The 52,604-nt window shown below is 44.0% G+C and overlaps 2 protein-coding genes and 1 pseudogene across 2 annotated transcripts; all 3 read left to right on the forward strand.

Annotated features, from left to right (window-relative positions):
- The first annotated feature begins 19,076 nt into the window (after positions 1-19,076).
- LOC136504420 (membrane magnesium transporter-like) lies at positions 19,077-23,526 on the forward strand. Its single transcript, XM_066499337.1, has 4 exons — positions 19,077-19,380; positions 19,804-19,856; positions 20,275-20,375; positions 23,168-23,526. Exons 1-4 carry the CDS (start codon positions 19,308-19,310, stop codon positions 23,259-23,261), a joined length of 321 nt encoding a protein of 106 aa, XP_066355434.1. The 5' UTR covers positions 19,077-19,307; the 3' UTR covers positions 23,262-23,526.
- A 534-nt stretch (positions 23,527-24,060) lies between these two features.
- LOC136503550 (putative glutamine amidotransferase GAT1_2.1) lies at positions 24,061-24,665 on the forward strand. Its single transcript, XM_066498591.1, has 2 exons — positions 24,061-24,349; positions 24,454-24,665. Exons 1-2 carry the CDS (start codon positions 24,061-24,063, stop codon positions 24,663-24,665), a joined length of 501 nt encoding a protein of 166 aa, XP_066354688.1.
- Positions 24,666-25,817: 1,152 nt separating this feature from the next.
- Positions 25,818-34,157, forward strand: LOC136505802 (uncharacterized; annotated as a pseudogene).
- Positions 34,158-52,604: the final 18,447 nt, after the last annotated feature.

Genomic DNA, 52,604 nt, shown 5'->3' on the forward strand with positions numbered 1-52,604 from the left:
GTGCCCTTGGTTCTGGATCGCGCCGTCGACAACTACAACCGGTGGCGCGCCATGTTCCTCACCGTCTTGGGCAAGTATGCCCTCACCGACCACGTCCTCTCTGACGTCGACAACGCCGATCGACCGGCGTGGGTGCAGATGGACTGCGCCGTGCTGACATGGATCTACTACACGATCCACGCCTACCTCTAGCAGTATGTGAGACCCCACTAATGGGCCTTGGGCCGGTTTGATGACGGGCTGGGCCAGCAAACTACTGTAGCTCTGGGTGCCGTTACTGTAGACGCGAAAGGGTTATCAGTTACTGTAGCCACGAAACTACTGTAGCGACCGCCCTTAGTACCACCTCGGAACCAGAGGGTGGGTCGAGCCAACTTAAAAACCCGAGCCCTGGGAAGCTAATGTACTCCGGTTCGAACCTTTTGCGCGAAGCGAGGACGAAAGCGCAAGAGAGTTAATTAGCAGGCGTGGTCCATTCCTCGGTAGAGTGGATCTTAGCCGTTTTCCCGGGCTGGGGCGTTACACAGTCGACGATGAACCGCAAGCCCAACGCTCGCGACGCCTGGACCTACCCCGGGAACGAGTTTCTCGGCTAGCGCGAATCATGCGCCCTGCTGCTTTCGGCGGAGTTTCGCACAGCGAAACAGGGCTCGACCTCGATCACTGACTTCTGCCGCCGTCTTGAGACGATGGCGGCGACTCTCGGCGACTACGGCGATCCGATCGGGGATCGCACCCTGGTTCTCACCCTCCTCCGCGGCCTCAACGGCAAGTTCCGGCCCATGGTCTCCAACCTCAAGATGCGGCAGCCCTTCCCCACCTTCGAGGAGGCTCGCATGCTTCTTCTGCTCGAGGAGATCGACATCGACGACATCGCCGCCGACGAGGCGGCCGGGGCATCCGATCCGCCGGCCTCCTCTACGTCGACCGCCCTCGTCGCCGCTCCACGCCCCCCTGCCGGACGCCCCCACGGTGGCCACGGCCAGGGCACCCAGGGCGGTCACGGCCAGGGCAGGCCCACCAACCAGGGCGGCGGCCACTACGGCCAGCCCGGCCAGAGTGGCCACGGTGGCCAGGGCGGCTCGCAGCGGACTGGCCGCCGCTGCGGTGGACGCGGCCGCAACCAACAGCAGTCAGCCAGCAACACCAACGCCGGCTCTCACCCCCGGCGCCGTTCTACAACCCATGGGCAGGCCACGTTCAGTTTTTGCCATGCCCACCGAACGCCTCCGGGACGCCGTTCCGTCCTCCACCGGCTGCCTTCACCGCCCAGCAGCAGTACGTACAGTAGCCGTACACCCTTGGGCCTCCTCCAGGTTTCGGCTACGGTGCACCGCCACCACCACAGCAGCAGCAGCCCTAGACGCCCATGCAGGGCATGTCCTAGGACCCGTCTAGCCTCGTCAGCAACTTCAACACCATGACGCTGACGCCTCCTCCTTCAGGTAAGCCTGGGCGTTCGAGTTACCTGATTTTTTCGGGTCGGGTAATTCGGGTAATTCAAAATTCGGGTAATGAAAATTGCTACCCGATATTACCCCCGAAAAAACACTACCCGCAAATTCGGGTACCCAATAATTCGGGTTCGGGTTCGGGTATTACCCGATATACCCAAATTTACAGAAAACAATCAACTACACTAAATTTCAGTAGCGATCTATACATAATTTCAGCAGCAATTTGTATAGAATTTCAATAGCAATTTATAGAGAATAATATATTACAGTCACTCATTCAAATAGAGAGAATTATATTCTAATAAAGTGATAAGTTAAATGGTTCAGCTAACAACACATGATAAATACAAAGACAAAAACAAATCTTTGGGTAGTTCGGGTAGTTTGGGTACCGGGGGATATTACCCGAATTACCCAAACTAATTTTGGGTAATCAAAATCGCTATCCGAATTTGGGATCGGGTACCTCGGGTTTGGGTAATTCGGGTCCGGGTTCGGGTAATTCGGGTACGGGTAATGGGTATCGGGTATTTTGCCCAGGCTTACCTTCAGGCGAATGGTATGCTGACTCCGGTGCCGGTGCTCATATGGTCAACAATGCTGGTATACTCTCTAGCCTTCACCCTCCATCGTCATCCGGTCCTTCATCTATCATTGTGGGTAACGGAGCTTCGCTTCCCGTTACATCTATTGGGTCACATTCTTTCTCTGCAGCATGGCGTCCTCTTGTTCTTTCTAATGTTTTAGTCTCACCAAACATTATTAAGAATTTAATCTTTGTACGTTGTTTCACTACTGATAATAACTGTTCCATTGAATTTGACCCATTTGGCCTTTCTGTGAAGGACCTTCAGACACGGAGCGTGATCGCCAGGTGCAATAGCATGGGTGACCTCTACCCATTCTTTCCCGCATCATCCAGCACCACCACTGCCCTCGCTACCACCGCGTCGTCCTCTTCACTTTGGCATCGTCGCCTTGGTCATCTCGGACATGCGGCTTTATCCAAACTTATTAGTTCCAAAGCAATTTCATGTAATAAGCACCAAGTTGATCATATTTGTCATGCTTGTCAGCTAGGTCGCCATGTGCGCCTACCATTTAGTGTGTCAAACTCACGTGCTGCTCATCCTTTTGATTTAATACATTGTGATCTTTGGACCTCTCCAGTTGTTAGTGTCTCGGGCTACAAATATTATTTAGTCATTCTTGATGATTGCACTCACTACACCTGGACTTTTCCTTTACGCCTCAAGTCTGACACTTTCAGCGTCATCTCTAACTTTTTTTCTCATGTGCGCACGTAGTTTGGCTCCTCCATCAAGGTAGTTCAGTGTGACAACGGCCGCGAGTTTGATCACTCCTCGGCCCACACGTTCTTCCTCACTCATGGAGTCATTCTCCGGATGTCGTGCCCATACCCTCTCAACAGAATGGATGTGCCGAGCGCATTCTTCGCACAATAAACAACATTGTGCGGTCCCTTCTGTTTCAAGCCAATCTCCCTCCGGTTTATTGGGCTGACTCTCTTCACACCGCCACCTATCGATAGGAGTTTGCATATCTCTATCTTGCTCTTTAGCTTTCGTATTTACATTGATTGCATTACTCCTTTTGCGGTAGAGATAGCACCACATTAGCAAAACTGTAGTTGCACATTTAGATAGTTTGTCTTTTGCATAGGTTTTGCTAAGGTTAGAAAAAGAGGCCATAGTTTAGAGTTAGAATTTTAAGTTGCCTAATTCACCCCCCCCTCTTAGGCGTCACGGTCCACTTCAATTGGTATCAGAGCCAGTTGGATCAAATTGGACCTTTGGCTTAACCGCTGTTGAGCCGACGCTATTTAGAGTGGTTGGGATGGATACCTCTAGGCCTCCACACTTTGATGGCACTAACTTCCCCTATTATAAAGCTGGAATGGCTTGCTATCTTGAGGCGGTTGATTTGGGAGTTTGGAGAGTCACTTGTGATGGGATGAAACCCATTAAGAATCCCGAAAAACCCACAAAGAGTGATGAAAAAGAAATACATTTCAATACTAGAGCTAAGAATTGCTTGTTTGAATCATTTAGCATGGATATGTTTAACCAAGTATTCACTTTAAATATGGCACATGAAATTTGGTTAAAACTTCAAGAGCTCTATGATGGCACATCTAATGTCCGTGAGCAAAAACATTGTCTAGCTAAACAAAATTATGATTTCTTTACAATAAATGATAATGAGCTTGTTCATGATATATATTCTTGTTTGAATCTAATTATCAATAAGCTCCATTCTATAGGATTAACAAAGCTAGATGATGCAGACATCGTGAGGAAGATCATCTCCGTGCTACCACAAAACAAATGTGTAAGCATCATCACCATCCTTCACAACATGGAGGACTTGAGCACCATGACTTCGGCCATAGTCATTGGCAAGATAGTGGCATTTGAAATGTCACGCAAGATGGGTCAAGAAGAAGCCTCTTCATCAAGCAAAGGCAAAGCTCTTGCATGTGGCAAGAAAAAGAAGATGAAGGGAAAGCAAGTTGAGACAAGTTCAAGCTCAAGCTCCTCAAGTGAAGAAGAAGAAGATGAGGATGATGATGATGAAGAAGATGAAGATTCAAGTGATGATGATCAATCTTCCTCCTCCACCTTCGACCTTGATGAAGAATCAATCAAACTTATCAACAAGGTGGAGAAGATGATCCAAAGGCTCATGTCAAGGGTGTGCCCATCCAAATTCAAGATATCATCTTCCCCAATCAAAGAAATGAGAATCGAAAAAGAAGATGCTATGGATGCGGTGAGTTGGGGCACTTTGTGGAAGTTTGTCCAAACAAGCCCACACCTAAGACAAAGAAGAAGGCGTGCAAGAACCAAGCCCTCACATCAATAAGATCACGGGATGATTCTTCAAGTGAAGAAGAACACCATCACAAGAGGCGAGGGCCCAGGCACTCATCATCAAGCTCTTCACGTGTGTGCCTTATGGCACGAGGTAACGAAAGCTCATCCTCTAGTGAGAATGATAGTGATGATGAAATGCCTTCTTATGAAGAAATTGTGCAACAAAATCTTAATTATGCTAAAGTTTGCACTAGTCAACAAAAGAAGCTCAGGAAAATAAAAGAAAAGCTAGATAGTTCACAAGAAGCATATAAAATTTTACTTGAACAATATGAGAACTTTGCTAATCTTAATGTTGAACTATCTACTAAAATTAAGCAACTTGAGGCTAGTGCAACAACAAATGCATGCACAATCAATGATGAGCAACTTATAAAGAAAAATAAAAAATTAAAAGAAAAGTTAGCTAGCTCACAAGATGCTTATAAAAGTTTGGTTGCTAAAATGGAAACCATATGCAAACATTGTGATGAGCTAACTAATAAAGTTGCTAATCTTGAAGCCGTTAGTACAGCCCTCACCAAGGCATCTAAAAAGAAAAGTTCTAACATGTCTAAAAAGGATGTCTCTACTTCTTGTAATGATTTATGTTTAGATTCATCCTTGTGCAACCAAGTTTGTGTTGAGAAAGTTGTTGTAGATACATGCACACAAGAGGTTGCAAAGGAGAATGAGCAACTCAAGCAAGAAGTAGCTCGCCTCACCAAGGACTTGACTCAAGTGAAAGGCAAGGCAAAGCAAGCCCAACTTCATTAAGATAATACCGTCAAGGGAGTGAAGAAGCTTGATGAAGGACAAACCATGGTTTGCTACGTGTGCCACAAGGAAGGCCACAAGTCCTATGAGTGCAAGGTGAAGAATGGAGGAGGAGCAAAGAAGAAAGAGAAAAAGCAAACAAGCAAGCTCTCCAACACCTACACCCACAAGGTGGACAAGAAGGCCTCCACACCTTATCTCTCTTGAAGAAGAAAAATGGCAAGGTGGTGGCCATCAAGGTAAACAAGCAAGCCAACAATGGGGTCAAACGCTTTTGGGTGCCTAAGGAAATCATCTCCAACATGAAGAGCACCAAAAAGGTTTGGATCTCGAAAGGGAAGTGAGAAGTCCTATGGACTTTGGAGAATTTGAAGAATTGGCAAAGTATGGGTGTATTTCATGGGGTGCATCATGATGGACAAAATTATTGCCAAGTGGGTTAGTGAATACTATGGACCCAAATTCCCCTTTCCATTTTAGGTAACTAGATTCAATTTACTTCAATTGGTATTAGATTTAAATTTTCCTACAATTGGTATCTTTTAGCATCTAGTTACTCTTCATGCCTAGGTTTGCATTTGCATTCTTATATATTTTGTCATGCATACACTAGGTACTTTATATGGTTGGCTTGCTCCATTTCATTCTTATTCCTTGGAGCAATCCTACATGGTTTAAAATTATATAGGAGCACGACACATAGCTTGTCCTTCAATTGTTCATCTAATATGTGCCAAAGTCCAAATTGTAGACAATTTCTCCCAAATATCGCCTTCGAAAATGATTCTCACATTCATGTGATGTCATCTTTCAAGTGGTATTTTTTATTTTAAAATCAATGTCCATGTTGCCTATAAGTATTCCATACTTGTGTGCATAAATTTAGGGGGAGATTACTCTACAAGTTGGAAGTTTTGAGACTAACACCTTTTCAAGCTTATCATGTGTGTAGTAGTATCATTGCAAGGAAAATGGAGTCCCCGGAGTTAAGCATCATACTTCAAATATCTACCACCGATTGCAAGTAGTAGAAATCAAATTGATTTCTACATGTGGTATTTCTAAACCAATATCATCATATTAATTTCATTTGGATATTTATATGCTTTCTCCATGCATTATATAGATTAAATTCCCTTGTGCAATACTTTGCCAATTATGCATATGCTTTGCCTTCTATCATATGTATGCATATATTTAGGGGGAGCTTAGTCTATATAATGTGAGAGTCAAATTTTGTGATCCATTTTACTCTACACACAAAGGATCACATAGTTTGACCCTCCCTTGTGCTACTAATATCTTCCTTTTTGGTGTTTGATTCTAAAGGGGGAGAATTTAGAGGACTAAAAGCAAGCATTAATTTGTAGTAATGGTCCGAGAAAGAGAGGATAGTGGATTATGGATTAGCCTATGTAATGGGAAGAATTTATAGGAAGCAAGGCTTAAATCCATAATACCACATGGGGACATTTGTAAGCGCAAGATAAGTTTTTATGAAGTCTTACAAGTAATATCTTTTGGCATCATATAATCTTGCCTCTTGCATTGCATCCTAGCAAGTAGGTAGTTTTTAAATTTTCAAAATTCTATTATTTGCTTGCTTTGGTCGTGTTGTCATCAATCACCAAAAAGGGGTAGATTCTAAGGAAAATGGACCCTAGGCCCATTTACTTTGTATTTTGGTGTTTGATGACCAACACAACCAAATTGGACTAATGAATTTGCAAGTGTTTGTTTTGTAGTTCAATAGGGTGCAAGACGTAACTTAGACGAAGGCGACGTGATGATCCGAGGATCAACACCACAAGCAAGACCTTAGGAGCACAAAAGAAGACCCAAGATATCAAGCAAAGTCTAAGCACGAAGATAGGAACCAAGCCGTACGCAAGATCATGAAGAAACGAGCTCACAGAAGTGACCGAATGTTGGAGAAAAGTGACCGGACGCTCCGATCAGTGGCTCGGCATCAGCAAGCAGCGACCGAATGCTGAACAAGTGAATCGACCGGATGCACCGATGGGCATTGTTCATCAGTCCGACAACACACTCAGCAAGTGACCGGACGCTGGCGGCAAAACCGACCGGACGCAAGACAACAGTGTCCGATCGAGTATACAGAGGTGCTAGAGCGGTGAACTTGTGACCGGACGTATCTGGTGGCAAGTGACCAGACGCTGGCAGCGTCCGATCAGTTGTTCATGGGGTCCAATGGTTGGGATGACCGGACGCGTCTGATCAGGACGACTCTAGCGTCCGGTCAGTAGCAGAAAAGTGGGATTTCATCCCCAATAGCTACTTTCTCAGTGGGGCTTATAAATACAACCCCCAACCGGCCATTTGAGTAGTGTGGAGCTGAGAAAACATACCAAGGGTGTTTATACACCATTTTAGTGATCTCCACTTGTATAGTGCTTAGTGTTTTATTAGGTGATTAGCGTAGGTGCTTTGCGAAGTGCTTAGGTTGATTAAACCACCGCTTATGCGCTTGCTCTAGGTTTAGGCCTAGTGTTTAGTGAGGTTTGCATACCTCTTACCACTCGGTGCTTGCGCGCATCATTGTTGTACATCGGAGGGGCTTGCAGTCTTGCGAGATCACACCAACCTCATTTGTGGTGTGGCCGCCACCGTGTACCGAAGGGAACAAGGCCTGTGGCGTTTCGGTCGAAAGCTTGATAGTGAAGACAGCAGGGAGCATCTGGGAGAGGCTTGCCAGAAGGCACGTCGGAGACCCACTTACGTGTGGGGAAGGCCCGAGGCTATCCACGGAGTTACCCGACTAGGAGCTTGGCCCTTGCGAGGGATTCCTTGCGAGGGGCTCCAACGAGGACTAGGGGGAAGCTTGCGCACTTCTCGATACCCCAGTAAAAATATCAAAGTCATCGATGGGAGTTTGCATATCTCTACCTTGCTCTTTAGCTTCCGCATTTACATTGATTGCATTACTCCTTTTGCGGTAGAGATAGCAACACTGTCGGGTACCTTAGAATGGGGTACCCCAAGTGTCGGGTACCTTAGAACGGGGTACCCCAAGCAAACATCGAAAGGGTCGCTAAAGTCCCATCTAATAAATAAAAACTAGAAGGCAAGTCGTGGGCCCCTCACCCGCCACGACCGAGCCCACTGGGTCCTCCTCCTCCTCGCCTCGAGCCTCGAGCAGGAGGTCTCGGCATCCTGACGCAAACTCCGCTTCACCCGAGGCTCTCCGGAGAAGGCCTCGGCAGGGAACGCCGTCTCCGCCTCGCCCGAGGCTCTCCACAGAAGGCCTCAGCAGGAGGTGCATTCTCCGTGTCACGCGAGGCCTCTCGCTCGAGACCTCGGCAAGGAGCCTGATCTCTGTCTCACGTGAGGCCTCATTCTCCGTACCGCTCGAGGCCGGTTCATCTGTAGCCCGTCGCCCCCCGCCTCGGTCGACCCCCCCAATAGCGCGTCACGTCTCATTAATACTTTTAACCACTCCCACAATCTCAGTCGGACAGTGGCTCAACGCCACAGAATGGCCGACGTGACCCGAGGTCGCATCAGTGCCATACCGGCCAGGACAGGGCACGGCGAGGATTACTGGCCACTGTGTCCTAACACTGTGTCCACGATCAGCGCCATACCGGCTGGGACAGGGTACAACGGGGATTACCGGCCACTGTGTCCTAACGCTGTACCCACGATCAGCCGCCCGCATAAGGCCTCGGCACTGTACACCATGGCCTCGGTGATCTTGGGGTTCGTGCCTGCCGAGACCCCCCCCCCACCGCAGTGCAAGCCTCGGCACCGACCAAGTCTCGGCCTCGCGCACAGTCTATCCACAGTGGCTTGCACATTCGCCGCCATGTCCGCTCCGAGGCATTCCCGGGGCTCCCATGACGCACAGGATCTGATGGGACAACCACGCCGCCCCAGTACTCTAAGGATGGACCACTCCTACGACCACGCCGCCACAGGAACAGGCCATAGGGCTCGGACGTGCCACCCCTATTGGCACGACGCCGCATAGTAATACATGTACTGTCCTTGTCCTCCCTTCAACTATAAAAGGAGAGGACTTGGGCCACTTAGGGAGGGGGAGACTGGGTAACACACACGCACACATTCTAGCTGCTTGAGAGCAACGTCTCAGACGGCCCACACGACACTCTACTGAGACCTGGGACTAGTTCCTTCTCTCCCTTAGCTTGTAACCCCCTACTACGAGCACTTCGGTGCAAGGAATACAAGTTCGATCTCTCAGACTGGACATAGGGCACCGATTGCCCAAACCAGTATAAATCTTGTGTCTCTTTACATCACCATCCGGAATCGGGAGCACGCAGAACAAATTCACTAGTCGATTGAGGACCCCCCGGTCCGAGACACCGACAAACACATTAGCAAAACCATAGTTGCACATTTAGATAGTTTGTCTTTTACATAGGTTTTGCTAAGATTAGAAAAAGAGGCCATAGTTTAGAGTTAGAATTTTAAGTTGCCTAATTCACCCCCCCTCTTAGGCATCACGGTCCACTTCAGGGTCTAGAGGGGAAAATCGATGACCTAACACGTCAGGTCGGGGTCAACCAGACCCCGTGTTGAGTTTGGTCACTACAATGGCTCTCTAGCGCATTGTTGTCGTTCACCCAGGGCACTTTTTCACCGAAAACCAAACATCGAACCAAAACCAAACCGAATAGTCGGTAGTTCGGTTTTTCGGTTCGGTTTTGGTTTCCAGTTCTGTGAAGTTCAGTGTTCGGCTTCGGTTTCTATGCCATACTGAACCAAAGTACCAAGAAACCGAATAGTCGGTAGTCCTGCTGGCTGGAACCTATTTTTTTCCTATTGTTTATCAAAACTGATAGAGTACTGTGGTTTATTATCAAGAATGAACTACAAATTTGTAATATTTGATTTGAGCATTGAATTGTTAAGTTTATAACAGTCTTGAGTCTTCAAATAATATACTATGCTGTGCAAGTTTGTATTGTGCTATGCTATCAGTTATAAATCATGACTGATGTTTTCTTGCATCGGTTTATTCGGTTTTAACCGAAAAACCAAACCAAAATTGGTCGGTTTTTGGAATTTTAGCAAACCGATCAGGGGTCATTTTTTGGAAACCGAAATTTTGGAAAACTGAAGAAACTGAACCGAATCGTTGGTTAAAACCGAATGCCTAGGCTGAGTTATCATTGGATACTGACCAGACGTGTCCGGTCACTCTGACAAGAGCGTCTGGTCACCCTGAATTTGCTGAGTTGGACCCCAACGGGTATGTTTTGAAGTGGGGAGTATAAATACTTCTCCTACTCGTCCAACTTAGCTCTCTTTCCCATTTGTTCAGCTAAGAAAACACTTTGGAGTGCAATGAAGAGCAATAGCCTAGTGGGGTGATTGAGATTTGATAATCCAAGATTAAGGACCTCATTAGTGCATAGGGAGTAGCAAGTGTATATCTACCTTTCTCATTAGGCTTGTCTTGGTCAAGAGAGAGTTTATGCTTGTTACTCTTGGTGATCGCCATCACCTAGATGGCTCGGTGGTGATTGGAAGCTTGGTTATCATCCGACGGAGCTTGTGGATGACCCAACTCATGGTGTGAACGGTTGTGGGCAATTCACCGCAATAGAGTGTTGAAGAATCAGCCCATAGAGAGCACTTGATCTTTGTGCAGATTAAGGGAGAGCTACACCCTTGCGCAGATTCTCCAATGAGTACTGGTGGGGAGTGGCGACTCTCTGATACCTTAGAAAAACATCACAGTGTTTCTCTCCCTCTCTTTACTTTGAGCATTTACTTTTGAGCAATTCAATTCATGTCTTTACATTCTTAAAATTGCCATGCTATAGTAGGATTGGAACCTAGGGTGCAAAACTTTTGTGCAAAAGATCAATAGAGAACACATTTAGGCACTAGGGGTGAAATGGGCTAAGTGCAGGGCTTAATTATTGTAAAAAAATTAGAATTAGCCCAATTCACCACCCCTTGGGCATCTTAATCCTCACACTCCACATGGACTGTATACCTCCCCAAAAAAACACTACATCCTGCCCAAATCTGGAAACCAAAACCCTAGCCCGTAGGTCCAACGATGAACTAACAAAGTAGTCGAGACAAATCAGAATCATAGGGAAGAGGGAGACGAGCAGGCTTACGGAGTGCCCTCCGCCATGGCGGCCATGCACGTGGCTGCGGGCACTGTACTCCTCATCGTCATAAGCATCATCGTCTATCTCTTGGTTGCGCAACTACGGGGGCGACCGTGGCTGGTGGCTATCGTCGTTCGCATTGTCCTCATCTACCGACTGATTTCCGAAGAGGTTCTACATCATCTATTTTCATGTCTCCTCCATGTGTTACCCTCCCGATGGTAGTTCGCCATGGCTGCTGCTGAGGGAGATGGACGCCATCGATGGAGCTGCTGAGCAGGCATGTGATGAGGAGGGTGCGGGGTGACGCGACTATAGCCCAGACGTGCGTAGTGAGGAGGACTACGCTAGGGAGGTAGCTGCCATCGCTGGAGTTGCTATGCAGGCAAGCGAGGAGGAGGGCGTGAGGTGACAAGACTATGGCCTAGGCACGCACAGTGAGGAGGTGTCTGCGGCGACATATGGGGAGGCGAGGAGAACCACACAGGTGAGCACTAGGAGCAGAGGTTGTGGATGTTTCTAGAGCAATGGCGTATGAGAAAGTGAGGATAAGGTTTGTGGGACTATGGGGACCGTAGCCTCAGTGGTTGGAGAAGGCGCACGAAACATGTACACATGAAACTGGCAAAGGAGCAAGGGCAGTGGCGGACCTAGCCGAAAATATGAGCTAGGCGGATCAGTATGTACAGATACAAAACTTGACCAATATATAGGTCTAACTATGTATGTATATCATATCTATATTCTAATGTCACATAACAATTATGTTCTAATATATAATTCAACAAACAAAAGGTACATAAGAAGTTGGAACATGATTACCTTTCACATGAAGATCACATATGGAGATTTTTTGTTTTATAGTCAACAAATGATCAAAAGAAAAAAGCATAAACAACTTGCAATTAAAATATATTTAGTAATGAGTAAGTGACAAGTGAGGGAATATGTAAAAAATGTCAAACATTGTAGGACATCGACCCTATAACTCTAAGAACATCGAGGCCGGTTTGGAGGTAAACTCGTCTTCCGATCTTTCATGAATTGAAATGTGTCCTCTTAATTTTCTTAGGATCAAGTTTTGTAAAAATCTCCTTCTCAATGTAGCACAAAGTCAAGTCCTTAAACCACACATCATTCACTAGTCAGAGATCAATCCCTATCTATTTAATTGACTAACAATTTGTAATAGATAATGGATTAATGGCATCACCTATTTTCTTATACCACTTCTGGCTCAATGGATTTGGAGCTACTGGCCTCCTCGCCGTGCTAGATGCATCGCCGGCTCTAGCTTCATCTCTTCCCCCAATCGCTTCATCTCCTCCCACATCCATCTTCTGCTCCTTGCAGGTGACGATGTCCTCGACCGCCCGAGCGCAGCTGTGCGCAGGGCCACTTGTCGCTGCTCACTGGCCACCGGTGTAGGGGGCTAGGGGCTATGGATGGGGTGCCGGGGAGGAGAGGTAGGAAGCTCGACCATCAGCCTAGATCAGTGGAGCGCCACCGCCAGTTGGATTGGAGTGCCGCCGTCGAGCTTCTGAGCTACGATGCGAGTAATTGAGCGAATGCACGTGCGCCCCTGGCCCCTATAACTTGCCTTGTGCCAAGCCCTATTTCCATTGGGACACAAAAGGGGCCACAACCATTGAGGACTGGGGTGGGGATGGGCCTTTGAAAGGTCCTTGTTTGGTTTTGGTAATTGAGTGACAATCTAGATAGACTAATGTATTTAAATATGAGATACATAGGAAATTAGTCCATAGGTGAATATGTAATGAAGGGGCTCATTGCATATGAGTCATGTCATGGAGTCATGTGACTAAAGTGGAGAAGATCAAGATGAGGCTTGGCTAGATGGAACGGCTGCAAGAGTGAAGTACAAGTCGAAGGCTTTGAAGCGTTGGACCGCGTGGTGGGATGCTTGAGCAAAGACTTGGCGCCGATGGACCGATGTAATGGTGAAGATCAAGTGAGGTCAAGATCAATGAACCAATAAGGTCACATGATGATATGAAGTGGATAATATCATTGTTGATCGTGTTGATGCATGTGTTGCATCGACATTGGAGGAGATGTAATGGAATGCGCAAGGCAAAGATATAACCTATAGGGCATTTCATTTCACCGGTCATAGGTGAGTAGAGAAGTTAATGACCGGGTTTAGGATAGATGGTCATACTATCAAGAGGGGCAAACTTGTTTGCATATCGGTCATCTAGTGCCACTTGAGTGATCTAACTTTGCATAGTTGCTAGGATCAAGTGGCGTGGCAAGAAGAGTGCTAATCCTTTGGAAAAATATTTGTGAAAAAACTAACATACATGCACAAGGTGGTGTATCACTTGGTGGTGTTAACACATTTGCAAAGGAGAAGAAGTTAGAAGCGAAGAGGAGGTCATAGAGAGCTTAGATTGCTTTCTAGACATTGGCGGATTGTTTGCCCTATGGTAGTGGACTATCCACAGTCCTCGAACGCTGAGGGTTGGAGGACATCGGACGCGACGCTTGCACTATTCATGGGCTGATAGGTGAACGACACACTATCCGTGCCTAGGTGACGGACTGTCCACCGGCTAAAATCGATGGCATGCAGAGTTGCTGGAAACTCTGTCCAGGCTGTTGGAAATCAACGGCGGACTATCCAGTCCTATAAGGATGGGCTGTCCGCTGGCTAATTTTTGAGGAACAGATGTTCTGGATAGGTTCTGGACATGTTCTCTGGTTTTAACGGTGGACTGTCCGCCTATAATTTCTGAACTATCCGCGGTTACCGTTTGGACTCCAACGGCTAGTTTTAGGTGAACGACAAACTGTCTAGGCCCTAAGGGGCAGACTGTCTGGGGTGACCACTAAAGAACCTAACGGCTAGTTTCAACATAAGGGCGGACTATCTGGGCCTATAAGGGTGGACTATCCGTAGTACACTTTTCACCACGCGTCCAAACGGCTAGTTTGAGGCCTCCCTCTATAAATAGAGGGGGTGGCCGGCCATTTGATGGGCTTGGCACCTTGGGGACTTAGTGTCCTTGTGTGAGAGTGCTAGGGAGCCCTCAAACTCACTTGTGATTAGTGCTAATCATATCCGCTAAGTGAGAGAACGATTCTAGTGCGGTGCATGAGAGATTGCAAGTGTTGGCACTAGGTGATCGAGTTGTAAGCCGATGGTGCTTGTTACTCTTGGAGGTTGCTACCTCCTAGATGGCTTGGTAGTGATCTCCATTAAAGCACACAAAGAAGATTGTGCGGTGCTCCAGAGAAGAGATTGTGAGGGGTATTGTGCTCATCCTGCGGGAGTCACGAAGAGGAACTCTAGTAGAGCGAGACGCGAAGGGCGACAAGTGGTTTGGCTAGGTCAAGTGCTAGAGCTTGTGGTAAGCACTCCACGTGGGAGAGTGTGACTTGTGGGTCACCACTAGCAAGAGGACCGGCGGCAACCTTGGAGCTTGTCTCAACGAGGACTAGCGTGTTAGCAAACATGTGAACCTCAGGATAAAAATCACCGTGTCATCTTCTTCCCATTGGTTTGTGATCCCATACACAAGCTTGTATTTACTTTCATATATATTGTGCTTGTGTAGTTGCTCCTATAATTAGTTAGCTTGTGTAGCTTGCTAATTACCTTCTTGCTTGTGTAGCATAGAAGTAGCTCCCTTGCGTGGCTAATTTGGTTTTAGTAACCTTATTAGTCACATTGCTTAGTTTATGTAGCTAAGTAATTTGAGCTCTCTAATTTGGCTTGTGTAGCCTTGTTATTGAGTATTGTGCAGGAGCTCTCCCATTGGTTGAATTGCTAGTGCATAGGTTTGTGTGACCTTGCTCTAGAATTGTTTAGGTGAGCTCTAGCTAGCCTAACACCTTTTTAGTCTAATTAGGATCTTGATAAGGTGCTTGTGAACTTAGATAGAGGGGTGTGCCTAATTTGGTTTGAGTAACCTTGTTAGTTACATTGCTTAGTTTGTGTAGCTAAGTAATTTGCGCTCTCTAATTTGGCTTGTGTAGCCTTGTTATTGAGCATTGCTAGTGAGCTTAGGTGGCTTTGTACTTTTGCTTACTAGATTGTGTAGGTGCTCCCTGGTTTGCTTAAAGTACTAGTTGCATAGGTTTGTGTGACCTTGCAAGCTAGAATTGGATAGGTGAGCACTAGCTAGCCTAACACCTTTGTTGCCTCTTTAAAATCTTTATAAGGTGCTTATGAACCTAGATAGAGGGGTGTAGTCTTGGCTAGACCTATAGTTTAAATTTCATATTTGTTTCGGTTAGCCGGCGCGTTTAATTTTAGAAAGGACTATTCACCTCCCTCTAGTCCGTCACCTTGACCCTACAACCTTATTTGCCACATGGCCCAGCAGGGCGTATCTTCTTCAACCTCACGCACCTAACGAACTCATGACTACGCTCGCTGGCTCGCTCGACGGACATCGTTGCTGAAAGCCCTAGTTTGGTTTTGGATAATTGATGAAACCTAGCACTAACCTTTGTCATGAGTTATGATATGAGCTAGGTTGGTCCAATCCAAGTGCTTGAGCAAGATGAGGTCCATGGTGATGAAGGTGGACATGAAATGATGATGATCAAGCTCAACTTGGAAAAGAAGAAAGAGAAAAACAAAAACCGAGATGATCAAGGCAAATGTATATGATAGGTTTTTGTTTTGTACTCAAAACACCATAGAGGGTGTGAGTGACTTAGGATCGATAGCCGTACTATAAAGAGGGGAAATCTTTGGCTAAACGGTTTATCGAGTGCCACTAGGTGACATGACTTTTGCATATGCATTTAGGAACCTAGTGTGCTAACTTTGACCCTTGTAAAATGCTAACACACGTGCGCATAAGTTCTACACTTTATGGTTAGCAAGATGGAAGCAAGGATGAAGTGTTTGAGGAGATAGAAAAAGAAAAGGCGGTGTCGGTCTCTGATCGGACGCTGCACTAGATGCTGGACTTGACTCTAGTGTCGCGTCAGTCATAGCGCGTAGCTCTAGCCAAGAAGGCCTGCGAGTGATCTGACGTTGGGACTTGATGCAGCAGGCGCGTCTGGTTATCTCAAGGAGAGGAGAAGCCGCTCGGTGGCACAATCGGACGTAGGCACGTTGTGGCGATCGATCGCAGGCTCTGAGTTAGGTGCGTGTTGACGTATCGTGACGTCAGCCTTGGGCGAGCACGCGCATGAGCGGTGCACTGACCGGACGCATGGGCACGTCAAGTCACCTATGACCTGACGTGTCTGGTCAATAGAAAACAGCTCTAGAACCTCCCTAGATTCGACCTGACGATGAGTACTCTAGAGTCCAGTCGTTCCTTCTGTGAGTCTAGTCATGACTTAACCCTAGGGCGCCTGTCCACTTGACCGTTATAGATCGACGTATGAGATTTGAATAAGGGACGCATGGTAGCCATCTAGTGACTGGACTCAGGCGACCTGACGTGGAGTAGCGTCCGGTCAGGTGCGTCCGATCGGCTCACGGCTGGCCAACAACTCTATTTCGAGGGGCGCCTATAAATATGTTTTGGCCGGGCCTAGGCTCACTTTCTTGGCACTTTGACAGAGTCTAAGCAAACACCTCCTACTCATCTCCATCATTAATTCATCATCATAGTGAGACTGTGAGTGATTCTAAGTGTATTTGCTTGAGTGATTGTATTTAGTGGCACTTGGGGATCGTTGTGGCTGTGGTTTTCTTGTTTCTCTTGATGGTTGCCGCCACCTAGACGGCTTGGAGCAGCGAAGGAGCTTCGGCATGAGCTAGTGATTGTTCGTGGCCGGCTCCGGTGATTGTGAGGGGTGTTGCACCTTCCCCGATAGAGAGCCACAAGGTAGCTCTAGTAAATTGCTCGTGTTATTGAGTTACCTCACTTAAGGGTAGATTCTTGCGGTATCCAAGTGTGTGGACGAGATTCGTACAACACCTTTTAGTCGTTGAACCACCAAGTGTTGGTCGACACAATGGGGACTAGTGTGCTAGCAAGCACGTGAACCTCGAGAGAAAAATTGGTTGTCTCTTGCCCTTTGGTATTCTCTCGATGATTGAATTGGTATTCATCTTGTGATTGGTTTACTTCTCTATGTGACGGTATAATCACCCTACTCATTTGTTTATATTTCTGCAAACTAGTTGTAGCAAGTTTTTTAGTGTAGCTAGAATTGAGAGCTTGCTTTGTAGCTTAAGATCATCTAGTAGAGCTCTTTAATGTAGCAAGTGTGAGAGCTCTTAGTGAGTAGTGACTTAGCCATTTATGTGCCTAGTGATTATAGTAACTAGAATTGTTGGATAGGTGGCTTGCAACCCTTGTTGAGCTAGAGCAAATTTACATTTTACTATTTATCATACTAATCAAATTGCTCTAGTGATCTTATAGTTTTTTAAATAGGCTATTCACCCCCTTCTAGCCATATTAGGAGCTCTCAGTCGTCGGCCGGAGAACGGAGGGGTACTAGTGGATCTCACCTGAGAGGACCTAGGGTGGCCGCCCAAGCTCGCCCTATAGGTCGGTCCGCCTTTGAGTGAGGGAATCTAATGGCTGGGCGGATGATGTACACGTGATCTGACGGACATGGAAAATGAGCGATGTGGCTTCGCAAGTGTGCAGTTTTGGTATACAGGAATAAAGGTAATGGTAGATTAGAATTTAGAAGGTAAGAAAAAACTATATTACTTATATTATACTATTTCTATGTTGCTAAATGCTACCGACCGGCGATAAACCTACTCTAAATAAGATGGTACAAGCGCTCCAGATCTCTCATAATCTAATGGTAGTTATAGAAGAGAATCAAGTTGGAGAACAAATCAGGTCGAGGAGATGAGATAGTTAATTTTTTAAGCGAACATTGAGATGCTAGTTTTAAAATGATTCCTATAATTCTATCGTATAGAGAAAAATTTTTATGTTTTGGGTTATTTTGCTCACATGGCACGCCATATCATAGATCTGGATTTTAGATTGACAGGGGTTTGAGAAACAAAAATGCTATACAACACACATGTGTTTTAGCACAAAAAAAAACACATGGATTTTTTTGTCCGTCTCTCCCTCCCTCTTTTCAACTATCTTCTTGGCCTTGTGCTCATCGCGAAATAGCATTCCAAGGAGCGGGTCGTCGACGTGACAGAGGCCACGCCGCTCACACGTTCAGGTCCGACGGATAATGCTCCTCCCTGGTGCTTGCAGTTACCTCTGCTGCTGATTGGGAACCTTTTTTTGTCCTTGTATAGAAAAAAAATATTTCTTGTAATTTGTAGATCTGTGATCTTGTGATCTGTGATTGTCTGAAGGTAGAAGAAGGCTGGAGGTAGAAGGAGGCTGGAGGCTGTTGGATCTTAATTCTATGATGCAAAAAAATTCATGTGTTGAAACTGCATAAAACACATGCAGCCTGTTCATTTCGGCTGAATTAGCTTATAAGCCATGACCAAAAGTACTGCTGGCTAGTTTGGTGTGAGAGAAAAATACTATTGTTCAAGTCGCGAATTATAAGTCAGGGCCCTGTTTAGTTCCACCAAATTCTTAAATTTGGCACTATGCAAAAAGAAGATTCCCCGTCACATCAAACTTGCGGTACATGCATGGAGTACTAAATGTTGACGAAATCAAAAACTAATTGTACAGTTTGGTTGTACTTTACGAGACGAACGTTTTGAGTCTAATTAGTCAATGTTTAGACAATTAATACCAAATAAAAACGAAAATCTACTGTAACTACAGTAGAGCCCCAAATCGGGCGGCGCCGAATCTGGGACCCAACTAAACGAGGGCCAGATAAGAGCTAATAAGCCGAAACTAACGGCTGATGGTCGTTGGGTAGACAACTCTTGAGAAAAGTCTTTTCTATCCCTTGCCTTATTAGCCAATGAACTTGGGTCCATCTTCCTCGCACTTCCTCTCGCGTCCACCGCCTGCCGCCCCGCGCCCCGCCCTCCCCGCGTGCCTCTCGCCCCCGGCGCCCTCGGCCGTGCGTGCGTGCCTGACGCGCCCGCCGCCGGTCCGCGCTCTCGCCCGCTCGCAGCGTCAGGAGTTCAGGCGCGGCGAGCAGGGGGGAAGAAGCAGCCAGCCTCACAAGCCCAGTCGGCAGTCGCCATGGGCATCGGCTACGTAGTGGGCTTCCTCGGCGGCGCCATCCTCGCCCACGCCGCCTACGCCACCATCCAGTGTACGCTCCATCCTTCTTCCATCCCCATCCTTCTCCCATCGCCTCGCCGCGCTCCCATCAAATTTTGTCGTGGATCTCCGTTCCCCGAAGGCGCCTTTGATTTTCCGTCTGATTCTGGGTTGCTGTTCCGTGGTGGGTTCTCGGTTCTTCGGGACCCGCCGCGCTCTCGGATCGAGCCCGCCGTTGAGCCTTTAGTGAATTGGGACGGGGTTTAGATCTGGTTCCCGAGCTTCTGTGACCCTGGTGCTCTCTTCACCGGCCGGGTGTGAGGGCTGCGTGATTGGCTCACGAGGCAGCAGTGCGCCAGTAGAATTGATCCGCGTTTCAGTGCCGGCGAGATTCCTGGACAATTCGCTCGAACTAGATGCTGTTGGTGGCTGGCTAGCTTTGATGGATTGATATTTTGTGTGTTTCTTATTACAGACCGCGCGGTGCTCAAGATCACGGAGGAGGAATTCTCGCGGCCGCCCATGGATGTACGTACTCTCAACACCGGGGATTTTTTATTTATCTAAATCTAGTTTCCCTATTTGCGATATACTGGAATCGTTGTGTGTATAGACTTGTCTATCTCTAGCTACCTAGGCAGCTCGGACTGGTAATTTTGCAGAGTGTTGGCTTTTGGTACTGTAGTGTAAGTGTGAACTATGAATTATGCAGTGATGTGATTTGAGAAGTTTGTCATTAGCTACAGTATGTCCAAAGATTTAGGCGTGCAACTAAAACAGAACATGTGGTATTCTGATACGTATGAGGTTATGAGGTGTATATGTATATGCGCATATCCTTCTGTACTGTCTTTTGTGCCAACCATTTTGTTTTAGTTTGCTGTTTTGTTTTATCAACCAAATAAGGAGTGTGTGCTTCCCTTATGGTTTACTTCTAATCGTGCAGGTGGTGATGGAGTTGCTCCTAGGGTTGGCCTTGTGCATGTGGGCGGGTCTTGCTGTTCCAGCAAAATTTCTCTCTGTGCTCCCACATTCTGAGGAGAATAGGTGAGCCTATCTTGTCCTCCGTATATATTTTGTAATTTCTCTCGGTGCTCCCACATTCTGAGGAGAATAGGTGAGCCTATCTTGTCCTCTGTATATATTTTGTAAGCTTGTTACGTGGTAATGTAGCTGATAGTCAGAAGGCCAGGAAGTGAGCCAAGCTCAACTGGTTGGGTGGGAGGTTTGGTCATGCACCCAACCACCCAGGAATTTGGGTGCTTATTTCTCTTCTTAATGAAAATCCGCCTAGTTCCTTCTAGGTTGGATCTCGTTTTTTTTTTCAATCTAAAAAAGTTGAAACTAGTTTCCTTCCTAAGTTGGAATTGCTAAATCCTGGAACAGGAACTAGGAAACCAAATTACAGAAAGTGGGACTCTGTACAGAAATACACTTGTCTAGCTGTGCATGCATCATTAACATGAGTTTATTGCACAGGCATACAATATATTACAGTATCATGCGTGACCTAAAGTACAGAAATACACAACCGTTTGCAGTTCTTTATCCTTCGTTGGTGCTTCTATCGATAGAAAATAATAAAAAAATGCTGAATTCTGCAACATATTCGAAACTTGTAAGTCATAATAAGTTCATTCAAATTGAATATAGTCATTTAGAGTTGGGTTCATTTCATCATAACATTTATGACTGCATAAGAACTTAACGTTATCTAGCCTAGCGATAGCACTTGCAAGTTGTTAGATTGGAAGCGGGAAATTCACTTTTTGTATATATGTGAGACTATAGCATAACATCAAGATTTTTTCTCGAACACGCAGGAGAGTTGCGTATCATTATATTAAGGAGAATAAAAAGGGGAAAAGAACCCCAAACAATAACACACACCACACACTCACACCTTGGAAACTAGGAAAAAACTAAATTGCCATTATGTCAATTTAATACTGTACTAGCATGCGACAAACTGAGAATTGGGTATGCATAATTGTTTTCTAAGCTTGTCCTGTCTTGCTATGTGAGTTTGCATACAGTAAATTACAATGTCATGAGCCACTCGACCTAAAATACAAGAATACACAAATGTTCACTAGTCTTATAATCCGTACTTTTCAGCTTGTTTTTTCAGCCAGAACAGTGTTTTTCTCTCACAACAAATCAGCCGGAACAGTGTTTCGGTTCAGCGAAGCGAACGGGGCCTAATTAGCGCAACATATTTGAAACAAGTAAATTCATTCAAACATCAATTATGGCCATTCAGAATTTGGTTTATTTCATCATACCATATATTGACTGTATAATCACTTAATTTTGTTCAGTGTTGGCAGCCGCCAGTTTGTATATTGGAAGAAGAAAATCTCAATTTTTGTATATGTGGCTATAACATAGCATCAAGATTAAATTGTGTTGCATATTTTGTTGATTTTGTCATTTTATCAATTTGGTACTGTAATAATATATGCCAAATTGAGAATTGAGTATTAGATGTGTCACTATTTTTGAAATCTCTATTTATTTGGAGTACTGCTACGCTTACAACCATTTGCTAGAACTCAGGATCAAATGGTTGAAATACCTATATGGAAAACTCATTGGCACAACCTGTGTGCAAAGTGGTTGTATGTGGAGCATTTCCCATTTATTTCTTAAATTCTTTTCACTCTCGCTATGCGAACCTTTTGACTTTGACTGATTTCAAATATTGTGGTGGACTGGTGGAGGTGTTATTTTGCCATGTCAACTAGTAACTAGTAACTGTCTCAAAAAAAAAAGTAACTATTAACAAATATAAACCCCCACCCCTAGTTTAATCTGGCACTTACTCTCTTTTTTTCATTTCCGGGATATGGCTATGATAGTTTAATCTGAAATTTTACCATAGTACTAACCTGAAAGTGACCCAAATGATTCTGAACTCTGGTATGTGCATTGGTCAACAAAATTCTACCATCCTTGCTTTTTCTGAATAAGATTTTACTCTACAATGTGTACTCGAAGTCAAGCATCACTGTTTTACTTGTACCATTACATATAGTTGAACCTACACTAATATGATGAACACTGGCTGTGTACGGGGTCTCCCCTTACGTTAAGGAGTTATGATACACTCATACACAACTTAGTTTTGGATCCTTAGAAAATAATAAAAGAAGGCTAAATAGTGCAACTTGTGAAACTGAGTAAATTCATTGAAATGTTGGTTATAGTTCAAGCAGAGGGTTCATATCATCATAAAATGTCTTGACTGCATGAGTACTTAATTTTATTCAGCGATGGCAGTGTGGCACCTGGCAGTTTGTACATCGGAAGAGGGGGATCTCATATTATGTGTATGTGGGACTATAGCATGACATCAAGATTAGATCCATGTTGCAACATTTTTTATTGTCTTTATATTCAAATGATATTAGTGATATGCTGTACACATAACTATTTTCTAAACCCATATTTGTTAACTGTCATCCTATGTGAATCTATATTGGCATGCACTAATTCCAAATATCTGGAATATCTGTTTATTTGGCCATGGCTACGAAATATCTGGAATATCTGTTTATTTGGCCATGGCTACTAGTAGCAGTTGAACGACCGGAGTCTTTCTTATTTTTGGTCTACTTTTCTTTGTGGACATTGTGAAATAAGAATACATATCATTCAGAGTTTAGATTTTGTTCTCCAATGCTTACTCAAGGATCGTTGTTTTACTTGTATTGCGTCATCTATCACAAAGAGTTGAACCTACACCAAGCTTTTTAATGGGTATTTCGGTAGGTGTCTACCCTTACATTGAGAAGTTCTGTTATGGTTCTCTAATCCATTTGTCACTATGCCTGCAGGATCGTCTTGCTCCCAGCTAACCTGGATTTCATGATCTTCAACCACCGCGGAAGAGCACTGCCGTCAGACTCAGACCTGAAGCTCAAGACATAGACATGTCGTTCCAGAATCCAGATCTTGTTCTTTACTTGTAACCTGGAGGAGGTTCCAGTTTTGTGCTCGTTTGTTTAGGGGGAAAAGAACTTTTCCTGAATTCAGACCACAAGTAGCTTATCTACCCTGTAACAGAATTTGTGGCACCTTAATTTCTACAATCTGTATGGAGGTGATTCGAGCTTCTGTTGTAGTCTGAGCAGATCAATCCTGTGACTAATCGTTATAAAAAATAATCCTGTGACTAATCAGTAGCTTTGTTACCCTTGCTGATATTCCAATTAACGAAAACTAAATGCCAGTGCGCCAGTGGAGAAAATAATCCTATTTGCCCGCTATACATTGCTACCATCAGCAAATAGAATGATCTGCTAAAGTCATGATCACTGTTTACCTAAACGGTTGTTTACCCCGTTTAAACACCGTGTAAACGCTACACGGTGGTGTACCGTTTTTGTTTAATCACCTGTTTACCTATTTTAGTATTTCTAGACACAAGATCTTGAAAAATCAAAATTCTTATAAAGTCCATCTGTTCCCATTCTCCAATGAAAATAAAAAAACATCTACCAATTTATTAGAATCCTTCTAAGAGCACCTCTAAAAGCATTTCCAAGAGTTCCCTATTTACCTTCCTAATACTTGGGTTTTAGAAAAATAAGAAAAAATCTCTCTCCAACAGTTCCTAATCCATCATCCTAATATTTTGGCACTTAGAAAATTTGAGCCACTTCCGCGTAACTTTACGAGGGTATTGAGTCGTGCGGATCCTTCTCCCGCGCGGTTCCACCCGGAGCGCATGCGCAAGCCCGGTGGCTCCGGCGACGAGTTCGACTACCCCGGTTGCGCCAGGGCGTACCAGCAGTTCGTCCGCGCCGTGGTCGCGTGCCAGGAGAAGACGGCGGCGGGTCCGCACTTGCCCCGTGGCGCCCACGTCCCCGCGCCGCCGAAGCTGATTAAGGAGATGGAGAGGCGGCGCAAGGTCATCTCCCGCAGCTTCTCGCTCGCCAAGGACATGTACCTCTCCGCGCGGCCGCACCAACCCGGCGGAGCAGCGCGACCTCGAAGCCGGCGCCGAGTTCCTCGAGGTAATATCACTCAAATTCGCTTGCGCTCGCACTAGGCAAAGCCAAGTCCGAACCGTACGCGTTGCTAACACTGCTGACACCTGTGTGGACGTTCGTGCGTGCAGTCGAACACGGGGTGCGGAACGCGTTGGGGTACCTCAACAGCCTCAAGGTGAGTGGCGTGCGCGAGGCGGCGGCGCGGGCGCTCATGGCGGAGATGACCGTCAACCAGCTCTCCGACCTCGCCGCCTTCTACGGGACCATGGGCAAGATTTGCTCCGAGGTGCTCGACACCAAGCTGCAGGCTTTGCATGTCAACGTGAATCTGCACGAATGAAGACTCAGCTCCTGCACGATTGCAGGCAGTGTATCCACCCATGTCGGTGTCTCAACTCCTGCTTGCCAGTAGCAGCATTCTGAATTCTTGTGGCTGTGGCCATCCATGGCTCGCTGTGCCCTGCCAGGCTGGTTGTGGTCGGCTACTGATGATGTGCTTGTCCATCAGAATCAGATGATGGTACAAACCGGCAACATAATTCATGTGGGTCTTAAATTTGATTTTTTAGATGCCATTTATTAGAAACTTTTGAAGATGACTTTCTTTTTTCCTCCCTAAATCTTTTTAGGAGTTGCCAAACTATAAGTTTTTAGGAGAAAAAAAGTAGAGAACTCTTGGAGATGCTCTAAGAGATTTTTTTTATCTAACTTCCTAATTTATAGGAATAGATAGTTTTTTTTTAAAAAAAACCCCTCCAACAATCTCTTTAATTGGATTTCTAAATATAAACATTCTCTATTCTAGATTTTCGCTAGCAAGATAGAGAGTGAGAATGACTCGAATACAAACAAGATATAAAAAATTATTAGAGGATACAAAGTTATACAAAGCGATTTTTTTAAATAACTCTGCAAACGATAATGTAGAGCGTAAATCTAAGAAAGACCCGAGAGATAATTTATCAAATTTATTTTCTCTATGATGTGTTAAAAAGAAAATTGTTAGCGCGTGTTGCGAGTTTGCTAGGAGCAACAAACATCTTATCGGTCACATCACATCCCCGACATCACATCCCGCTAATCCGTTGTCGGAGCAGCCGTGTGGGAGTCGGATCACGGATCGGCTGCTTCTTCAGATGATCAGATCTGAAGAGCAGAAGAGGAGAGAATATTCCAGCTGGACTGTTCATGCTGTCTGCCCCGGAAATCCGACGGCTCCGCAGAATCTGCCGCGGCCCCAGACAAAACGTGGGAATTGGAATCCCTCTCGCGCTCCCCTTTCACCAATGTCACCACACGGGGCCACGGCGCACGCCGTCCTCTCTCCTTACTCGCGGGCCCCACCGGTCAGGCTCTCGGCGCCCACCCCCAAAAAAAATCGGCCCGGACCCCGTCACCCCGAGCCCGAGCTGGCTGCTTTCCTCCCTTGCCTTCCCCCCCTTTCCGTTCTCGGAGGACGAGCCCGCGACGGCACGCGAAAGCGACGCGGCCGCCTCGCCCAAAACCCTCGCCTCGCCTCGCTTCCTCCCTCCCTCCCTCCCATGACGGGCCCGAAACCCGCGCCCGCCGCGTGGCAGAACCCTAGCGCGGCCCCGCCTCCTCCTCCGCCGCCGCCGCCTGTGGCGGCGGTTGCGAGGGCGCGCGAGGAAGGCGAGCTCTCCTCCGGCGCCGACGACGACGAGGTGAGCTCTCGCGCCTTCTCGACCCGCGCGCGCGCGCTCGCTCGATCGCTCGTCCCGGATCTAGCTGCTTCCACTCCCGCGCGGCCGCGCTGCAGTTGCTTGCCGTTGACGCTTTGACTCGTCCCGCGGCTAGGGTACCGAGCTTGGATCGGCGGGGGCTGGGTGCTTGCTTAGGTGTTCTGATGAAGCGTGCTTGATTGGCAGGCTTGGCTAATTGTTGGGGGATGGGCAGGTTGGCTAATTGTTGGGGGATGGACGCGCTGTTGTGGGAGTGCCTCTAGTATGGGAATGGGACTTGACGTTGATGCATGCTTAGAAGCTCATTGTTTGGTGTTTAGGAGTTAGGACTACGATCCCACATATAGGGTTTAAATGTGATCTGATTCTGCGGTTACGGTTGAGCTGCCTTAAGTTGTAGTGCGGCATAATAATTGAATGAAGGTGTAAGAGCAAATAGCTTGCTGATGTGTGCTTTCTGCTAGTTGCCAAGTCGGTGTTGTAGGTTACAGTGTACATGGATGGCGCTTTAAGTGCTGTGAGATTCTGATTGGTGTACCTATGCACTGCATTTATCAACGTATCATATTTAGCACATACACGATTGCATATTTATCACCCCTTTTGTATGATGTATGCTATGAACATAATAACGATGCATTTATTGCCTGATTCATGTGCTTAGTTTTGCAACGTTTGTCGCTTATCTTGCTCATTAAATTGCTCCGACCAGACTCTGCAAACTCGGGTAGGTGCTACATCCATTCTTGGGAAGTTTGTGGAGGCTGGATCTCAAGTGCCATCAGCAACTCTCCTTGGTAAAGGTACGTTCTGACTTCCGATTAGCGATCCTGCGTTTCATGTTTTATGCCAGTTTCCTTCCCATGGAAAGATAGCCTGCCTCTTTTACTGATCCTGCTGCGTTACCTCTTATCCTCTGACTTACCAGGCAGTAACACCTTGATTGTCTCGAATGCTCTGAATCATAAATCGTCTGCTCCAAGTTACAAGAAGATCATGAGGGTGAATCAGGGGCAATTCAAGCCTGGCAGTAATCGGAATCTTTCATGGAAGAAGCCTGTGTCAAGTGATAACCTTGTGATAACTTTCTCAGATGATGATGGCGAGACAGACTCTGGAATGACAAGGCAAGGTAAAGTTAGGAAGGCCAGCTCTCAAGGTACACAGAGAACAGGGAACAGTATGCAAACTAGGATCATGAGAGAGGAAGTATCTCAGCAGAAAACCCTTGGTAGCAAAGGCAGGTCCTGCACACTTGCCCTACTTTTCCATTCACACACAGAAATGTAGGGGCTGGCAGGGGATCAGGTAATACCTTTGTCAGGAACGAGCCACCTGTCCGCCAAGTTAATCCTCTGAAGTCTAAACAGAAAATTCAAAATGGGGTAGGAGTACATTCTGAAGATCATAGGTTAGAAATCTTGCGCCATAAAATAGCTGCTAGAGAAAATGAACTAAAAGGTCAAAAAAGACCTTTGTCCGCCATTGCTACGAAGAATGCAGATTTTTCTTCCAATCAGCCAAGGCTGCCATCGGAAAAGATAGGGCTTGAAGCTTCCAACAGTGGTGAATATTCACGCTTTAATAATCTGTCTGAACTTAATGCAGGACCAAATAAAAGGTTGAAGCTCAATCATCAGCATTCGTACAGCCAATTTCGCAGGTGACCTTGGTAACATTGGCACCTAATAGGTTCTACATCAGGAAAAAACAATGTGCAATCTTCAGAAGTGACAAATCAGTTTGAAAATGGAATTACTATGAACCTTAATGTCAATGAAACAGATACAACAGTCACAACAGAACTTGCAAATCAGATACAACAAGGTGGGGCAAGTAAGAGCCTTCGTCACCACAAAGATATAGGAGGTGCTGGTAACCATGCTATGCTTGAGTCGCACAATGAGGCTTGCAGCACGACCACCATTTACTGACACACAAACTATACCAGAAGATACTAGTGCTTTGGCGCCTGTCACGTCTGCCCAAGCTAGGCAACAGGTACTGCCTGTTGGTACTTCCACCTGTGTTAGACTGGAACGCCACAATTGCAAGCCTGGAAAGGAGGTTAGTTCTGCAGCTCTTGTGTTGCTCTACTTATTTTTCTTGTTTAGTAATACATCTAATTAGTTGATGCTCAGTTAATGCTTCTGCTGTGTTGCTAACCTGCTAGAATGCCCCCTTGAATGAACTATTGAGCTTGAATGCAATTGAGACGCATATAGTAGCAATTTGGAGCCACTAGAAATTTTGTACTGATTATACCTGACACTAAACTGAGAGGGGTTCCTTCTGGAAGCATCTATTTCAGCACGTCCATGTTTTGATTTGATTGTTGAACTCATTTTAGTTTCTTTTTCTGGAATTATGTTTTACAGTGTCAAATTTCACAGTGTTAGTCACATTAAATTTTTATTACAGCACAGATAATCTGAATCATGATGCGAATCAGTGTGTAAGGTAAGGTCAATTTCCATTTTCTATTTTTTGCAGAATGCCGGATGTTTGAACTGCAGTGGCCAGATAGGCGTAGACACACGGAACACAACTATTGTTCTCTCTACTTGAGATGGAAGAATTACAAGACAAGGTATTGGAGGAAGCCCAGGAGCATAGACAAAAATGTGAAGCTGAAGAAAGAGAAGCTCTTAGAGCTTATCGCGAAGCACAAAGAGCTTTACTCGAGGCAAATGAAAGATGTGCAATTCTTCGTAGAAAAAGAGAGATTTGCTCTTCACAAGTCCATGGTTTAATTGCAGAGAATTCTTCTTTGGTGCAGTCTTTGAGTATTTGGAATCCTGAAGATGGCCTTGCAATGCCATCACTGCTCAATTCTCAGATTCATGCAGATAGTCAGATGCCTGAAAATCAGGGTGGTAGACACAGGCTACATCCTGAAGAACCTTCTCAGCAGCCAGTTGATAAGCATGAGGCACAGGCCACACTATCATGATAAGCTTGCTGCCAGCACAGCTGATCCCAGCTCTGTGACTGCTGTCAATGCTGATAGCGTCCTTTCAGATTACATGGAGGATGATCTTCTGTTCCCCACTAGACAGGCAAGATCAGAATGCGCTTTGGATCTGGAGAATCAAATGGAAGAAACTATACATGCATATGCAGAGGAAAACAGACAAGTTTCTGGTGACAGTGCTCAGGATTATGAACTTTTAGAAGCTTCTTTGAGGTCTAGATTGGTTGAAAGATTTGGGAAGAAATCATGCTTGAATGGCACCATTGATGAAGGCACTGAAGAACTTGCTGTTGGAAAAGTAGCTGCAGAACATGGCAAGCAGTCTACATATGTTGGACATCAGTTACAGGAAGCAGAGCAGAATATTATGACAACTCCTACTCCTGAAGGTTATATCACTTGGGTTTCTATTAATACTTCTAATTCTATACTTATGATCTGTATATGTGTTGAGGCGTCACAGTGTATACTGATTTACCCTGCAAGCATCCATCCATTTGATAAGCTATATCTTCCATCTTTGTGATGAATATGTTTAGGCTCTTTAAATATATACTACACAATATGAATCATCTTTACTAAATATTGCTGATAGTGAGTTTTATTACTGTAATGCTATCATCTTTTCATCCTTGTGTTAACTTGCATGGAAATATATTAAAATTTGATTCCTATAGGATGAAGTCATTACTATTTAGAGGCGTCGATTCTTTTTTTATGTTGATGGATAACAATGACCTAAAACTATGTCTATGCAGACAATTGGGCATACTCTTGAATATCCTAGTGTGGCTAGAAGTTATGTTTCTCAGTTTGCTCCTTTCCTTTTAGGAAATGGACTCTACACCGGCGCATGTGAACTTCTGTGTAACAATACTTTATTTTGTTGTGCAGGTACAATGGAGCTGGAAAATGATGGTGCTGAAAAAACTGGCGGCCTCTCTAATTCTAGTAGTGGTCCTTCAATGAGCAACTGTGATCCTGAGGACAACATTTCTTCTCTCAAAGAGTTATGCATTCCATTGGCTACGGACACTCTCATTTTTCCTTCTTCAGCTCCACTAAATGCTGCTAGACAAATCAAGTGGGCATTACCTGGGATTTGCAAGGAGCCTTCAGATTACAAAAATGACTATCTGACCAGTGATGCAGCGTCTGAAGTTACAGAAAGTGTACAAGATATGATACATGACCTTGTTGGAGAAAATATGAAGATTCTCCCAACTACCCAAAAGGATAATAATATGGTACACAGTGTGATCGATCCCTTCTGGCCCTTCTGCATGTTTGAGCTTCGAGGAAAATGCAATGACGAAGAGTGCCAGTGGCAACATGTTGAGCATCATGCTTGGAGAAAGCCAAAGCTTACAAAACGTTCTATGACCTCTGTTTCAGGTTTGCTATATTTACAATTGCTCTCTTATTGTGTTGATTACTTGAATGTATAATTCCATAATCCATACACATTATGCATTATGAATGTTCGACATTTAATTTATTGTAACGGATGATTTTATGCAGGCCAGATTCCTTATGGTTTGTCTCAGCATATTCTTCCTGTGCCAGTGTATCGTGTCGGTTCAAATCTTATTAAAGCTGATCTGAACTTGACACAGTCAGTTTTGGCTAGCAGTTTATGGCAATATTGGCAAAGGGGGTTTTGTGCTTCCTTTCCTTTACCTTTATCTGTTCAAAGAGTTCTTCCATCAGATGCACCATTCTTACAGGCTGGTGATGGTCGGATTGCTGATTTTGATAGGAACAGACAACTATTAAAATTTCGAATGCTGGATAGCAGGAAGGTGGGTAGAGCGCACTGTATTGCAGTTATCATCACATCGCGGAAGTGGCATACATATTGGAGTCTGGTTCTCCACACTAAACTTATTCTTGAAGTTTCCTGCTCTTTCTATTCTCGTGATATTGCATAATGGCATATCAAATATTTTGATTAGGTTATATTAGTACTTGTTAACACTGCACTCTTTTCTTGTGGTTCCAATGCAAAAATGCTCTGAATTTGACAATTGCTTCTGTACTGGACCAAGTATTCACCACTTATGGGGTTTAAACTTTATTAGCATACATTTCATAGTAGTTGTAACATGATGAATTGATATTTTTGGTTTGAATGAATATATTTACTTCATTGATATCTGATCTGCTTGTATTTTGATTATTGCTGTGTAACTTTTTATTCTGTAGAATAAGATTGTACAGGGTCCTGTTGATATTGAGTTATTCTTGGAGGCAGCTCTTGATTTATATTGTGGAAAAGGAAACAAGCCTGAAAGGATCAAGGTGACTTCTGTATTGGATATTGTACCCTTCAGATTAGAACATGTTTTAGCTGCTTCAACACAGTTGAGTTCAGGTTGGATATTGTTGGCCATTAGCTTATCTCTAAATAATGTGTGTTTTGCAGGCTCTTTCATTTCTGGCGCGGTCCATTGAGGCTGATCCAAGTACAGTTATCCTGTGGGTGTTTTATCTCCATATTTACTATCAAAAGGATGAAGGACTTGGAAAAGATGACATGTTTTCTGATGCGGTAAACTATTTACTGGTTGCTCTCTTGCCATTTAGTTTAAGCCTAAAATTTTATGTTGGAATGCATGAGCTACAGATGCTTTTTCCTTTTTTTTTCCTTTTTATTACCCTGCTTGTTCTAATGTATCAATTGCTGATCTTATTCATACAAAAGCTAAATTTTGTTCATTTGGTATGGTTTGCTTGATTATGATTGCATCCCTCTAATGCTAGATTGTGCTTCAATCCTAGTGTGGTCCATCTTGTTTTTTACTTTTGTTTTTAGGACATGAAAAAACTTTAGATGAGATTGAGGGCATTTCATATTTGTGATTTGCATCCAATTGATGCATGGTTGCTTTATCATTTGTAGATGCTATTGTATGATTATCAACAAACCTTATACTTTGTTTTCTTTCTAGGTGCAACACAATTTTTGTTCCTATGAATTATGGCTTATGTATATAAATAGTAGGTTACGTGTTGATGATCGATTGGATGCTTATAACGATGCTTTGAGCATGCTCTGCCAAATGACAGCTGACAATGACAAGGATCTACAAGAAGAAGTGCTTTCATACTAGACATCTTCTTACAGATGATTTACTTCCTGTGCATGTCTGGAAATGTAGAGAAGGCAATTTCTAGGATTATTGGAATTCTTCCAACTGCAATGCCTGATAATTCTGGTGACAAGTTGCTTGCTGATGTCATTTCTTGCTTGACCATGTCCGACAGATGCATATTTTGGATTTCGTGCCTATATATCTCAATTTACAGGAACCTTCCAGAGGAAATTATTGATCAGCTAGAGTTCCAGAAAACTTTGCCTCGTGCCTTAATATGGCCTTCTATTGATCCCAGTGTAGATAACAGAGATAAGATTATAGAACTTTTAAATTATGCTGCTTATAAGATGGCTGAAGATATTAGTGAGTGTGTTAAAAACGGGGATCCATCTTACCTGATGTTATCACAATTCCTCGCTGTTAACCACATTAGATGTCTAGCGGCTGTTGAAGGCTTCAAATCTTCTACTGATATGCTGGTGAAGTACATGAAGGAGTACCCAATGTGTCCTCAGATTCTGCTTATCTCAGCTCGGTTAGACAGAAAGCATGGTACATGTCCTGGTCTGAAAAGCTTTGATGAGTTGATCTTGAATTGGCCTAAAGAGGCACAGGGAATTCAATATATGTGGAATCAATATGTTGAGCATGTTCTGGCCACTGATACTGAGTTAGCTGAGAAGGTACTGACTTGCTGGTTTGAAGAACACGGAAAAGATTGTGATATCCAAACCAATTCTGCTATTTGTATAGAACTGAGCAATGAAGAGCCTGGAACATCATCACTTGTATCACCCCAGGAAGTTGGTTCTGGTCCATCTATATCAGAAGATCTCGTCTTTCGGTTATTAAACCTCTCATTGTACAAGATACTGGAGAACAACCTACAGGAAGCACAAATTGCTGTGGATAAAGCATTGAAATTGGCTCATGGGGAGTGGTATGAGCACTGTATAAGAGAACATGCTGCAATTCATGCACTGGAGCTGGAGAAATCATCGTCTTCGACAGATGCTCAAACTCGGGCTACATTCAGTTTAATCATTGGTTACCTTGCAGATCATCGCAACTTGCCCACTAGGGAGCTGCTGTCACGAAGGTTTTGCCAGAATGTTAAGAAGCATAGGCTTAGGCAGCTTATAGATGACACTATTGGTTCTGTTCCTGCAGATTCTTCTCTGATAAACTCTGTCCTTGAAGTGTGCTTTGGTCCGTCTCTCCTTCCAAAAAGAATTGGCGATGTGAAGTACCTGGTAGATTTTGTTGAAACGGTCATGGAGGCTCTTCCTGCAAACTATCGCCTAGGCTTAGCAGTTGGTGGATTTGTAGCTAAGCACTTCACAGGTTCTGACGCAACCTCCACTGGGACCAGGTTCTGGGCAAGCTCTGTTCTGATCAACGCCATCTTCCGAGCTGTACCTGTCGCACCAGAATCAGTATGGCTAGAAGGTGCAGATCTCCTGCAGAAATTGCATGTCACAGAGATTGTGAAGAGGTTCTACCAGCAGGCAGCATCGGTCTACCCCTTCTCCTTCAAGCTGTGGCACGCGCATCTGAATTACTGCAAAGCCAGTGGGAGCAACACTGAGACAATCGTGGAGAATGCGAGGCAGCGCGGCATCGAGCTGAATCTGACACCAACATAGTGTTTGTCCCTTTGATCCAAAAGCTGCCTGGTGTTTTGCCAGGTGGAGATGTAGGTAGTGTTGTGTTAACTGGTGATGGCGTAGATATATCGGGTGATCATGCTGGTGGTGAGATCATTTTGTTGTTTAGGTGCAGGTTTAGTGGGACATAGGACATAGTCGTCGATAGCTTACAGCATGTGTTTCTGATGGAGTGATGTGGTAAGTAGCAAGTAGTGGTGAAGGATACAGGCATATGGGGGGCATATATACCATACTTTTTGGGCTAGACGGGCTAGAGATGTTTTTTGAGTCCGTTATGTTTACGTTTTCCGTTCTCGTGGTTTTCTCTGTCGTCGATGTATTAGATGCATAACTTGCTACTTATAAACATGATGATCAATGGAGAAATGGAATGAGGATTTTTTGGGTTCACTCTTGCAGTTTCCCAGTGGTGTAGTAGTAGTATTACACCGTATGTTATAATTCAGTGCTTTGTCTTGGTTGAATCTGATTTGGTCGGATGGGTCCCAAAGCTGGTCAGAGGTTGGGGATCAGTACCACCGTTTTCTGGTTAGATTACTGCGCGTGATCGTGGTGTGACAGGCCACAACTACTGGGCTACTGGCACATTCTTCATTCCGTTGTCTCCCAAAATAACTGGCACATTCTCTGTTCCGTTTCAGCTGGCTCAGCTCTCGCCCTCCTTCCTTTCATTTTAGGCTTTGTTTGGATGTCCATGTATTCATCTCAATCCACATATGTTTAAATGGACTGGAGTGGAATTAAACTAAATTGTATTCATTCCACTCCAACACATATGAATTAAAGTGGATACACATGCATCCAAACAAAGCCTCAGCTGGCTTTGCTCTCGCCCTCCCTCCGGCTTCTCGCCTGCCCCGTTGCTTTGCTTCTCGATTGCCTCGGTGGGGGTGGTTTCTAGCGTGGTCAGGAGGTGTGTAGGAGCAAATTAGGGATAAAAAATTAACTAGTTTCTCACCTCAATCCACTCAATTCATGTGGAATGAGGTGGATACGAGTAGCAACCGAATAAGTTCTAAGAACACCCACAATGTGCATGAAAAGAACATTTTAAACAATAAATGCAAGGCATGGCCACTACCATTTTGCTAACACCAACATCAACATAGCCTTTCAGTGCCTAAGCAAGTTGGGGTAGGCTAGAGTTGAAACCCACCAAGAGCCCCAAGTCACGGTTCAGACACTTCAATAGCTGCTTTCTAAGCACTTCTATTCAAACATAGATCTCTAGGTATATCACAAGCTTTCAAATATCTTTTTATTGCCTCCCCCATGTCAATTTTGGATCTTCCTCTATCTCTCCTCATATTATTAGCTTGTCTTAGGACTCCACAATGCACTGGTGCCTCTGGAGGTCTCCTTTGGACATGGCCAAACCACCTCAACCGATGTTGGACAAGCATTTCTTTAATTGGTGCTACCCCAAGGCGATCACGTATATCATCGTTGTGAACTCGGTCCATTCTTGTGTGACCACAAATCCATCGCAACATACGCATTTCTGCAAGCACTCAGTTGTTGAACATATCGGATCTTTGTAGGCCAACATTCTGCTCCATACAACATAGCCGGTCTAATCAGCCGTTCTATAAAACTTGTCCTTTTAACTTTTGTGGTACCCTCTTGTCACAGAGAATATCAGATGCTTATCGCCACTTGATCCACTCTGCTTTGATTCTATGGCTAACGTCCGCATCAATATCTCCATCACTCTGTAGCATCGATCCCATATACCGAAAGGTATCCTTCTTAGGCACTACTTGACCTTCCAAACTCACATCTTCCTCCTCCTGTGCAGCTTCGCCAAAGTCACATATCATGTATTCGGTTTTAGTTCTACTCAATCTAAAACCTTTAGACTCAAGGGTCTGCCGCCATAACTCTAGTTCCCTATTTACTCCCGCCTGGCTTTCGTCCACTAACACTACATCATCAGCGAACAACATATACCAAGGGATATCCCCTTGTATATTCCTGGTAACCTCATCCATTACCACGGCAAAGAGATACGGGCTTAAGGCTGATCCTTGATGAAGTCCAATTTTAATCGGAAAATAATATGTGTTGCCAGTCGTTTGTTCGAACACTAGTCACAACATTGTTGTACATGTCCTTGATGAGGGTCACGTACTTTGATGGGACTTTATGTTTGTCCAAAGCCCACCACATAACATTTTTTGGTATCTTGTTGTAAGCCTTCTCCAAGTCAATGAAAACCATGTGGAGGTCCTTCTTCTGCTCTCTAAACCGCTCCATAACTTGTCTTATTAAGAAGATTGCTTTTATGGTTGACCTTCCAGGCATGAAACCTAAATTGGTTTGTTGATATCTGCGTCGTTCCTCAGCAGGCGCTGCTCGATGACTCTCTTGCATAACTTCATAGTGTGGCTCATCAACTTAATTCCCCAATAATTAGTACAACTTTGGATATCTCCCTTGTTCTTGTAGATTGATATCAATATGCTTCTTCTCCACACCTCAGGCATTTTGTTTGATCGAAAGATATTGTTAAACATCTTGGTTAGCCATACTATAGCTATATCCCCTAGACATCTCCTACATCTTGATTGGGATACCATCAGGGCCCATTGCTTTGCCCCCCTTTCATCCTTTTCAAGGCTTCTCTGACCTCCGATTCTTGAATTCTCCGCACAAAGCGCCTGGTAGTGTCATCAAACGAGTCGTCCAGCTGAACGGTGGTGTTCTCGTTCTCACTATTGAACCATTTATCAAAATACTCTTGCCATCTATGTCTGATCTCATCCTCCTTCACCAAGAGCTGCTCCCTCTCATCCTTTATGTACTTGACTTGGTTGAAGTCCCTTATCTTCCTATCGCGAGCCCTAGTCATCCTATAAATAGTCATTCTTTCCTTCCTTCGTACTCAAACGTTGGTAAAGGTCCTCATAGGCCCTGTCCCCTTTGCCTCACTCACCGCTCGTTTTGCAATCTTCTTTGCCACTTTGTACTTCTCTATGTTGTCTGCACACCTGTCATGATACAGGCGCTTATAGCACTCCTTCTTTCCTTAATAGCCTTTTGCACATCTTTATTTCCACCACCAAATGTCTTTAGAGTCGCATCCTGCTCCCTTTGGTCACTCTCCCTTAAGAAAAAAAACGTTAGAGTGCATTGTAGCTTAAGGTGCGGCAACAAGAAATAAAACACACTTTTCCTGCCTTCTCGTTGTCAGACACATCGCATGCTGCATAAGCAGAACAGAGCTGAGGAGAGAGAACTAGTATATAGACATGAGGATGAAGGAAGGCAAGAATTTCTTTAATCTCGCATGGGTTCCTTCTTCTAAGGTTTACCATTGTGCGGCTAGCTACAACTACTGTCAACTATTGGTGGGTCCGCTCTTATAATGTCATAGTACACTGTAACCATTGTGCATGCCCTAAGTGTTTATTTTGTGTGTTTCATTCTGTCCATTGTGATTGTGGCTCTTTTTCTTTGTAGTTAAGAAAGTTCACACAAATAAGAAATATTAAATGGATGGTAGTGCCATTTAGGAAAGGAAATTTCAACTTGACGTCAGATGAGAAAGTTTAATTTTCTAGTGTCAAATACGAAAGACTAATTTGTTTAAGTGCCAAATATATAATTCTCTCTAGAAACAAATGCTTGTTTCCTTATGCTTAATGAGTTAGCACTTCTTTTCATATGTTTTAGATGTGAACTGAGTTAGCATCATATTGTGACGCCGTACTCCATTCAAAATAGATATTTGTTTAATATGTTTCATGAGCTCTTCTATTGTTTTTACATTTTATACATGAATTCAGCCAAGTTAACGTGAAAGTGTGGTGCTATTAAAGCTCCTAAGGCCTTCCGCAGCGTGGTTGTGATGCCACAAAAAAAATGGGCCCCACGTACAGGACCGAGCACCGACACCCATCGAGCTGTAGGGTGAAAAATGTTTGGCACCAATGCCATCTGATATCGTCGAGACCCACGTCGAATAAAAGATCTCTCACTGCCCTTCTCCGTCCGATTCATTCGTGCGAGGAAAAATCCCTCTTCCTCCTTCGGTCCTCCCTGCTCTAGCAAATACTTCCATGGATCTCTCTCGTCCAACTCTGCTCTTCTAGATCCTACTTCTCCTGTCGATCTCAGTGCATTTACCTTGCGGTTCTCTTGTTCATCGCCTCTTTGGTTGGTCCTTCACTGCTTTCCACCAATACTCTAGTGCAAAAGGCCTCTTTTACTTGGCGGCTCCTTTGTACTCAGCACGAGCTCTTTCCATGACTTGATCATCGGATGCTCTCTTTTTGCCTTTTCATAGCATGCATTGAACTTGGTAATTAAAGGTATAGTCTTGCTCCAATGGTTTTTCAATTGAGTAGTTGTTCTTCTTCGATCTTTGGGCATGTTCAAGTTGTACTCTGCTGCAACATCCTTCCAGTACCTATCTTCTCTTCTATCAACTCCAACAATTGGATCAGTGGAATTTTTCAGCCACTAACCGAAGATTTTCCTGCTCAGTCCAAAATATTCGACCTTCTTTCTTTTCACTTTCTTCTGGGCTGCTGTCATTGTCACTCCAAACCGGTGTGTTTACAGGATCCACACCAATCTGTTGTTGCTCTTGGGAGACGAAGAAGCTGAACCAATAGGGCTGCTCTCATCAACTCGCGAATCAGTCCCTCGGCTACCTTGGAAGAAACCCAAGGATCCAACTGGTGACGCATCACCAACTCCTTGTGGGTATGTCAGAAGTACCTTGATAGCTTCCTTGTGATGAGAATGGGAATTGTGGGTAGTTTGATTGAGATCCAAAGGGATTGAACATGTGTTAATATTGGGGGTGGAAATTGGCAGGAAATTGTGGTGGATAGTTCATGGGGTATTAGGGTGAAGAGAAATGATGTCTTGCCTAACTGGATTTTGTGGCTCACCACTTGTCATTGCAGAGTTCATCATATTTGTGAAAGATGAAGATGTGTTCTCCATGGCTACGGAGGGAGAGAAATAGAGAGTGTGAAGATGAAGATGGTTCTCATGCTACGGGGAGAGAATAGAGAGAGATTTGTGTGTTCATGTAAAGATGGTCACTTGTATATAGGGCATGTTGGTTCGGTGGCCAACTCCCAACCAGGCTCCAGAAAGCCACCTGCCCACCTTGGGCTTGTTTGGTTACCTGTTTTGGCCTATTAGCCAGGCCCCAATAGGCCACCGACCACCCTTTAGCCTGGCTACCTGAGAACTCGGTGGGAGTCCGTTTCCAGGGAGCCAGGCTTGGCCAGTGCTCGATGCCGATTCGCTTCACCTCCTGGTGTTGTACTACTGTGTGTGCTCTCCGGTTCCTGTCAGCCACTGCTCCGCCGAAGATCCCACCCGTGCTATCGTGGCCACTGTTCCGCCGAAGCCCCGTCCGTGCTCTCACGGTCACTGCTCTACAGAGGCCCCGCCCTTGCTCTCGCGGCCACTGCTCCTACCGAAGCGGATCTCCAGTGACCATACTCCACGGATCTCCAGTTCCCACTGGCGACATGAGCTCTGACGAGCTCGAGGTTCTCGGGCACCTCCACGGAGAAGCCTTGCGTCGTTGTCGTGCGGGACACGAGCACGACGCGCCACACGCGGACGCGGCGCGGCGGCGGATGTGCTGTCTAGGCCTCGATGCCTTGCGTGTTTAGCCTCTGCCCGTTCCCTGCTCGCTGACACATCTCATGGGCGAAGAGGGCCACCTTCTCTTCTACTAGTCCTGGGAGGATAGCGGAGAGGCGCTGATGTTGGCTGAGCCATTGTTGGTATTTATTAACTTGTCACTTGTTTTAGTAGCCACCTAATATACGCCTACATCTCTTAACATTACTTTACCAGGTTGTCATCCCTAGTGACGATGCCGGAGATGCTTGTTGGTACTACTTAGCATTATTACTAGAATAATACTAAGTAGTTCTTTATTATTTTATGTGACAAGGAAGAATATATATGTATATGAATGAAAGGGATCTGCAAGCACACATATAATATACCATTGTAGCACTTCACCCGAGAGTATTCCAGGTATCATTATTTATATTTTTACCACAGGGAAGGTCTGGCAAGGACATGTATTGATAACTTATGCTATTGATGGAGAAATAAACCATAACTAATATTCTACTCACAACAGGGGTAAAGTCAAGAGGTAAATGTATATATAAATGGTACATAATAACTAATCATTGATCACTCAGAGCACTCATTTCTATGACATTAGCATGTTAAGTAGAGTATTAGAGGAATAATTCCTAAGTTATTCTTAATTACAAGTCAAAGCATACATAGATTAGTGCAATTATACTTATTAATCATGGCTAAGATCAACTTCATATCTACACATAAGGGATATTATTAAGGAAGATTAAGAATAGAGCTTGTCTTCCTTCGTAACTAGATTCCTACTTGTAGACCTATATTCGGGGAGTAGACTACATAGGACTTAACAGGACTGTCACATCCACGATCAACCACTATGGCCCGGAATATAAGGTGTATCCACGTAGACAAACAACATATAAGCACCACGCTTACACAATGTCGACCACTCACCCCGTGTACTTTAGAGCGAGCTCTATACGAACTTATGCTTGAACATGACGATAATCTAGCTATGCTAAGTACATAATCAAAGTAGACGATGAACATGATAACTAGGAACATAAACGATATGAATAATAATGTCATAACAATTGTAGCAAACATATAAAAGTAATGAGAGATACAAAAGAGAGGGGGTACACAGATTATACCAAACCACGCTCTTGACATGATCAGGAATCCGAGCGAAACCTGTTTGCCTCCCTCTAGACCTAGCTTAACTAGCTATGCCCTAGAATATGATGGAGCTCTGAGGATGATTAGGGTTTCTGTCTTCTCAAATGACTTATTGCCTTAGGGGGGTGGTAGGGACTAGTATATATAGGCCGTAGCGTCAATTCTGAGCCCTTGGATCAAACCGATTTGAATAAACGGCGTAGATGCAATCCTTAAGGCGGTGGAGAACTAACGTAGGGAGCCAGAGTTTGATAGGTGGGGTCCTAGACCGGTCGGCCCCACCTGACAGCCTCTCGCCTTCCGCTTCGATATGGTGTCCTCTGGAACCTTCTAGAGTTGTTTATCCTATGGATAATCATGATTAAGTCTGACATCTAGGTCCACCTTGACGGTTTTCTGGATAAACCTTGCAGAAAATATAGATTCACCAAAACTCATGGAATTTGTTAGTTTAAACCTCTAAACCTTTGTTGGTGATTATTTTGATACCCTTATACAAGTTATATTGATGATTTATAATGTTTGTTAACTACCATCAATAAACTCCCCCAAGCTTAACCTTTGCTCGTTCATGAGCAATGCTAAACTCAGTAAATGGATCAGGAGTTTTAAGATTTTTGAAAACACTAAAAGTAACTCCTCAAAAGTAAACATGCGTTCAAACAAGAATTCTCCTTCGGATTAGAATAAACTGATCTGACTTTCAAACTTACCTATATTACCTTCAACCATGGGGCTTCTTAGCCTTCACTTAGGTCTTGAGCAATTGAAAGATAGAACAATCAAGTCAGACACTATGTCTCAAGTTCTTTGCTCAACCATTGTTTCCAGAGTTTTTATAGATTTTCAAAATAAAACTCAGAGCTTCCATTATATGCCACTCTCAAGTCTCTCAATATATGTGGTATTTGTGGATCCTCACAAGGCAATAGTAATGTTATGCCTTTCTTTTCTTCCTATAGCTAATTCTTATATGGAGCTCATAGGTGTGGAAATAGCATGAAAGAGCATACTTGCAATACATATATTGTAAAGTCAAACCTCGGATCCAAAGAGAGTTGAGTCATACAATCAAATCAAGATGTACATATGTGTGGATGTATATGATGGATATATATGGTGGCTAACTGAAAGCTCTAGTTTGGTTTTGGTTAATTGATGAAACCCTAAGTGCTAACCTAGTTTATCAAAGTGATTATAAGATAGGTAGCACTACTCCAAGTGATGAAGCAATGGCGAAGATCATGACGATGGTGATGGCATGGTGATGATCAAATGCTTAAACTTGGAAAAGAAGAAAGAGAAAAATAAAAGGCTCAAGGCAAAGGTAAAATTGTAGGAGCCATTTTGTTTCGGTGATCAAGACACTTAGCGAGTGTGATCACATTTAGGATCGATAGCCGTACTATTAAGAGGGGTGGAACTTGTATCAAAATGCGGTTATCAAAGTGCCACTAGATGCTCTAACTCATTGCATATGCATTTAGGATCTAGTGGAGTGCTAACACCCTTGAAAAATGTTTGTGAAAATATGCTAACACATGTGCACAAGGAGATACACTTGGTGGTTGGCACATTTGAGCAAGGGTGAAGAAGATAGAGTTGAAAAGGAGTTAGCCGCGCTGGTTACAGAGTGACCGGACGCGTCCGGTATGGTGATCGGACACGTCTAGTATTTGGCGACGAACTCAGCGACCGGACATGTCTGGTCGCCACACCGGACACATCCGGTATGAATCAGCAAACGCAGTGTTCGGCAGATCAGTTGATCGGACGCTGGCAGCATCCGGTCTGGTGTGATCGGACGCGTCCGGTCGAGCGTGGATGCTTACTGTACTCGACCGGACGCTGAGGCTCAGCGTCCGGTCAGTTTTTAACAGACGCGTCCGATTGGCCCTGGAGGCTTACTGGACTCGACCGTACGTAGTGGCTCAGCGTTCGGTCATTTGTGTTTGTGCGTCCGGTATGAGCGTCCGGTCGTCGGCAGAATGGACAGTAACGGCTAGGTTGGTTTGAACTGGACACGTGGCAGTCTAGGAGCTACCGGACACATCCGGTAGGCTGACCGAACGCGTCTGGTATTCATGGTCGGAGCGTCCGGTGCTGCGTCTGGTGCATTGTGACCGGAGCGTCCGGTCGATGCGCAGTCAACCAAATATTTGAGCCAACAGCTCTATTTCATGGGGGCTTCTATTTAAGCCCCATGGCCGGCTCAAGCTAACTCTCTTGCATATTTTCATTGACATAGCAACCTTGTGAGCTTAGCCAAAGCCCTCCCACTCATCTCCATCATTGATCCATCATCTTTGTGAGATTGGGAGAGAATCCAAGTGCATTGCTTGAGTGATTGCATCTAGAGGCACTTGGTATTCGTGTTGCGCTACGGATTTCGCTTGTTACTCTTGGTGGTTGCCACCACCTAGACGGCTTGGTGCAGCGGTGGAGGATTGGCACGAGTTGGTGATTGTTCGTGGCCATCTCCGGTGATTGTGAGGGGATTTATACCTTCCCCGGTGGAGCGCCGAGAGGTAACTCTAGTGGATTGCTCATGTCATTGAGTTACCTCACTTGTGGGTAGGTTCTTACGGTGTCCAATCATGTGGATGAGGTTTGTGAAACACCTCTTAGCCACCGAACCACCAAGTGTTGGTCAACACAACGGGGACTAGCGTGTTGGCAAGCACATAAACCTCGGGAGAAAAATCTGTTGTCTCTTGTCATTTGCATTCTCCTAGTGATTGGCTTAATCTTCATCTTGTGATTGGTTCATCCCTCTACACGGCGGTATAATCATCTTACTCACTATTTTATATTCTTGCAAACTAGTTGTGGCAAGTTCTTTAGTGTAACTAGAATTGAGAGTTTGATTTGTTATTTAAGTTCATCTAGTGGAGCTCTTTAGTGTAGAAAGATTGAGAGCTCTTAGTGAGTAGTATCATAGCAAGTTGTGTGTCTAGTAATCATTGCAACTAGAATTGTTGGATAGGTGGCTTGCAACCCTTATAGAGCTAGAGCAAGTTTGCATTTCGCCTTTTATCATACTAATCAAATTGCTCTAGTTGATTTATAGATTTTTAAATAGGCTATTCACCCCCCTCTAGCCATACTAGGACCTTTCAAGTGGTATCGGAGCCATGGTCACCGTTTGATTGAAGGCTTAACAACCTCGGTGTCAAATTATGGCTCAAGTTGTGTTCAACCATGTGGGGGGCAAACCACCGTTCTTTGATGGCACATGTGAAAGCTCTAGTTTGGTTTTGGTTAATTGATGAAACCCTAAGTGCTAACCTAGTTTATCAAAGTGATTATGAGATAGGTAGCACTACTCCAAGTGATGAAGCAATGGCAAAGATCATGACAATGGTGATGGCATGGTGATGGTCAAATGCTTAAACTTGGAAAAGAAGAAAGAGAAAAACAAAAGGCTCAAGGCAAAGGTAAAATTGTAGGAGCCATTTTGTTTTGGTGATCAAGACACTTAGCGAGTGTGATCACATTTAGGATAGATAGCCGTACTATTAAGAGGAGTGAAACTCATATCGAAATGCGGTTATCAAAGTGCCACTAGATGCTCTAATTCATTGCATATGCATTTAGGATCTAGTGGAGTACTAACACCCTTGAAAATGTTTGTGAAAATATGCTAACACATGTGCACAATGTGATACACTTGGTGGTTGGCATATTTGAGCAAGAGTGAAGAAGATAGAGTCAAAGAGGAGTTAGTGGCGCTGGTTACAGAGTGACCGGACACGTCCGGTATGATGACTGGACACGTCCGGTATTCGGCGACAAACTCAGTGACTGGACGCGTTCGGTCGCCACACCGGACATGTCCGGTATAAATCAAAAAAGCAGTGTTCGGCATATCTATTGATCGGACGCTGGCAGCGTCCGGTCCGGTATGACCGGACACATCCGGTCATGAGTGGATGCTTACTATACTCGATCGGACGCTGAGGCTCAGCGTCTGGTCAGTTTCTAACAGACGCGTTCGGTCAGCCCTGGTGGCTTACTGGACTCGACCGGACGCAGTGGCTTAGGGTCTGGTCAATTGAGTTTGTGCATCCGGTATGAGCGTCCGGTCGTCGGTGAAATGGGCAGCAACGGCTTGGTTAGTTTGAACTAGACATGTGGCGGTCTGGGAGCTACCGGACACATCTGGTAGGTTGACCAGACGCGTCTGGTATTCACGACTAGAGCATCCGGTGCTGCGTTCGGTGCATTGTGACTGGAGCGTCTGGTCAATGCGTAGTCAGCCAAATATTTGAGCCAACGGCTCTATTTTGTGGGGGGCTTCTATTTAAGCCCCATGGCCGGCTCAAGCTCACCCTCCTGCACATTTTCATTGACATAGCAACCTTGTGAGCTTAGCCAAAGCCCTCCCACTTATCTCCATCATTGATCCATCATCTTTGTGAGATTGGGAGAGAATCCAAGTGCATTGCTTGAGTGATTGCATCTAGAGGCACTTGATATTCGTGTTGCGCTGTGGATTTCTCTTGTTACTCTTGGTGGTTGCCACCACCTAGATAGCTCATTGTAGCGATGGAGGATCGGCGCGAGTTGATGATTGTTCGTGGCCATCTCCGGTGATTGTGAGGGGAGTTGTACCTTCCCCGGCGGAGTGCCAAAAGGTAACTCTAGTAAATTGCTCGTGTCATTGAGTTACCTCACTTGTGGGTAGGTTCTTGTGGTGTCCAATCGTGTGGACGAGGTTTGTGCAACACCTCTTAGCCACCGAACCACCAAGTGTTGGTCGACACAACGGGGATGTAGCATGTTGGCAAGCACGTGAACCTCAGGAGAAAATTAGTTGTCTCTTGCCCTTTGGAATTCTCCTAGTGATTGATTTCATCTTCATCTTGTGATTGGTTCATCCCTCTACACGGCAGTATAATCACCCTACTCACTCTTCTATATTCTTGCAAACTAGTTGTGCCAAGCCCTTTAGTGTAATTAGAATTGAGAGCTTGTTTTGTTATTTAAGTTCATCTAGTGGAGCTCTTTAGTATAGCAAGTTTGAGAACTCTTAGTGAGTAGTTTCATAGCAAGTTGTGTGTCTAGTAATCATTGCAACTAGAATTATTGGATTGGTGGCTTGCAACCCTCATAGAGCTAGAGCAAGTTTGTATTTTGCTATTTATCTTACTAATCAAATTGCTCTAGTTGATTTGTAGAATTTTAAATAGGCTATTCACCCCTCCTCTAGCCATATTAGGACCTTTCAACATGCTATGATTATTGGAAGAGAAAGATGAGGATGTATCTTGGTTCAATCAATGATCAAGTATGGGAAGTGACCAAGAATGACTATGCTATCATTGATCCTGATGATCCCACCAACCAAGATAAGATCAACAAGCAATGCAATACAATGGCTCTCAACACCATATACAATGCCATTGATTCCAAGGTGTTTGAACAAATCAAGGATTGTGAAAGAGCAAATGAGGTGTGGAAGAGATTGGAGGAAACATATGAGGGCACATCAACAGTGAAGAGTGCCAAGTTGTATATCCTCAAGGACAAGTTGACTAGCTTTAAGATGAAGGATGATGAGAGCATTCTAGAGATGTTTCATCGATTGCAAGTCATTGTCAATGATTTGAAGGCATTGGGAGAGAAGATCAAGGATGATGATGTCTCTCATCGATTCTTGATGTGCCTACCTCCAAGATTTGAGATATTGAGATTGCTCATCATAAGAGAAGGATTGAAGGAGATTACCCCCAACAAAGTACTAGGTGATGTCATGACACAAGAGACATACTGTGTGGAAATGGAGGGGGATGACAAGGAGGACAAGAAGGAAGAAGAGGACAAGAAGAAGAAGAGTGTAGCATTTAAGGCTAGCTCATCATCATCCAAGAACAAGGGCAAGTCAAAGAAAGAATCAAGTGATGATGATGATCTTAGTGACATTGATGATGAATCCATGGCTCTATTTATGCGCAAGATGGGCAAATTCATGAAGAAGAAGGGCTATGGTGCAAGAAAGAGAAGAGATCACACCAAGAGCAAAGAGTATGTGAGAAGATGCTACAATTGCAAGAGCCCCGATCATATTGTAGCAAATTATCCCTACAATAGTGATAATGATGAAGATGAGAAGAAGAAGCACAAGAAAGATAAGAATGAAAAGAAGGAGAAGAAGGAGAAGAGAATGACCTTCCAAAAGAAGAAGAAGGGTGGAGGCTATGTAGTCACTTGGGATAGTGATGGTTCCTCGGATGGTGATAGCTCTAGTGATGATGACAAGAAATCTATCAAGAGAGCACTAGCAAGCATCGCCATCAACAAGAAGCTCTCCATCTTCGACACTCCATCGACATGTCTCATGGCAAAGCCTACCAAGGTAAAATATCATGAGAGTGATGATGATGAATGTGAAAGTGACTCTTATAGGAATGATAATGATGATGATGATGAGGATGAGGAGTACACCAAGGAGGAGCTCTTGGACATGTGTGAGCAAGTGCACGCTTGCAATGAGATGAAGAGAAAGGAGTGCAAAGAATTGCGCAAGAAAGTAAAATTTCTTGAGCAATCCTTTGATGAGCTCAATGCTACTCATGAGAGGCTAATGGAAGCCCATGAGAAGCTTGGCAAAGCTCACTCTAAGCTTGAAAAGGCTCACTCCTCTCTCATTGAGCAAGTCAAAGTGGAGGAAGCTAAGAAGGAGCAAATGATCATATCATGTGATGTGGGACTAACATGTGATCTTATTAATGAATCTATTTTTGTTGCTCCCATTAATACTTCTTGTAGCAATATCACTTCTACTTCACCTTTGAGTGATGGTCTCACTTGTGAAACCTCACTAATGGTGGAAAATAAGACCCTCAAGAAGGAGGTGAATGAGCTCACTCGTGCCTTAGGCAATGCCTATGGTGGAGAAGCCCGCTTGCTAAAGTGCTTGGGTAGCCAAAGGTTTTCTCTCAACAAAGAGGGATTAGGCTATACCCCCAAGAAAGGCAAGGCGGCCTTTATCACTCCTAAAGCTAGCTTTGTGAAGGGCAATGGTCGGTTTTGCAATAGATGCAAGCAAGTTGGGCATATAGAGCAAAATTGCAAGACTAACAAGAACAAGCTACCTAATGTATCCTCAATTAAATTTGATTCTTGTTACATGCTTTTTAAGGGTGCCAATGGTGTGAAGGCTAAGTTTATTGGTACACCAATTATGGGCCCAAAGAAGAAGGCCATTTGGGTACCAAAGACCTTAGTGACTAACCTACAAGGACCCAAGCAAGTTTGGGTACCTAAAAGGAATTGATCTTCTTTTGTAGGTGAATTATAAAGCCGAAGGAAGGCATTGGGTGCTTTATAGTGGGTGCATACAACACATGACCGGTAATCCAAGAATGTTCAATTCAATCAATGAAAACAAGAGCAATGGGATTGATAGTATCACATTTGGTGACAATGGCAAAGGCAAGGTCAAAGGGCTTGGTAAGATTACAATATCCAATGACTTGAGCATTTCTATTGTGCTACTAGTAGAGAGCTTGAACTTCAACCTATTATCAGTAGCTCAATTGTGTGATCTTGGTTTCAAGTGCATATTTGGTGTGGATGATGTAGAGATCATAAGTGTAGATGGCTCTAACTTGATATTCAAAGGATTTAGATATGAGAATCTATACTTAGTTGATGCATATGGACTTGTTTGGACCAACCACAAACACTAGCATTGGAGGAAATAAATATGGATTTGTGATTGTGGATAATTTCACTAGATACACATGGGTATTCTTTCTTATTGACAAGAGTGATGTGTTTGCAACATTCAAATCATTTGTCAAGGGCATTCACAATGAGTTTGAAACAACTATTAAGAAAGTTATAAGTGACAATGGTAGTGAATTCAAGAACACTAGAATTGATGAGTTGTGTGATGAATTTGGAATTAGACATCAATTCTCGGCCAAGTACACTCCTCAATCAAATGGCTTAGTTGAAAGGAAGAATAGAACTTTGATTGACATGGCAAGATCAATGTTGAGTGAGTACAATGTGAGTCATTCATTTTGGGCCGAAGCAATCAACATGGCTTGCTATTATAGCAACCGACTCTATTGTCACCACATGATGGAGAATACACCTTATGAGCTTTTGAATGGAAGAAAGCCCAACATAGCATACTTTCGGGTCTTTGGTTGTAAATGCTACACATTGAAGAAAGGCACTAGATTAAGCAAGTTTAAAAAGAAATGTGATGAAGGTTTCTTGCTTGGTTACTCCACTACTAGCAAGGCTTATAGAGTTTGGAATTTGGCTAGTGGTACTCTTGAGGAGGTTCATGATGTGGAATTTGATGAAACAAATGGTTCCCAAGAGGAAGATGAGAATCTAGATGATGTAAGAGGCACTCAATTGGTCAATGCAATGAAGAACATGGACATTGGTAATATAAGGCCTAGAGAGGTGATTGATGTTGAAGATGACAAGAATCAAGTACTCTCTAACTCAAATGTACAAGCCAGTGATTCTCATGATCAAATCTAAGCAAGCACTAGTGATGGCAATGTGCAAAATCAATAAATGGCTAGTTCATCATCTCAACCAAGTGATCAATCAAATGCTAGCAATCAAGTGCAAGTGCTTCAACCAACCATTGTTGCAAGAGATCATCCATTAGACACTATCATTGGTGATATTTCAAGAGGTGTGCAAACAAGATCAAGATTGGCTTCATTTTATAAGAATTTCTCATTTGTGTCGTCCCTTGAACCTAAGAAGATAGATGAAGCCTTGAGGGATATTGATTGGGTCAATGCTATGCATGAAGAGCTAAACAACTTCACAAGAAACTAAGTATGGGATTTAGTTGAGAGGCCTAAGGATCATAATGTGATTGGAACCAAGTGGGTCTTTCGGAATAAGCAAGATCAAGATGGGATAGTAATAAGGAACAAAGCAAGATTAGTGGCTCAAGGTTACACTCAAGTTGAAGGTCTTGACTTTGGAGAAACATATGCTCCGGTTGCAAGATTAGAAGCAATTAGGATCTTGTTAGCCTATGCTTGTGCCCACAACATCAAGTTGTACCAAATGGATGTGAAAAGTGCATTTCTCAATGGGTACATCAATGAGCTTGTGTATGTTGAGCAACCTCCTAGTTTTGAAGATGAAAAGAAACCCAACCATGTCTACAAGTTGAGAAAGGCTTTGTATGGGTTGAAACAAGCATCTAGAGCATGGTATGAGAGATTTCCTACTCTCTAAGGGATTCAAGATGGGAAAGGTTGACACCACTCTCTTCACCAAGAAGCTTGGAAATGACTTATTTGTAATGCAAATCTATATTGATGATATTATCTTGGATCAACAAATCAAGAATTTTGTGAGGAGTTTGTCAAGATGATGGCAAGTGAGTTTGAGATGTCTATGATTGGAGAGCTTAGTTACTTCCTTGGTCTTCAAATCAAGCAAATGAAGAATGGCACATTTGTGAGTCAAGGCAAGTATATCAAGGGCATGCTCAAGAAGTTTGAAATGGATGATAGTAAAGCTATTAGTACACTAATGGGTACAAGTGAATGCTTGGATAGTGATACTAGTGGCAACATGGTGGATAAAAAGATATATCAGTCTATGATTGGATGCCTACTCTATGTGACCGCATCAAGGCCGGATGTGATGTTCAATGAATGCATGTGTGCTAGATTCCAAGCCTCACTAAGAGAAAATCATTCGAAAGCAAAAAAAGAATATTGAAGTACTTGAAGCATACACAAAATGTTGGATTGTGGTATCCCGAAGGAGCAAGGTTTGAGTTGATTGGATATTCGGACTCCGATTATGCTGGATGCAAAGTTGAGAGAAAGAGCACATCGGGCATATGTCAACTATTGGGAAGATCACTTGTGTCTTGGTCATCAAAGAATCAAAATAGTGTAGCACTTTCAACTGTCGAAGCAGAGTACATTTTGGCCGATAGTTGTTGTGCTCAATTACTTTGGATGAAGGCTACTTTGAGTGACTTTGGAATTAAATTCAAGCAAGTGCCATTGCTATGTGACAATGAGAGTGCCATAAAGCTCACCAACAACCCGGTTCAACATTCAAGAACAAAGCACATTCATGTCCACCATCATTTCATAAGAGATCACCAACAAAAAGGGGACATTTGCATTGAGAGTGTGAGCACCGAAGATCAACTTGCCGATATCTTCACCAAGCCACTTGTTGAAAAGAGGTTTTGCAAGCTAAGGAATGAATTGAACATACTTGACTTCTCTAATATGTGTTGATGCACCCCCAATTTATATGACATGCCTCTCCTTCGAGCAATCCAAGGTAAAAGTTGATTGGCATGACATACATCCTTGCTAAGGACATGATTAGTGCATCTAGACATATTTCACATTTGAATAGGCTCATTCATGAAAATCAAATGAATTTGATGCTTGTATGGTACCACTATTGCTTGTATGTTTGAAATGATCTAGTGGTAGCATATGACATGTTTGTGGGCTTGTAAAACCTAGTGTTTGATCTATAAAATGAGCTATAAGTGTTTAACTCAACATGGTACAAGATAACCCTTATTTGGAGGTGTGAAGAAGCTTGTCCTTGGATCAAACCGAGTTAAATATCTTTTGCAAGTAAACTAGATTGAACCAAATTGAAAATTGATCCTCATTTCACATGGTTTCACCCCAATCTATCTATAATTTGAACCTATCTCTACTTCAAGCCTTTGTGGTCATTGATGACAAAGGGGGAGAGAAACAAAGATATGAGTGATAGGGGAGTATTTGACATAGGGAGAGAGATATGATAAAAGAAAGGGATCAATTAAAATTTTTAGCACACAAGTAGGGGGAGCAAGCTCATAAACTTGTATGGTGCATTTGAATGAACATTTCATATATTTGCTTGCATGGTACAAGTTCTTAATTTCAATATCCATGCTTGTGTGGTATATGCTAGTTATAGGTTTGAATGATGAAATGAAAAACTAGCATGCATAGGCTAAGTAACTAGACTTATGTTCATTCTATGGAAACTAGACCCTTGCATGTAATGTTGATCTCACGGGGTATTCTAGTTTTTGTGCATGTCTAGTTACTAATGATGCTAAGGATGGTATATTGGTGCACTCCGATTGGTACCACGCTTCAAAGGTCCATCTCTTATACCTTAGCATCATTTGGTAGAAATTGACTCATATATTTCCTATCTAAGCATATGTGCAAGCTACAATCCAAACTCTTAGCACATATGTAGGGGGAGCAATTGCTACCATTTGGAGTTCATGAAACTTGTCCATATTCTTTTACACATGGTAGATATGCTTGGGCAAGCAACGTGAATTCAATTAAATCTCAATTCATATCTTTGTGAAATGGTTGTCATCAATTACCAAAAAGGGGGAGATTAAAAGCTCTAGTTTGGTTTTGGTTAATTGATGAAACCCTAAGTGCTAACCTAGTTTATCAAAGTGATTATGAGATAGGTAGCACTATTCCAAGTGATGAAGCAATGGCGAAGATCATGATGATGGTGATGGCATGGTGATGATCAAATGCTTAAACTTAGAAAAGAAGAAAGAGAAAAACAAAAGGCTCAAGGCAAAGGTAAAATTGTAGGAGCCATTTTGTTTCGGTGATCAAGACACTTAGCGAGTGTGATCACATTTAGGATCGATAGCTGTACTATTAAGAGGGGTGGAACTCATATCAAAATGCGGTTATCAAAGTGCCACTAGATGCTCTAACTCATTGCATATGAATTTAGGATCAAGTGGAGTGTTAACACCCTTGAAAAATATTTGTGAAAATATGCTAACACATGTGCACATGGAGATACACTTGGTGGTTGGCACATTTGAGCAAGGGTGAAGAAGATAGAGTTGAAAAGGAGTTAGTCACGCTGGTTACAGAGTGACCGGACGCGTCCGGTATGGTGACCGGACACGTTCGGTTTTTGGCGACGAACTCAGCGACCGGACGTGTCCGGTTCGCCACACCGGACACGTCCTGTATGAATCAGCAAACACAGTGTTCGGCAGATCAGTTGATCGGACGCTGGCAGCGATGTCCGGTGTGACCGGACGCG

Source organism: Miscanthus floridulus, chromosome 14 (genome assembly GCF_019320115.1).
Source record: "Miscanthus floridulus cultivar M001 chromosome 14, ASM1932011v1, whole genome shotgun sequence".
In the NCBI taxonomy this organism is placed as follows: Eukaryota; Viridiplantae; Streptophyta; class Magnoliopsida; order Poales; family Poaceae; genus Miscanthus; species Miscanthus floridulus.

Excerpts from the sequence above, each read along its gene's own strand:
- LOC136504420 (XM_066499337.1), top strand. The coding sequence starts at position 19,308 with ATGGGCATCGGCTACGTAGTGGGCTTCCTCGGCGGCGCCATCCTCGCC. Across the intron at positions 19,381-19,803 it reads CGCCTACGCCACCATCCAGT|ACCGCGCGGTGCTCAAGATC; the intron begins GTACGCTCCATC and ends TTCTTATTACAG. Across the intron at positions 20,376-23,167 it reads CCACATTCTGAGGAGAATAG|GATCGTCTTGCTCCCAGCTA; the intron begins GTGAGCCTATCT and ends CTATGCCTGCAG.
- LOC136503550 (XM_066498591.1), top strand. The coding sequence starts at position 24,061 with ATGCGCAAGCCCGGTGGCTCCGGCGACGAGTTCGACTACCCCGGTTGC. Across the intron at positions 24,350-24,453 it reads CCGGCGCCGAGTTCCTCGAG|TCGAACACGGGGTGCGGAAC; the intron begins GTAATATCACTC and ends TCGTGCGTGCAG.